The sequence below is a fragment of the Centrocercus urophasianus genome, unplaced genomic scaffold (genome assembly GCF_019232065.1).
Source record: "Centrocercus urophasianus isolate 14NV4802_14NV808 unplaced genomic scaffold, USGS_Curo_1.0 seq_10, whole genome shotgun sequence".
NCBI classification, from domain to species: domain Eukaryota; kingdom Metazoa; phylum Chordata; class Aves; order Galliformes; family Phasianidae; genus Centrocercus; species Centrocercus urophasianus.
This window is the reverse complement of record NW_024884142.1, coordinates 74,880,153-74,952,241: the sequence shown is the minus strand read 5'-3', so window position 1 is coordinate 74,952,241 and position 72,089 is coordinate 74,880,153. Positions and strand designations below refer to the sequence as shown.

The 72,089-nt window shown below is 38.5% G+C and overlaps 1 protein-coding gene across 1 annotated transcript; it reads left to right on the top strand.

Annotated features, from left to right (window-relative positions):
• The first annotated feature begins 27,729 nt into the window (after positions 1–27,729).
• KCNK5 (potassium two pore domain channel subfamily K member 5) lies at positions 27,730–62,513 on the top strand. The gene is made up of 5 exons (XM_042827823.1): positions 27,730–27,968; positions 54,029–54,140; positions 55,489–55,655; positions 56,619–56,787; positions 57,441–62,513. The coding sequence occupies exons 1-5, from the start codon at positions 27,783–27,785 to the stop codon at positions 58,259–58,261; spliced, it is 1,455 nt and encodes a 484-aa protein (XP_042683757.1). The 5' UTR covers positions 27,730–27,782; the 3' UTR covers positions 58,262–62,513.
• The last annotated feature ends 9,576 nt before the right edge of the window (positions 62,514–72,089 follow it).

Sequence of the window (72,089 nt, the reverse complement as noted above, 5' to 3'; positions counted from 1 at the left end):
AGTGCACTTCCCTGAGAAATAGAGAGTAGAAAATTTGCACATATTCTGCACTGTTCCAGATTTGTATAGAGATTGATTATAGTTGTAGTTGCATGTCAGAAACGGCATATTCTCGTCTGCGCTACTTAAGTCTTATGTATTTTATCACTACCCACACATTCAGTGATTTTCAACAGCTAGGGACCTTTATCATATTTGAATCAATCTGTTCGTGATTTTCCACAAAAAGAACTCTAACATCAAGTCTCAAACTCTACATATGATGTAAGAAAATACCTTTGCTATATACATAACCCAGGATTACAGAATTAAGAGGATGATAAATTTCTTCTTGCCCCTTCAAACATTAGAAATGGTGTGGTTGGAATTGCATTTAGTAATAGTATTTTCTTGCTGTCCAGCTATGCTGAACATCCTGCCCTTGAGTTCACCTTCAAAAATGTACATCTATTTTTTGGGGCTTCCAAAAGTAATTGCACTTCAGATTTAGCATGAGAGGAAAACACTACAACAAAATCTGAGACCAGACTTTCAGAAAGCTTCATATGTCAAAGATTATCTGTGGAAAATGACCAGGTACAAAATAGAGTAGTGGGGGATACATGTAGTTAAAGCTATGCTTATAGCTTCAGGGTCTCAGACCCTGGGTGAAAATGGTTTACATTATTGGTTGAATCTGAAGCTAGGACCCTCAAGTCAGTGGATTCACACAAGTAACATCTCCTTACATGTAAGGAGGAATAAGAACAGGCAGACTGCAACAGAAAAACTCTCAAACATGTTATGAAAGAAAAGAGGCTGCTCAGGAACACAGAATTACTGGAGAGACAGGTGTAGGGACGTACTCAAAATTATATCTGCTTTTGTTTATTGCCACTGGAATAATGCTTTGCATCTGTTCCTTGCATCAAGGAATACACTCAAATCAGAGTATCCAGCAAAGTCTTTCATACGCATTTAATTTGGGTGTTGCATGATGTCAGCTCTGGTTTCCTGTTACTTTTTTAAAAGATAGTTTACCTGACTGATGTAGACCTGATATGTGACTAGTGGAAGTGGGAAATGAGATCATGTCATTGGGCAGGGTAAGGAAGGTTATCACGTGATATAGGATGTTCTATTGATAGTCAATGAACCAATGAAAAAACTTGAGATCCTACGTTCAAAGTCATGTATTTTGTAGGGTCTAATCCATGCATATATTTTCTGGAAACTTTGGAAAATGAGTAGAAATAAATATCAATCTCAGGCAGATACACACACCACTGAAACAGGAGCATTTTCTTTTTCTTCTCAGGAAACGTTTTTCTTTTCTGCAATACTTCCACATAGCATGCCTAAATAGACGTTCTTATTAGAAAAAGGAAAAATAAATAAAACAACGCATGCTGTCATAAAATCTCATGCATGAAGATGTACTGGATATTTGGCATACTTGGTGTCCAGCTATGAACCTATGAGTTTAGGCATCCTTTTTTAAAAGCAAGTGGAGATTGAATGCTTATTGCATAGCATGTAGTTGAAAGGGAAATGACAGCAAAGCTAAGGCAGTGGCTAGGGTATCAGATCTAATTTCTGCGTCTGGTATTGCCAAGCCTTTTTTAAATGAGTTGCATCATTTTTCTGCTTCATTCTTTCCCATCTGCAGAACAAAGAAAACAAATTTCAGTTTACATTGGTGTTGTGAAGATTAATTCATTACTGCCTCTAAATGAGATCAATAAGCTGATAAAAGGTGCAAGAGGAATGCAAAGCATTTCCATTAGACAACAATGAAAATGGGAATACTGTCAAGGTCTGCCTTGGCTAAAAAGAAAGCTCCTATATCAACTGCAGATCCTCTGGGAACTGGCTGGTCTTTGCTCATTTGTCGTGATTTTTAAAATCTGATCAGAGCAAGAAAAATATTTAACACTTGTAAGGAGTTTCTTTAAATCTAATTTTTCTATTTCTCAGTTACATGGAGCAATCTAGTATCCAGTTTGTCATGGCTGTATTTGAGCAGCAAGGAAAATGTTTAATCTCTGCTATATATTCCTGCTGACTTCTGTAAAAGTACATCAAGGTACTCAAGGGCTGACAAGTCAAGGTCTGGAGGTCAATCATGGTTCAGTGGCCCCTTTTACTTCTTACTGTGAAGTCCCATAAAGCTCTTGTGTGAGTCATTAGGTCTTTATGATGTTATGGAAATCATCATAAAAAGAACATTTAGGGAATAGATGTCGGCAAAGCAAATCAGAAGAGAAGGCTTTTATCCAATACTCAACACAGTGAGTGTCAACACAGTACACAAGTGCACAAGCCAAGCATTAGTAATGATAAAGGGTTTGTTTCACATAAATAAATTATCAAACTCTTGGACTGTAACTGGTTATCTATGTTCCAGACAAATGTGAATCTTAGTGTACTTCTGATCCATATCACACATACCCTGTATAAGACTGAATATGTATCAAATGCTTCTTCAGTTCCCTAGTATTTGCAAGAACATAAATTTAAATACAAAATTTCTGATGTGTTCTAGTCTGGTGGATTAAAGCAATAGTGGGTATGAGAACATGAACAAAAGTATTGCTTTACTTAGAAGTGCCATTAGAAGGGTTGGCTTCTGTCCATTATCAGATAGCCTTTCGAGCCCTGCAGCAATTTTACCTTACTGGTAGGCTCTTAAATGCCATGAGCTGTATTTCCAGAGTGAATTCCTTTTTGGCATACAGAACAATTCCAGGCCTCAGGCTACAAAGGCTGTTTGAACACCTCGGAGAGAACTGCCTCTTGAGCAGTTTTTCCATCTGAACGCATTTTCTAAAAAAGAAGTCTCTCACTTTTTTTCTTGGTTTTATTGTTGTTTTTTTTTTGAAACATAATGATACTTGAAGGGCTTCTGTCAGAAATCAGGCAAGTCAACTGACTAATGGGTCTGATGCCTGATGGGGTCTCATCCTAGTTGGCTTCTTTGAGAACTGGCCCACTTCTTGGTTTCCTTGCTCATAGCTGAGCAGGTATTTTGGCTGATAAATGCGCTGTTTTTTTCCATTTCCTGGAAACTGTGAGCATTGTCATTTTGTTCTAAGTATTATGTTAGCAACCTGAAATTATACAGAAAGCAGAAGATGGCATGGTTGTTTTTGTGTTTGGTTGGCTGGGTTTTTTTTCTCCTGTTTTTTTTGCTTTTCTAACCATTACTGATCACTTGGAACATACAGCATGTAGTTGTGTTCTGATTCTAAAGCTGTTGCATCCCAATAGAAAGGTCTTACAGACACTTTTGACCAGAGTTTGTTTTTCAGCCTGTGGCTAAGGATGGTGGCAGTAGACAGCAGACATTTCCAGTGTAGTCTAAAATACTTCTTTTTTTTATTCTGGGGAAAGTAAAAATAGGTGATAGCCACTGTGTGTCCCCCTTTTACTTCATTAACTTGTGATCTGTCATCATGTTTTAAAAAGTCTCCTGGATTAGGTTCTTGACATAATAGAGTATTAGATTTTTTTTCCTCATACCCACTACATGTGAATGCATGTGATGATCTCGTCTATTTTTTGTCTACGTAACAAAACATCAATGCCCCAAAGGCACTGGTCATTTATCTTCTTATGCCAGCACTCTTGACACTGTTGTAATTTCTTCCAGGCGGTCTGTGCATCAGTAGCAACACATGAGACAGCATGCCTTCTTAGATCTTTTCCCAGCGACCTCTTAAAAATTTCCTCTACTTGTCTTCTCTGAAGTTTCTTCAGTCTGATCTTACTAATTGACATTGATAAGAAATGCAGAGATGTTATATTTCAGAGGCTAGGATCACTGTATTTCCAGCAAACTTTTGCAATTTTTTGTTTGTTTGTTTGTTTGTTTGTTTGTTGAGAAGATATGACTGTGTGTAAAAATGGCTAGTGCCAGTCAATTTAATAGAAATTTTACGTTTACTTTGTCTTCCCTGGCCCAGGAATATACTTTATATATAGTTCACGTAACAGTCAGTCTTTCATATAGATTATCATATAATGTACATATTCCATACAGTTAAAACAAAAACTTTTTGACTACAATCCATCTCTGAGCTCCACCTCTTAGATCCTCTGAGCTTTCTTATTCCAGAAAATGTATCTGGCAGGCACTCTTTCCCCAAGAGTTTGCAAAGAAATTACTGGAGCCAGACAAACATTCAGTAAAGCATGTTTGGAATACTTAAACTAATGTTATTTACAAATTTGGTTTGAAATCATTAGGTACATTGGCCAGAACCTGTTCCTCCTCCTCTTTTACCACAAAGATAAAGAAGAATGTAACAAATATTGCATTTATCTGACAGTTTGGAATTAGAACATTTATCCAGGCTCCAAGAAACTCAGGATTAGCACCACAACTCGATTTTGCGTAAAGTGTTACCACAAAAAAGTGCTCAGAAATATACTTCTATCTGGTGCATAATAAACTTCTTGGAAGGCTGAAGCTCCAATTTTTGCTCCTGCAAGTGCATCAGCGTGTAACAAGAGAGCTACTCTTCAACCACATGTGCTGACTACTCCACTCTTCTGGGAAGTGAGCAATGGAGACCAAGGACAGTGTTCAATCTGGATCACATATGTTCTGTGTAAGTGGGACTGTTCTTGAGATAGTGATTAAAGGGGCAACTGTTTCCACATCAGTAATTCTGAGAAATATTCCCTTTCTCCATATTTCTGGTTCTGTAGAAATTCTTCAAATGAAATGTTATGTGTCAATTGAAACATGACATTAAAACAATTTCTAATTTTTTTTCGGCAAGAAGATTCAAATTCTGTTTGACCCCAGCTGAATTTCCCCCTGCATTTTCATTTAACTGCCAAGCCACAAAATCAATTATTTGAACATTCGTCTAGTAGAGATCTGATTAAACTACTCAGAAAAAAAAAAAATACTGAAAAAAACCACACTGTTTATCTGTGTTTCTCTGAGTAGAGCCTCACTGCCAAATATTTTTAATGACTTACCTTCACTTTGGTTCCCACATTCCTGTAAGTTTTCAAGGACAACCAAAATATCCAAACAATGCTTGTCCCTTTCTGGTGGGATTTCCGTTCTCATGTGGTACCCTCACAAGACTTAGAGAACAGTCCGTGTCACTCTGGATGTTTTTAAAAACAGGATGTATTCTGTCATTATATTTCTTGCACAGCTGAGGAGCCAGATATGTGCTATCACTTTCTTTTGTAAATACAGTGAATGAGACACACATAGCAAGATTGCTGGCTTGAGCCTCGCCAGGCAAATCCTGAAGAAGCAATAATTGTGTATAATCAGATGTTCTCTCATCTTCAGTAAATGTAAGAAGTTATCAGCTCTCAAAGGCTAATTCCAACCCACTTCAGCTAAGATTCAGTAGCTGAATGCAGGCATGGTAGATGTCATAGCAGTGCAAACTAAGCCAAGACATTTAAACATCTTCTAGAAGGGGTCTAGAGAATTCTGCACTCAAGTAATTTCATTGTTTTTTTTTTTCAGCTGAAGGGGCAGCAAGCTTTGGGGTTGTAGTTGGAAGCTGAGCAGTGCAATTGTTCTATGAATTTATGTACCCCAGGGTTTGGCCTTACTAGTAGCATGAATTGACATGGTAAGGTACACTACCTGAGAACTGTTGCAACAGCTTTAATAATCCAATAACTGCAAGATAAGTAAGTAAATCAAGCTGGAACACACTGGAACTATATCTACTTCCTCAAACCTCTAGTGCTCTACCTCAATTGCAAAGCTAACCATCTGTCCAATCCCTTTGTTTAAAAGACTGTCCTCTGGAGTTGTTCCGGATAGTTAGACAGATTAACAGAGCAGATGGTTTTAGATAAACATCCACCCAAGTGGTTAACGTGCTAATCAAACCAGTAGAGCTAACAGTCATGTGCCTGTATCTTTTCCAATCCAGAGTGGCCAGAGGTCTGTTCTTAGGAGTTGTGCAACTTCTACAGTGCCCAAAACAGGTATCAACATAACCTCTGTTTTAGCAAGTAATTTAAATATGTTTAAATATCACTGCAAGAAACAGATTTGAACTTTGAATGAAGAGACTTGTTCAGTTAGAAGAACAGAGGAGTTTATGTAAGAAATCAGATTGAACTTCTGGCTAGTCCAACCACCTGAGACAGTGGTCAGATCAGCAGCTTACTTCTGCTTATACAAGCAGAAGATTGTAGTAGACAGATGGAAATCCATCTGCTCCAGAGCGGCTTTAATTCTGGAGTATAAGGCACTCTTGTGCTTTTATTTTATTTCTTAGCCTCCCTTTTCCAAATAACTTGCCTCGTTACACATACCTTTCTCTTGTGCAATTCATTTGTCTTCAATCTGCAAAAATAGCAGTCTTTCCAATGTCTCTAGTTTTGACAGGTTTTGACACTTTTTATCATGCTCTTCCGTGCTGGGACAACCTGCTTGGTGCCTGACACAATAGAGTGCCTCCTAATTTTGAATTCCTGCTAGTAAGCAGAGAGGTCAGGTAGAGAGGTGAAATTTCCTGGCTTCTTTTTGGCATGTGTCATCTGCAATCTTGTTGCTGCAAGTTTTGACCCTGAAAATAGATATAGAAAGAGTTTTTGAGTAAAGTGTTCATTACTGACAGATGTTACTTGAAGGGTGCAGGGCCCCTGGGAAATGAATTAGGTTTGACTTCTCTGATCTAACTATTAAAACTGAAGATAGATCAACTCAATATGCTTGTGCAGTTTCAGCTCGTTTTTCATTGTATTCCCTCCTTCTTCCTTGTGCTGGAACTACCATTTATGTGTCTCTATTAGGATCTGGCTTGTGAGATGATCTGGTTTAAAGATTGTTGTTGTTTTTTTTGTTTTGTTTTGTTTTGTTTTTGGAACTGCCAGTGCTGCTCACATGCTTATAGACTATTTACATCTTTTCCAGTGATACTTGCTGCACATAAATACTGCATATGTTTAGAATTCACCAGCCACAAAAGGATGTCTCTCGTTTCTCCTACTCAGCTGTGGGAAGATTTCACCTTCTAAGATTCCTTGTTCTGTTTAATGGTATATCTAATTAATTTTCTCTTAGAAAATGTTCAGAGTTGCACTCCTTCTGCAGAGCAAATTGTAAAAGCCCAAATCAGACCATACTTTTGTTGAGAGGCCACTAGAGTGGGAGAAGGAACTAACATGTTTATAACAAGCATTTTATTCATTGGAATAATGTTAACAGACAAATCACCATAACTCGACTGAACCAGATCAGCTCTCCTGCAAGTTAAAACCCAGATTGTATTGGGAGTGTTTGTTTTGTAATTTTTAAAATAAATTAAGAAATCAATGATGTATTCATAGCATGCAGCAGAGCAAGTAGTCAATTCAGATGGACAGCCCCAGACCCATTAATTTTGGCACTAAGTGAATGCAGTTCTGACTGGTATCAATATTAATCCTAATTGGGTAAACATAATTTAAAACTGTCACAAACTTGAGCTGTATCAGTTGCCACGCTTTACTCTACTTGTTTCAGGAATGTGTTTTCTGCACTAGATCTATCTGGAAATTACCACGAGACAGACTGCTTGTCAGTATCTTAGGCCTTGTTTTCAGTGCTATTTCTACCTTTGTGTTTAAAACCTTGGGTTAATTGATGTACTTCAAGTATCCTAAGATAAAGAATACCTGCAGTCACAAGAACTGTGGCAGTGGGACAGGGGAGTGATGGAAGATGTGGGGTAAGGCTTTAGTGCACCAGAACTTTGTAATTTTGGGAAAGACTGGAAGCTTACTACTTTGTCATCTAATTCATGATGGCATGTATGCTGAGCAAATGAGGCTGGGGAGTGAAGACTGCACAGTGTGCACAAGAATAAGCAAATTTTCTTATTCATGACTTTAGAGGACATACTTCTCCAATTTTAACTGTAAAAAAAAAAAAAGTCAGTACTGTACCTTTCACAGTTTCAGACAGCAGTCCTTGTTTTCAACTCTATTAGGAGGTAGTCATTTTATTTGTGTGTTTGGTCATTTTATTGTATGAAGGTTCTTGCTATTGCCAGAGAGGCTTGTTATTAATATTTTCAAGGCAGTGTACTGGGGGGGAACATTGGCTAGAGCAGCATTGCCAGCTGTCCCAGAGCTTTGAACCGAATCCCAAAACTATGTCTTGCACATATAAAAGGCTGATGTGATCAGGCCACCAGGTCCATCAGCAAGCTCCAATGCATGTGGTCATGTTCCACCAGCAAGACACAAAATGGCGACATCCTGTAAGTGTCTTAAGTACAGATTTGGTTATTATTCTGTTGGAATAGTCCTCTGTCTCTTGGCAAATATGAACTTTCCAGAAATCTAGGATTAATGCTAATTTTTTTGTTACTCACAAGGCAAGGTTTTAAAGTTCAGCTGAGAATGTATGATGATGATGTACCTTTGTGCCTGAGATTTTGAACTGACACTATCATGTCCAAGTCAGATAGAAATAAAGGTGTTAAATCTCCATGGTTACATTAAATTAATCAAATAAGTGTGTAAGGCAGGGAACCCGAGTTTTGCTGGTTAAGCTGTCTTAAGCCATTTTGCTTTTGTAGTGTACTGACACTGTCAGAAGACATCTCTGAATTCCTAACTTTTCCCAAGTCTCCACATTAAAGGATAGATTGACAGATGACTTTTCAGCATGCATGTCTGCACATCTTTTTTTGACTTCAATTTGACTTTGCATGACATCATTCACTCTTTCACACCCTGCTTTTTGCCCTCAATAAGAGATACAAGTACCAGATAACTGACAGTGATCACCACTGGCTTTCATGTTCGGACACTTATTAAAAGAGACCTTAGAAATCTTCAGGCATGGAAAATGTATAGTATGCATGGAGTTCAGGGTTTTATGTACATCTTATGCCTGGAGACCTGCAATTGCGTTAATGATGAAGTTTCTGTCGCTTCTGGCTGTGAAGGCAACATTGACGTGGTCACTATTCCTAACCTGCAGCTGGGCAAGTTTTAACAGTCATAGTCAGGAGTGTGAATTCTCTCTCTGATCTCTCTGAGCAGTTAATTATTTATCCTCAATTAACTAATTGCTTTGGACTTGTTTTCTAATCTAGGGCTCAATGCTGCACATTGCAGGAGCAGATTCTTGCCATTTTAAGTTTGCAATAGTGTTTTCTAGATAAGCATAAATTTTATTGTCTTGCAAATAGACTGAAGCTGTAAGACAGGCATGCTGTTTATAAAAAGAGAGTCTTAGGCTTCTAAATCCCAAAGATACATTTGAAGACTTAAACTCTTTTCAGAAAAGAAAATGATTAAACATAACACACCCTGATATGTAAGAAGTTAAGAGCAGCTTTAAGGATTTGGCTGAAGCCAGTAGCTAATTAACTGAAGCTAAATCAATATAGAGAATGCTATGTCCACTCAGATTACATCAGATTACATACATTTAACACCAATCTCTATGCTAACACAAGACTTACTTGCCTAAACCCCTACAGCTGTATGTAGCTTTACATAAGGAAGCGTGCTGAGAAGTGAGAAAACTTTTTCAGTGACATCAGCCCATACATTGTCATAGCTATAATGTCGTACTACACCCCAAATGAAGCTATTAGAGTTAGGACAAGGGAACACTTAGAATCTGACTTTTGTGAACAATAGTTGCTGAATTACTTGTGCTGGTTTGGAAAACAAGATTACTTTTGGACACAGATCACAAATGCCTTATTGAAATGAGAAAGCTCAATCTCAAATCTTTGTTTGCTTTGCCAGACTTCAACTCTTTTTCACGTGGTTTTGGAGAGGGAGCTCGGATATGCCTAGATAATTTCAGTAACATACACAGACTGTTTACAAATACTGAGCATTTGACACTTCAAACATAGGTGGTATCTACACCTATAGTTTACAGCTAAGTGGTCTTGGATGGTTTCTTTGATAAAATTTAATTTTTATCATGTCTTAGCTGAGAAGAGGCAGCAACAGCTTGCTCTGATAACCACATATTTGATTCCACTGGCACAACATCTGGGCTAAAAGATGAAAAAAACTGCACTTTAGCTTTGATTGAAGTGGTTTCTCTGCATCTAGGAACAAATATTTAGTCTTTTTTGTCATATTTACATAGTTTGTCCCAGTATATTCATTTAATGCTGCTACTTCTTGGAGATCACCTAAACATTTTTTTTTCTCAAGGAAGGGGGCTTATCAAAAAGTAAAGGTAACCTTTACACATATTTTCATCTTTCTCTTCCTTTGATGTCTGGGTAGACAAAACGATCTTTTAGGTATTAATGATGCTCTTCCCTTCAGTATCAGGTCATCTCTCCAAGATTTTATAGTTAATACATACATATTATTTTCTTTTCCATGGTTTTTGTTATCCATCTGTCCTTGGACTATTGACTTCCCAGTACAAGGGTACTCCCTCTCTAATTCTGTCTAATATACCCCAGAGGGGGATATGATCATACATATTCTATTTTACATGTACGGTATCATTTAATGTATTTTCTGCTTAAAAATAAATAAATAAATAACTGTCACAATCATTGTACTGAATCATCAGTAGTTCTTGAGCCTGAGAATATGCAGTCTAAAAGAAGAACTTAGAAAAACATGTAAGGATTCATTAAGTCATTGGCTTCTGACTCAACAGAAGCCTAATCTAAATTGCTATGCAGTAAAGCACTTAATCTTAAATTTAACACAGGGGTTTGAGTTCTTTTTTTTGTAAGACACACTTAAATCAAATTATGCTCATAACAGAATTGAATTACAATGCTGCGTTCACTAGGATTGCCAGTTGGGTATAAAAGAAATCATATAAAGGTCATTTGGGACCTGTTTTCAACTAGAAATTGTACTGCTCCTGCTTTCTAAATTGTGGATGAAATTTTAAGGGTAGTGAAGCATTTATATCAAATTCAATCAAATTATTTCAATACCACAGGAAAAGCAGAACGTAGTATTTGTGTTTTTTTCTTTTTTCCTTTTTTTCAGTTGCATTCTTCCTGTAGATTTCAGATATGTAGTTGTACTGGTACAAGTCATGCCTCTGACGAAAATATCATGCTAATCCTAAGTAGTCTGCATTGGACATGACAGAGTAATGAATAACTTCATCTGTCAAAGACATCATGATGTTATAAATATAGAGTTCAATGGAAAAATACCTGCTTTGCCTGTAAAGAACATTCCTATGTACTTAGTAAACGAAAGGGTTCCCAAAAGTTTAAGCTCTTTGGGAGTAAACACAAGAATAGTACATTGCAGACAAAATAAAATAAATAAGCGGATAGTAAAGGCAGAAGTAAGAGAATCAAAGAAGGTATAGATTTACAGCCTTATCAATATTATCAGTGCCTTTCATGTTCTGGTTTCTGTTTCTATCCATGTAATGCAAATGGTGTAAATATTATACTGTAGTCAAATAAAGGAAACAAGAGCACACCATTAGGAAGCAGCACTACAACACAGCAAGTTCGTATGATGAAGTTATATTCCAGCAGTAGTTAAAAAAAATGGCAGCTAGCGGCAGCCAAAAACCAGAAAAGGACAGAGAGCAGAGCATCTCCTCTGCAATAACCAGTGGGCAGGATTAATATTCTTTTTGATACTTCCTTATTTGAAGTAGAAAATTTCAGTAAAGTAGCAAATTATGACCTTAAAGTGATATAAAAAAGGGGAAAAAAAGTTTTCTAGTTTTTGAAAGGTTGTGGAGTTGAGTGGAATTGTCAACAATTTTTTGAAGACTGATTTATCTACAGGCCTCTTCAGAGATCTTGGATGTTTTATAGAGATTTTTTCCTTTTTACTGTTTATTTGAATTACTCTCATAAATATTTTATTAAATAGCAGGAGAGAATGGAGGGAAAAGAGATGAAATGTCTTTAGGAAAGACTAAATCTTTCTAGATTTCTTCTTCTATTAGAATTATAAATTAGCAAACCAGAAAATTCCAAGAAGGCAGAAAGAGTCCCTATCATGTCAGTTAATCTGAGTTCATTTTCCTAGTTGGTTAATCTGGTATACCATGTCTGTTCATTGGTACAATACTATTTTCTAAATTTTATCATTCTTATATTTCTGTTGTTATTGAGAGAAAAAGAAAAAAAAGGGGAAAAAAAGGAAAAAAAAAGAAAAAACACCACAAACACATATTCAATGAATTTAAGGTTGTACTTTAGCACTTTTTTTCTAAAAAGAATGAGTTCTGAAATCTTTTTGTGGTTATGACTGAAAGTCTTCCTGTAGGTCTTTTTTTCACCTAGCATTTGCTGATAATCTTTGAGATTCAGATTTTAAAAGTCATGCAATAATAGAATTTGAAGAAAATACATTTCACTTAATCCAAGATCAATACTTGGTAGATGTCACTGAAGAATTAGTCGAGTAGTTTGATCAATTACTAACATTTTATTTTGACTAATGCTTTTTTATCTGATGGGTAAAATTTAAATATGTAAACCAATAAGCCTATAACAAAAGCCCATGCCTGCAGGCATATAGACAAAAAGCATCCACAGCTCCTAGGAGGAGCTCTGTGGTTCCTAAGAATCAGGAATTTGAAAAGCCTAGGTGAACATTTACTACTAACCAAATTTCAATCTGGTCACTAAATGTGAAAGGTGACTTCTAAAAATACCTTTCTTGAAGTTCTCAGCCAGGTGAACACTGCAAATCACATTGGGGAACTGCTTTATAAACGGGAATTGCAATTTGAGCATCTGACTATAGGGAAGATATTTCTGTTTCCATGAGACATCAATGACAGTGGAATTCTTTAAGGCTAAGTGAAATGCTTTCTGTGGTAACCACCCAGTTTTACCCTGGCCCAACCATACAAAAATACTTTCATTTGTGATTACACTACAGCCACTGGTAGAACTGACAGAGACTTGGCAGTTTCAAAACTTAAGACACACATTTGGCTGCAAAACTCAGAATTCTGTGTTTGTCTGTTCTCTTTTAAAAGTTATTTAAAAAAATGATGCCAGAAACTCAGCACTCATGCAAACTTTTGGTAACACGTGTGCCATTAAGTGGCCAGTGGAACTAATGACACATTCTGCTTCTACACACTGACAACACTAAATGTGAATAGTGCATTTCATAACCTGAACATTTGTATTTTTAAAAAGTGGAGTAAAAGAGCAATGATGCAAATGAAATGCAAACACTAAAAGTGTGAAATAAACCATTCCCACAGGCCAGAAGACTTTGAAAAAAAAAAAAAAGCCAGTCTTGCTGTTCCACCCAATTTCTCAAATAGGACAAGCAAAGACTGTCTTATGCATATCTCCACTGTTCTGCTCTCAATTAGGTAAGCACTGTTACAGGTCTAGAAGTAAGGTGAGCACAGCCAACTAAAATTTGTGCTTGTATAAACACAGAGGTTTATAATTTAACATGATAAAATTTTGTCAGGTGAAATGAATGTAATAGGAGACTTTTTGGATTCCCCTCTTAACTCTCTATAATAAACGTGCACTCGTCAATGAATGCAAAATTCATTTATACATGTTGGTTGCATTGTATAACTGATTGAACAGTTATTAGATTCATGTGCTCAGGTGGGAATCTATTATAATACACACCTCGAATACTGTGAGTGCAACATAGGTGTTCTGCCGAGTTTATGACTAATACATGTCAGTGATGAGCAATGAAAGGGAGAAAATAATCTGTCAAGAATTTAGTAAACTTGATTAGTTTGAGTCTAAACATTTGAGTAGCCTTTGAACCTAAGCCAAAAAAGTTTCAAGAACCTTCTCTAAGAGAAGTGCCCTGAGCTCTGACTGCAGGTTCAAGATCAGCAACTCTTCCCCACCAAAGAAGCACAATATACAAGTGTGCTAAATGTGGAAAGTATGCAGAAACAGTGTGTTCGTATGCACTACTTTCAGACAGTATTGTGTATTTATATTTAAGGCATTACTCTGGCTGAGGAGCCAATGTATGGCAGGGTTTTTAGTTTTTCAGTTCCATTGCTTTTCTATTCTATTCATTTCTGTCAACTCAAATTATTTCTTTTTCTACATGTCCATGGACTGTATGCTTCTTCTTAAGAGAGTGTGAAGAGTCCATCCCTATCATCCTGCAATGAAAGGACAAATCTATTTTTTAAGTGTTGTTTCTCCTCATATGCTGGACCTTGAGAGGGGAATGTACCTTCAGAAGTGACCAGTGCCCTTCAAATTCTTATCTAAAGGAATCCCACTGGAAACCTTGGAGCTCTTACAAAACTTTGGACTGTCTGTTAGTTATCAGATTTACAAGGACATTAGTCTTCAGCTATCAAACCCTATCTGAGCCACCAACTGTCCTCATTCATTCTCCTTTCTTTTAACAGTAGAGGTAAACACTGATTTAGTTTGCTTCGTTGTATTGGTCTAGACTACTTTAAAAAAAAAAAAGTTAAAAATAAATGCTGGCAAAATCTTAGCTTGGTGTGAAACCCTGACATCAACAGCTGATTATGTCAAGTTACAGGCTCACTAGCCTCTGACAACAAATATTTGGATCTAGCTCAATTGGGTAGGCAAATTAAGAGCATCTTTCTCAGCATAGCTTGCTATCATTTCCCTGATATGTCAGTCAGAACTTTTAATGGTCATTTATCTCTTAACATCTCCTTAGTTATAAAGTTCTCTTTATTATTTTTTCTTCCATATGAAAAAATCCATATGATTTCTATATGAAAGGTTCTTGTGATAAGGCAGAAACTGAAGTAACTTCTCTTGAGTCAGAATTCAAAGGCTTACTATGAAATTTCTTTTAAAATAATTTTTCAACTGTTGTTGTGCAATTTTTTACATGTATATGATTACAAACATCCAACAATTGGGAAAATTAAAAGGGATGGCTTGACAGTCTATTCTAATATCTAAGCAGCAACTGTAAATGAGTGCAGAGCTATTTCTAGAGCATGACAATACAACCTGGGCTTCTCTGGGGGGGAGGCATTAATAACACCCTGAGTGAACCTGGTGAGCATTTAAAAAGAAGGCAACTAACAATCTAAAAAAAGAAATTGTGTAAAGCCATGACAACATGTAACCTGACATCATGCTGATGAGGTAAGTTAGTGAGAATGATCATAACAGAGAATACTGTTCAGCAGGAGCAGGAGGTGAAACATTCATGCTTCAGTCCAGATGGATTCCTGGCTTTTTTCTCAGACTCCTTCTGTTACCTCCCCTTTCCTCGCCACTTTTGTTGTACTGATTCTTGTTCTTTTTCTAAATCTTTTTGATCAAGGGTAATTCACATGACCGTATCACAGCCACCTGGGAAAATGCATTCCCACAGCACAAAGCTGTAGTTAGTGTTAAGTAATTTTTATAAATTAGTTTAGGATCATCAGAGAAAAAGTTATAAAGGTACAAAAGTATTGCATTTATATTATTATATTCCTTCAAAGAATTTATAATTATATATTTTTGGGCAAATTCTGTTCTATTTGCAACTCAGAGCAAAGTAGTTTTTTTTAGTCCATGATCGTTTTGTACTCCTTTTGATTTGCTGAAATACTTTCTGTCTGCAGCTGAAGAGTTCCTGACAACTGCACCCTGTTTTAACCTCTTTAAAATGAGTGCTCGAGTTGACACAGTTATATGTACAGATGTGCAGAGCTATATGGATAAAGCCCACAGGTACTTGTCCAAAGCTTTCTTAACCATGTAATTTAAAGTGTTGTAAGTCATAACTTAATGATCCTTGTGGGTCCCTTCCAACATCCCAACATCATGTTCCCTTAGAACATCCCACTGTCACATAATTTCTACCTTGAGTGATATATTCCTTACACTATTCTTTGATAAATAGCCTCCATAACAGAGCCTAAATTAGTTGAAATCAGAAGTGTGTCTGCTTTAGAACTCCAGTTCAGAATGTACCTGGACTTAAGCAAGTTCAAAGCAAGATGAGGGTCAATGAAATTCAGCTCTTTCTTAAGTTCTTTTTCTGACTTCAGCTGCTCCTTTGATTTTTTTTTCTTTTTTTCTTTTTTTTTTTTTTTTTTTTTTTCCTGTGGCACACATTACTCCTCTCCTTGGATATCTGCATCCACTTCTCTGAAAAATTTCAAATTGAAGCTGAGGCTGGGAGGGCATCCTGCAAACAGAAACTGAGCTGCTGGTTCCTCTTTCTCTCTTGTGGATAAAGCACTGTTCATTTCACTACCTCTTTTTTTTTTTTCAGCTGGCTCCAACAGATTTCCTCTTCCTTTCACTCTTCTGCAATTGCTGACATCTTTTTGAGAGCACAGAGAGTCACAGTTTTTTGTGTTTGAATCTGAAGAGAAGGGCTCTTTGGTACTTTGCTCTGCCACACAGGAATCCAAAGAGTGCCTGTATTCTCTGAGTATATACATTTTTTCTTCCTCAATGTACAATGATCCCTTGACAATTTCCATGTTTTTCTAGGGAAATGGAAAGAATACTCGCTGTGAGGAAGCCACAGTGAACTTAGTAATCTTTATAGTAACAGATTCTCATGAAGACACTTCTCTTTCCTAGCACAGACTAACCTATCAGCAATAAGACACAAAATACAGCTAGGCAGGGGATTAGAGAAGGCTTTGTGTTGATCTGGTAACAAGAAACTGAACATTGAGAAGTTCCAGCCATTGGCAAGCAAAATAGCATCCAAAACATGGTTCAGTCAAGGGCAAATGAAACCTCTATGTTTTTTAAAGGAACTGACAACGTCGGACATTATTTCTATGGTTTTGACATGAGTGACCTGATCTCTTGGTAGATGCCAGCAGGTGTTTTATGTAAAATTTGCTCTTCTGCTTCTCCTCTGCCATGCTCATTTCTGGCAGCACCCCATTGGGTAGGACAAGCCTAAGGCTGAGGCAGGTGGAGGAGACCTCGTCAGGGCTCATCCTCAAAGCAACCCTGCTAAACAGCACACATCTGCCAGCAGCAGCGTGGCTTGTGCATCTCCTCCATGCATGATCTAACATGTTCAGTGCCAGATCCCATATAGGAGCATGCAGGCATGCATTCTCAAGTGATGACTCCCTTCAACCTCCTCCCTGCTCACGTGATGCAATCATTGGGGCGTCTCACAGTTCCAGACTTTTGACAGTTCAGAGGCCTGCAAAGGGCTGAACCAGATTTGCTTTGCATCAAGGAGAAAATGTGTCTGAGAAGACAGTATGACACCTGTCTATCTATAGGGTCTGGAGGATTTTAGAATTATGAAAGGCTTGTACCCATCCTCTATATAAACAGAGTTCCTTCCAATACAGAAAATAAGATCCTCTAGAATAGTGGGCTAGAATAACAATAATTTTAAAAAAGAATTCTAGGCAATTTGTTTTTTTAGATGCTTGTTGTTTTTTTTTTTTTTTTTTTTTGCTGAGGCACTATTTTTGGAGAAATAAATTTGGCTCAGCAAGTGCACTCGGGTGCCTTGAGCCACGTCATTGAGCCATTGTACTAGCTGAGCCTTTTCGTAGCAGGTTGGAAAGAGAAAACAATGCACCATGCCAGGCACTAAAAATGACAAATGTTCTGTTAGTTATTGCTGCACATAGCAAACTCTCAAGGAGGAACATTTCTGAATAGAAACGGCAGTGTCCAAGCAGGAGCAATGTATGGAGGTGAACCACTCAAACAAGACGGAAGAGTGATGTAAAAATTTTCTCCTACTGTAGTAGTTGCAACTTCCATTCTTTGTCTTCATAGTTCAGTAAGCACAAGCACTTCATAGTTCAGTAAGCACAAGGGTACTTTCCAACAAGAGGAAAAAATAAAGATCTCTGCTCCCCCAGAATAATTTTTAATAATAACTCTTCATCAAAATCCTCCTGTGTGCAGAAGTGTAATACAAGAGTTATTTGTTACCTACAGCCAAACTGAGGATTAAATAGAACTCAAGTACTGTATAAATTTTATCCTGGCCCTGCACACAGCATTGAACTTCACTTGGTGTTGTGCCATGTGCAGCCTGGCAGTGGGAATGGACATATAATTTTTGTCCTATATATCTGTCTCCACTATCTCCTCTGTTGTTCCAGCAAGAGTTGAGATTACAGCAGAGGCAGTTTATCCAGCTAGTAGATGAGCTGGCCGTAGAACTGCCCACAGGGAGGATATGCTGAGAAGAAAACTGTAACACAGGAAGTTCCGTACTAAGGCAAGGAGGAACTTATTTACTGTCATAGTGACAAAGCACAGGAACAGGCTGCCAGAGAGGTTGTGGAGTATCCTTCTCTGGATATATTCAAGACCTGTCTGGATGCCTACCTGTGTGACCTGCTGTAGGAAACCTGCTTTAGCACTTGATGATCTCTAGATCTCTAGAAGTCTCTTCCAATCCTTTCAGTTCTGTAATTTTGTGAAAAAGAATATGAGAAACTTTCAGAGAACAAGAGGAATAAGTTGTGTATCCAATCTCACCTTTGAAGTACAATACAGCTCTGTAATTTGTAGGACTGTAGAAGACGTTATAGCTCAGCTTTATGAATGTGTTTGTTTCAGCTGATGGTTTTGCACTTTTCAGGGTGTCTGTGTCAGTTTCAGTAGTTTTTAGCACGTTCTTTAAAAAACAACTTGTGAGTTCTGGTATATTGCCTGGAAGAAGCCTCCCACATCTGTGATAATACTTAGTATTATGAAAAAATATGACCTCTTGTGTCCTGCATTCCTGTTCATGTGTAACCTTCCACTCTCATATCATTGGGATAATTTTAAGAAATGCAAGTGTTCTGGGAGCAGGAAGAGTTCTACTGATAGTTTTTCCTCTGAGACTACACAGTGTCTGCCTTTCTGTGGAGTTCAGTTTAAAAGTTGAATCAGGTGTGCTGGAATCTCTTATCCTATTCAATCTTGTTAAAAAATATTTAAAAATAGGCGTAAATGGTATCAAGAGACTGACAAAAAAGGCAGAGAATTGGATATGAAGCTTTCAAGCAAGTTCAACTGAATAGTCATTCTTTCCATTGTTATTTGAATGCTCTCATTACTGCATGGAACGGTATATTCTTTGGAAAAGGAGTGCATATGAGGGAACAAATTGGACAGAGTTATAGTCTAAAATTATTTGCTATTCACTCTACAAGGTACAACTGAAAACATAATTCAATGCAGTGACTGGCTGAAGGGTGCATACTACTTCTGTATACATTGGCAAACTACCAGACTGCTTGTGTGAGCTCTTGCTTACCCCTGTACAACCCCTCCTGTAGGCTCCAGTGCCATCCTTTTCAACCTGCAGTAGCACAGTTCCCACTCTGCCTTGCCAATTAAGGACTGTACTGGCTTTTCCTACCTTTCTCTGTTAGAAATGTTGGGTATCAAAATCTTCTCTTTGATTATGAGTATTATAATGTCATCCCCACTCTGCTACATTAAGAATACCAGATTTCTACATATTATCATGATAGTGAGCATTCAAATTTTTCTTTCCACATTACTCTCCAAGTAGATTTTGATGTGAACATTGCAGCACGCCATGTAGCTATAAAGAAGGGATACAGAATTTAATCTCTGTAGATTTAGTATAAGGCATTTGAACATTCCACTAGAGAGCTGCAAAATACCTCACTTCCCACTGGTGTTAACAATTATTTGTTAGTTAATGTATAATTGTGTAACTGGGGCCTTTCCCAGCATTACAAGGAAATTTGAGAAGCTGGTCTTCAGCTGATACATACAGGTTTAATGATCTTGTCCCAAGTGCTTGTAAAATACTGTTGAGACAAGCCCAAAACTAAATGAGGCCTTGTTTAATAAGCAAGGCTGCTGTATTTGTGCTGGGCAGCCCAGTAGAGCAAAGGCATTTCTGACAGTTCTTTTATTCAACCAACTGAAGCATTGCATGTTTGTTATGTTTTAATAGCTCTGTGTCAATTATCAGTTCCTTTAGTCAGAATGAAAGTTGTATTGCCATCTGTTTATAATAGACACAAACCGAAATAACATACAACACAGTTAACGTCAACTATCAGGTTCTGGCCACTTCTGTTTAGTGAAAGCAGCACAGTTTCTTCGCTGCAGAAAGAAAACAATGTTTTCAGTAAGGTAGAGGCAAAAGTTGCGTGGTCTGTTGTACAGGTAATACAGTAACTTCAGCAAGGCAGCCCAAACATGTCCACATGCTTGTGACATAATGTCAGTAATGCAAATCTGAAAGCTTTAGACTACATTTAGACTTACCTTGGAAGCAGCATTGGTGCTGTAGTTTCTGCAGGACACATTTCTGTACTCAAATGCAGGCTGCTATAATCAGATTTCTCCTATGAAAATGAAGTGCTACAGGCTTCTTGATACAACTTTATTTTGGGCAACCTTAATTTGGGCAAAATGTTCTGTTCCTCTTTCCCTGTGAAAATTTCATCACTAAAGATGATGATGCAAATTGTTTTATAGGATCAAAGACACACCTTCTGGTAACTATTATTGTCCCTGAATTACAAAAGATTGGCAGGGAGTGAAGCAAGGGGAGAAGCTAAGGCAGACTGAAGGGGCAGCCTGAGGAATCTTTATTACTGCAAGGCTTCTCTGTCAGCATGAGTTCTTGAGCAAAGACTACTAACCTGTGTAAGTATTTGCAGATTGGTCCCATTGTTCTTATGGCTCACTTCTTCAAAAAAATTTTAACACATGCTAGGAAAGCACTCAATTTTCTGTTCTGATTGAAGTAAGTGCCATCTACAGAGTTCACCCATCTCCTTACTGAGATCCCACCCATCTCCTTTTTAAATAACTGAACCGTACCATGTAGGTTTTTTTTCGTCCTGTTTATTTCTTCCTCTTCTGTATTTCTGCTTCCAGCAAAATAAATAACTAATATTCAGAGGAAAAGAGTTATGGAATCTCTAACAGCTTGCTAACCATTATGTTCTATAACCCTCGCTGGGAATGCAATACACACAGGAGACTTCTGTCTGGCCCAGATGGTCCTCTTAAGTGAAAGAAGCAGATATGGGTGTTTCTCTCCATATGGATGACCTTACAGAGAACCACCTCATTTCATCTTGATGGGGTCAAAATCTCCTTCAGCACCACTCTCTTTTCCACCTTCTCCACCAGCTTCCACAAAGATTTTCACAAATTTAGCAGATTTTCAGGTTGCTTATTCATACACTCTCTTCCTACCCTCAATTCTAATTCCCGTGCAGCCTCTCCCACACCCCATTGCTCCTGTTTTGCTGATTTGAGTCACCAGGAATTCTCCATGAACTCCTGAAGGGAACACTGCTGTCACACAACACCAATGTGGCCAGCTTTAATCTGCTCCAATTCTTTCCACTGCTTTTCCAGTTTGCTTGGACTTTGTCCTGCTCCGAGACCAACAAGTCACTGGACAGAAAGCACAGAGTAGTGCTACAAACTGCTACAAAATGAGGAAAACCTCCAGCATCTAGCTTGCCTTACCACTATAGTCATGGATTATCTTGTAATTGACTGTGATCCCCAAAGTACATTCCTGCAAAGCCATTAAGAGGCAAGAGCATGACACTCACCTTAATACCAGGCCCAGTGTAATTTAGAGCTTGCAGGCAGCTTTTATGCTTACAGAACTGACAACAATCTGGTTGTTGACTAAAGCACTAGAATCAGGTGGAGGTTACTCTGTTGTTCTAATTCAGGCATTCTTGTGCCATGCTGCCCCTCCTAGAGTCATCTCTGCTGGTGACCTGGATTTCTAGCTACTTCTGTGCTGGGTCTTTTTGCCACTGGAAGGCAACACTGAAATCCAAGTTCCCTCCAAACACTCTTAATATTTCTCCTGGTAATGGTCTGGGAGGGTATAAACAGTAAGTTAAACAGCTTGTAAGCACTTCTTATGCAGGACAGCTGTATGTCACAGTCTTTGCTGTCTTCTTTTTTTCATACATGATAGAGGAAGGATCGCAAAGAGGTTGCAGAAGTAGACCATGGCTTCTTCTCAAAGGAAGAAACACATGCCTGAAGACAGCAGTGGTCATTACACTTCTTTCATTCCAGAACATTTATACAGAAAAATTCTCAAACGTGTGCTTATTTAACAGCACATAACTGACCCTCTCACTTATTCATTCAAAGGCTATTGTTTTGGTTTTTTTCCCCCAGTTAACACCTAGACTAACCTAACAAGATGTTGCTGCAGGATTTCAGCTAACATCATAAATTATAAGAATGTGCTCCTTTCAATGCTTTTGGGGTGTATATCTCTTCTTATTTGTTATCTTCAAGAGATTAAAAAAAAGAAAAAAAAAAAAAAAAAGCCATCAGCCACTCTTCCTTTCTTCTGCTAGAACTCATGTGGTAACATTGTTTCTATAATAGGAAGAAGTAGGTGGGAACAGCTTATTAAAGTAGGTTGCAAGGTAGACTAACAAAACACGAGGTAGGCATGGAAGGGAGCCCGATGTGGATGTGGAAACTTCCTGGTCCCATACAAGGGCCCCCGTTGCACACAGATGTGCTGCTACACAACCCCAGTTGGGGGAAGGCTGGCAGATACTTGAATTCTCTTCTCTGGTCTTACTGTCACCCTTTCCATAGCACTGGAGAAGCTCTTTTGTGCCGTGACACAAGACTGATGCAAGTTAATTTAAACTGGTTTGGCATGTAAATCTCAGTGAAATGTGCAGGCATTCAAACATATTACTGTACACAAATAGAATTTAACTCTTTCTTAATCACACCAAAATAAAACTCAGCAGCAATGTTTTACATAACAACATAACAGATTGTTGGATTATTCACTGATTCTGTTGCCATGGTACTAAAACAACCTCCAGCACACCATCTAGAATACTAATGTGCTGCAGGTATCATGAAGATAAACTCAGTTCAGGGCCAGTATTATCCAAGCTGTACTTTGTTGGGCAGCTGTATTCTGAACTGTCCAGATCACATGCACAAATGTCAAAGTCAAGGTCTATCATAAATACTTGGTACTACCAGCATTCAGCTGCAAAATTCAGGTCATGGTGAAACAAAAAGTGAAGGCTAGAGTCCTTCTTTGTAAAATACTTTGAAGGAAATAGGGTTTCATCATTCAGTTACAAAGATCCCATGACTGTTGTAGATGGCTGAAAAACATGGCAGTTAAGAAAATATAAAACAAAAAAAAAAAAATTGAACTATTTCAACCTCCTGATGAAGACAATTATTTTGAGCACTGTGGATACATCTGCAAAAAACAAGACGGTCCAAATGTGTAAATTTCATTGAACACATTATAGCTATTCTACACAGGTATTGTACACATCACCAGTTATTCATTAAGTGGTATGACTAACATCTGTCATGTGGTGTTTGTTCACTCATTATCTGACCATGGGTGAAGAAGTCTGTTGCAGTGGTATGTACATTATTTTGCTAAAGATTTTATTCTGTTTCTGATTTAGGATATGTTACTGTACATTTGTGGTACAACACACATGGACACAAAATGTGCTATGTATAAACATTTAGGCCAAAAGGTGTGAATGAGAGCATGGAAAAAATTTGAACTTTCTACAAATGTCTCATATAAAGTTCTGCATCATCTGTAGACCAGCCTTACCCTTTCTGTGCACAAACAACTTTTCCAAAGAAGCAGAACTGCTAGTCAAGATAGTATGCACCTCAGCTTACTTAAAAACTATGGCTAGATGTATAATACTTGAAAACAATATTGAAGGTGCCCACGTTGTGATGGATAAAGAAAACAGAATGATGTAGAAGTGACAGGTACAGGTATCATACAGAGTAGAGTGACTGACCAGCCAAAAATAAACTTCCAAGTGAAAAATAGCACAAGCTTGAAGAAGCCTAAGTGTTTTTCCTTGTTCATATTCAGTTCAATATGTGGACTTTGCCATTACATGACAGGTTTCCTTAGCCAAAATAATGTCTTTTATTTGCTCCATCTAAAATATTTTCTGACATTTATTCATTTCAGGCTGTTCTAGGAAACATCTGTACAGCAAATGTGTCTTAGACATACAGCTTGGATGAAAGAGATTTCCTTTTGGACTGGACAGCCTGAATAATGACCTCTGCAAATAAAACAAATGATTGATACTTGTGGTATTACTCACCACAGTACTATCTGCTGTTTCTCCCCTGATTTTTTAATGAGATTTAAAAGCATTTGAGTGAATAACCCCAGCCTTTTCATTAATTTAGCTAGCATGAAAAGCTGTGGGGCCTATGTGGCAGGTGCTGTGGGTTAACAATGGGTGTACTGTTTAATCCAAGGGAAACAGAGTTTAAAACAGCCATGCATAAAAGAGTATGGGACATTTTATGAGGTCAGAAGAAGCATTTTAAATGAGGAGGTGCAAAGAGAGACCAGCTACAGAAACATTCTTTCTTGTTACACTCACTTAGACATGAGAAAATGCCTTATAATTTGCTCTGCAGAAGATAAAGAAATCAAAGTGGAATATGTAAATACAGGAAGTTTGTTGGTACACAGAGGATCACTTCTAACTTGCAGGAGCAGTTGGCTACTGTTCATCAGGGAATGGGCTATTCTTCTAGACCATATTCCTTACAGGCTTATCTCTTTGAAATTCAGAGAAACACAAGGAGACAGTCAAGCAAGTGCAATAGCATTTCAACATAGGGAAAAATGGTATGTGATTTGCAGGTTTGTTTGTTTTCAAACACTGGCTGACTCAGTTACTGAGAGCACTAATTAAGCAATCAGTGATTGCGAGTTTAGAGCAGAGAGCAGAAATGTTGAATCAAAATCACAAACAAACTTTCTATAAAATACCTGAAAGTGGTTTTGTTCTCATTCACTTTATACAATTGCAGTAGGTCCAGGGTCATTTGTGCCACTCCTCATCCCTTTAGGATAGAGTTTCAATGGTATAAATGGGCCTTTAGAGACTTGGAGACAGATGGAGAAGAGTACAGTTTCAAAATTGAATTAAATACCTTCCAGTTATGAAGCACAGATGTTCAGGGTCAGGAACACACAAGTGTAACACTGCTATAACGTGTCAGACTACTGTTCCTGCTGTTGGAATACCCTAACCATTTGCAGGTGATTCAGAAGAAGGTGTGGAAACACCAAAAGGAGAATTACATTATAGTTTGTACTATTGGAGAGCTCTTGCTCTACCTTACAATTTTTTACTTTAAATTTAAATCATTAAGGAATGCAATGATGGATGCTCATGTTATTCATTTATATGGCCAATGGTTTTTCAAGTATTGCAAAGGTCTTGGGCCAAGTGATAACACATGGGAATAATTTTCACACAGTAACCATGAACTCTCTCTCTTTTTTTTTTTTTTTTTTTTTGTGTGATTAAGAGCTCTACCTTCCAACTTCCTGAAATGTCCCCTGTTTTTGCTTACAATAAATTACTTTAGTTCCCCTATGTCATTATTTAAAAATGTTCTTAATGTCATCTTCTACTTCATTTCTCCTCTAGCACATGATTCCCATTTTGATTTTTTACTACTGCAGTTCAGCACTCCTTTTGTCTTCTTAATGTTGCCTTTACATAACTGGGGAATCCCATGCAAACACAGTGATGCTGATCACGTAACATGCTTGTGGATTTTGTGGTTTCTCCAATTCTGCTTTTAGGCTGCCAGGAGCCTCTTGCAGATGTATTTTCGCAGAGCACTATACAAGCTAGTAGGCAGTAATGCTAATGTGCCACGTAAATTTCTGTGGGCAGTCTTGCACGAGCATCCATTTGGCATGAGTCAAAGTTTTAGGGATAGGTGTCTATGGATACCTCCTAACTGGGGCAGTTTCTTTGCTCTCCACATGCTTTTCTTTTACTTTTCTCATACTCTGTATATTTTCTCCTTGTTTCTTTCCTCTTCCCAACTCTCTATTCTCCCTTCTCCTATTTCAGTCAGGTCCACGTGAGAAATTTCAGCCGCCTTTTGGAGTGTGAGCTTCAGCTGATATACATAAGCATCCTGAAGTCCTATGAACACCTCAATTTTCTTTATTGTTTTCTTCCTGTTTAGGGGGAAAGGGGCTGGAGGAGTCAGAGCTCTTTGTCATGTCATGTGACAACACACTGCTACATTCTGTCACTGACATGCTACTTCAGGACAAGAAGGGGGGCACAAGGATGATCAAAGGGCTAGAGCGTCTCTCCTGTGAAGAAAGGTTGAGAGAGTAGGGCTTGCTTAGCTTGTAGAAGAGAAGGATGTGGAGAGATCTCATTGCAGCAAGAGAGAGACCACTTTTTTACATGGTCTGATACTGATGTGACAAGGGAAAATGGCTTTAAACTAAAAGACGGGAGATTTAGGTGGGATGTTAGAAATAAATTATTTACTCAGAAGGTAGTGAGGAGCCGGTTGATCAGAGAAGCTGTGTATGGCACATCCCTGGAGGTGTCAAGGGCAGGTTGGGTGAGGCCCTGGGCAGCCTGAGCTGGTGCATGGCAACTCTGCCCATGGCAGGGGGTTGGAACTGTGGAGGCTTTAAGTTCCCCTCCAAGGTAAGCCATTCTGTGATTCTTTCCCCCACTATTTAAATCTTATTTCAAAGCCTATTCACAAAAAAACAGGCAGGCCACCTTCCATGTGATCATGGAGGCTGTGAGCAATGCCCAAGAATGATTCCATCAGTGGAGAAAGCTGGTGAACTTTACCATCAAAGGGTTTGAACCACTCACACAGAATCATAGAATCGTTTGACTTGAATGGAACCCTTTCTAAAGACCATCCGGTACAACTCCCCTGCAATGAACAGGGACTATCCCTGTTCGTACAGCCAGATCATGTGCTCAGAGTCCCATCCAGCCTGGCCTTGAGTGTCTCCAGGGATGGGACATCCTGTTCTCAGGGTAGGTTGTTCCCATGCCTCACCACACTTATTGTAAGAAACCTCTTTCATTAAATTGGTCTAATCCTCCCGTCTTTTAGTTTGAAACCATTTCTCTTTGTCCTATCTTAGCCAGCCCTACCAAAGAGTCCCCTTCTTTCTAAAAGCCCCCCTTTAGACACTGAAAGGTTGCTATCAGGTCTCTCCAGTTAGCTAGGGAGTCACTTCTAGGGTCTTACCCTAGCTGCCAAACTCACAACACCCACACACGGGAACATGCAGAAAGGTATGATTTATTGAGTGTACAATAGGCACAAAGGAAGAGATGCTGTTCCTGCTTTGAAAGGTCTCTAGTGCCCTGGATCACTGTCAGGCTGAAGCCTGCCTACCGCTCTTTCCATCCTCCTCAGAGCTCTAGACGACTTTCCTCCAGCATTTTGCCAAAGGTCTCGTATCACGACCTTCCAGCATTGGTATGAGCCCCCAAATAATAATAAAAACACGTCGCGGAGGGATGTCACCCCTTTTTTCTTCGAAGAATGGAAAAGCGCCCAGGGCACCGCGGCCACAGGGCCTCACCTCGGCGGCCCCCACGCCCTCTCCCAACAGCCGCGGGGGAGGGGAAGGGAGGGGAGGTCGCACGTTCCCCTCTCCCCCTGGCGGGCCCCAGCGGCCGCCCCTCACCGCGGCCGCGGGGCGGGGAGCGCCTCGCGGCGGGGCCGGCGGCACCTCGGGGCGCACCGGCGGCGGCGGCCTCGCATACGCGCAGCTGGGCGGGCGGCGGGGGAGGAAGCGGGAGGGCACCAAATTCAAATCGTTGCTGAGAAGGGAGGGGAAAATATACGGGGGAAGGAGGCAAGCCCAGGGGGAACGGAGAGGAGCGGAGGAGGAGAGAGGGAGGAGGAGAGTGGGAGGGGAGTGTAGAAGGCTCTAAGGGAAAGCGGCAGAGGCCAGAGAGGAGGCACGGCGGACGGCAGGGAAGGCAGAGGTGTCAGGGAAAGGACAGGGCGGCTTCGGACACCCTCGGCCGCAGCGCGGGGCAGCCGCCCGCCCATCCGCCCTCCCCGCCTGCGCGCCGCGGCACCATGGTGGACAGGGGCCCATTGCTGACCTCGGCCATCATCTTCTACCTGTCCATCGGGGCGGCGATCTTCGAGGTGCTTGAGGAGCCGCACTGGCGCTCGGCTACCGACGACTACAAACGGCAGAAGACGGAGCTACTCAAGCAGTTCCCCTGCCTGGGCCAGGAGGGGCTGGACAAGATCCTGCAGGTACGGTGGGGAAAGGGATACCAGGCAGGGTGGCAGGTGCCGGCGGGCGTCCGGGGCGGTACGCAACGGGGCAGCGCGGGGCTGCCCGCGGGGAAGCCGGCGGCCGTCCCCTCCTCGCAAAGCGCAGCGGGTCCCTGAAACTGTCCCGGGAGCGCGGGGAACGATCTCCGCCCGCCTTCACTGCTTAATGGCAGAGCAATCAGGTAGGTCCCTGCTCCTCATCCCCGCAATAAAAGAGCGTGGGGTGCCTCGAGGTGGGCGCTCCTCGCGCGTGGGGATGACGAGGTGGCCGGGTGGGTGCTCCCGCTCCTGTCCGGCGCGTTGGTTGTGAATGCAGCTCTTGTTTCAGCACCCGGAGTGGTTTCTCCTGCCTCAACGGACGTTGTGTGTGTGGAAGAGTAGGTGAAGCCAAGTCTTGATCCTTCTCAGTTTGGTCTGGATTAGTATTTTTTTTTTTTTCCTCGCCTTTTTTTTTTTTTTTTTTTTTTTTTTTTTTTTTTTTTTTCCGTAGTGAGTGCTCTCGTTGTGAGGAAAACACGTGTGAGGGTCTGAGCAGAGGTCCGCGAGGTCAGTCAGGCTGCAAGCCTGAAGGAGAGGTACAGGCAGGTCAGAAATGAACGCCTTGCACGCAGGGATGCTCACTGTTTCTGCGCTGAGATTCTACTTTGGGCGAGTGACTGAGAGTTTCTGAGCCATAAGGAGCTGATAATTGCCTCATTTCCTATCTGGCAGAATGCTTCTTCAAAACTAATCGTTAATCGATATCACGCAGTAAGTGTCCGAGTAGTATAAACTTAGAGCCTTTTGGTGGATGCGGTGTCGATTGAAACATTGTGGCAAGCAGAGGTGAGCCACGGAAAATAGGCTGCCCAGATATGAGGGACTCTGGTGGTGAAAAGGAGTCCCTCAGGACTTTATTTCAGAAATGCTTATATCGACTAGATCTTATGGTCATCGTGCTTTGGGCTTTTATTTTTTTTTCTTCTCAACTTTATTCCTAAAATTTACAAAAAGTCTACTAAAATACTAGGAAAATGACTCATTCATTCTGTTGGCATAATCAGTTTTGTGCGAGCTTTGAAGAGATATGGTTCTTGATGTTATAAGTTTGTGGTTTAACATTTATTCCTTCAGCTGGTGACTGTTTTGTGTCTGCTTCAGATAGAGCTTTCTGTTGGTTGTGTCCTTACCATTTCTGTCTTAGTGCTTTCTGTTAACTACAGTTCTGTAGTATACAGTGAAACAGTGAATGGAGGCTTGAAATTGTGAAGGGATGCTGGAAAATGAAAGACATGCATGCTTTGCTGCACTAGAATCTTAACTGAAATCTTACTCTAGGTTATCTATTCCCAGGAGAAGAACCTCGTCTGGATTGGGGTGTGCCTTAAGCCTGCAGTGTTTAACTTGCTGCTGATATAATTCAGAATCTAGATTCTGGCTCAGTTTAGAATAAAACTCACGCTGGTATGAGGGAATTATTTAGCTAGTGTTTTTCTGTGACCCTTACCACAATTAATCCTGTAGCAGTAGAAAGCTTTTTTCTAAAACAAAAAGACTAGGAAAAAAAATTCTAGGGCAGATGGACCACATGAGATAATGCATTGTAGAGTGTGAATGGGTGTGGAGTTGATGAGAAGAAAAGCAGCATAAGGCAAACTGTAGTCAGATCAAAGTAATTGGTTTGAGTACCTCTGCACACCACAAAGTGGAGGAGGGACTTCCCTCTTCAGTGTGTTGGCTCCTGGTGATATTCTTGTATTCCTGTTTTGCCTCTGTACTACTTCCAATTATACCTTAACTTTCCCTGTCCGATCTTGCTGGTCTGATGATCCCTTGTAGATATTCTGCTGTCATCTTCAGCCCAGTTTAGCTGAAATACAAATCTTTGCTTGCTCTTTCACGCTGACTGGTGACTGGAAACTATACTATTTGCTTTATTCTGGATTTGTAGTTTTGTTGCTGCTCTTATTCAGCATGAGAAGTGATTGGAAGGAGAGAAGTAGCATTTCCTACAGAGGAGGGTGACAGGGTGAAACTTAGTCCAGCTGAAGTTAAGAGGGGGAAAATAAACAAGAAGTCATAGAAGGTAATAATGGTTTCATCTTGAATGAGCTGTAAAGTATACTGCAAATAGTATTTGTAATGGTTATTTGTTGATCTCTATCTGTGCTTTTTCTGTTGGGTTTTTATGATTCTTTAAAATGTTACAAATCTCTGTTTTCTTTTGGCAAATCCTGGCCATCTTGCACTCATACAAAGCCTCCAAATATAGTGTTTTACAATTTGTCATCGCTGACTTTAAAATACGCGTTTTTTTTTCTTTACCCACACTTTTCTTGTGCTCCACTGAGCCACTTCCATGGACTCTTTGAACTAGTTCTTAGAATTTTGCATGACTTGACTTATTTCCCAGCTTTTGTTTTCAGTTTCACAGCCTCCAGTTCATCTTAGAGCTTTTCCTCTCACTCTGCTTGTGGTCCCCGCTGATGCTCATATGACTCTTCACAGCCACACCGAACTCTTCTAATTACTTGTCTGATATTCTCATAGGATGCACATAGGATAAAGTTTTTCAGCAAATATAACCATAGATAAAAAGTTAAATGGTTGTTAAAATGCAAAGATGCCAATAAATGTTTAAGTTGAACTAACAATACCAATTTTGTTTGCAGAAGCCAGCTGAAAAGTGACAAGGACTGACTTAATCAGAGACAGATCTCTCTGCTGCCCTTGTTCCCCACCCAGGTTAGCTTGTGTGTTCACCTCAGCCTAACGTTAGCTGTAAGTGGAGTGGAAGTTCTGTATGGAATGGATGCAAAGTTAAATGTGTAGGGTGATCTTAACTGTTCAAAAAAAAAATGATGAGGTTGTCGGCACAGGTTTTCAATTCATATAGAGAGTGGCACGTTTGTACCTTCAATATGAGTGATTCTTAAGGGGATTGTATTTTGTCAAATACTCTCTAGGGCTTGTATTCTGTAATAGAAGATTTCACAACACCTGATTACTGTAGAAATACACTGCAATAAACTTTATTGAAATACATAACACTTTCACAAATCTTCTAAGACGAGAGTTTTAGGATAGCTAGAAGGTATTTCTTCCCTAATCCTAAATACCTAAGAATAAGCTTAAAAGTAGCATCTAGCAGTCTTATGTGAAGAATCTATTTGCTGTCAAGTATTATGAGTGCCATGAAAGTATTTCCTAAACTCTTACTGGAGTAATGCTACTTAAACCCTTATGTTATAAGTGTTTGACTGGAGTGTGTGTAGGCTGTTGTATAGAACTCTACGGCTTTGCCTTGGCTTGCTGCTATGGCTCAGAGTCCTGGGACACTTTAGGAGGAGGAAGAGAGAAGGCTGTGAGACCCACAGTGATGGCACCTTCTCTTACCCTCCTGTACGAATGAGTTTTGGACGCAAAGCAAACGAAGAGTAATGTGATCATTTCCCTCTTCTCTAGTTCCTTACTTTTACTCTTTATTGCTCCATCCTGATTGTGAAACATCAGCTTAATGATAAAGGAGCTATTCATGCAAGGAGGAGCTCTCTTGACCCTCATACCACTATTTATATGAGCAAAGGTTTGCAACACTGAACTACATCTTGTTTACTAGGAAATCTGTTTTGCTGGTCCACCATAGTCATCAAGGAAAGAAATGCTTTCCACTGATAAACCTCAAGGCTAGTGAAAAGAAAGGGAATAATTTAAAGGTAAGTGAAAATGGTTACTTTCTATACAAAGTAATAAAATGAGAAGAGAAACTAGCTAAGCTCAGGAAAAGCAGGCAAACTTACAAGAGCAAATAACTGAGGTCTTTATTTGAAAAGCATGCAGGACTGTAAACTGTCCTGACAAAGAGCTTTAGAAACTTGAATGTTTAGACTTAAAGCCCAGTGCTGTGAACAAATATTTAGAAGATTCTTAAGGAGAGCTTCAGCTAAGATATACTTGGCACACAGGAGGATTATTCTAAAGGAAATAACCTCAAGTGGCTCAATAGTGGTTTCTCCTCTGATTTTTTTTTTTTTTTTTTTTTTTAATTCTTATTTTTTCCAAGCCAGGATGTCTTCTCCATTTGCAAATACTGACAGGTGCACTTCTGAATTCAAATTTTCTAAAACCTTGTGTTAAGTTTTAAATGCTTTTCATGAGTTCAACATTCAATTAAGGGGCCACACCTTTTCCTTATTGTTAGTAGAGTGAGTTGCTCTCCAATTTAAAGTTAGTATAGGTTTTTTTTTTTTTTTCCCCAATAATCTTTACTTTCCTGTGTTCATGAAGAGGTGAATAAATACAATATGGAAGATTCTAGACAACTAGGGCTTGTTTGGTAGTCTGTTTACTTCCTGATTCCTTCTACCTAACGTATTGAAGGTAGAGGAGACTTAATTGGAGACTGAATTCCATAGCTTAAATGCCAGACAGTCTGTCCTTTTTGCATGATCTGAAGAACGTAAAAATGAGCAACAACCAGACAAGGACAAAGCAAATGATGAACAGCAAAGACATTAACAGCAATACCTAATGCTTCCCACCTAACGATTTGACAGCACACATGAGGTTCATGCCTGAGAAATAGCTATTGGTAGACGTTTACAAATGTGTAACTTTAGTTCTGCACTCTCTTTCAGCAGAGAGAAATGGAGATTAAAATATAGGATCGCTGTCCACAGTGCCTCTGTGGCATCTCAGTCTATTGATTATAGATACTGCTATGGCAGCATTAGATAAGGAAACTTGAGGACAGGCAGTGCTACTTTATACCATAGCTTTTTTCTGTGTGCACCTTCATGCAAAGTCATGTGTAACCAGACATGCTTTCCTGTCGCATTTCATCTGTCCCTGCCCCCTTTTCTGTTTAACCTTTATATTGTTTAAACTTTCTTGGAACATAGTTAAACAAAGCTGATAGTGCATACGCAGCAACTCTCAGCTGATGGAGCAATAGCACTTCATCAGAAGTTCTGATTTTCCTGCTATGGGCTTAATCCTTGAGTGCTTGTAGTATATTGTCCTGTTACTTTGGGGACAGAATGTTTCTACTGCCTGACATGTTACCTTCTGCTATTAGGTGTGTTTTCTAGCAAGCTCTGCTCCAGAGATAATGGTATATGCAAGTAGACCTGCAGATTATTAACAGCCTGTTGTCTTAAAAGACCATAAAACCCCTGTATATATTGTTATTGCAATACACCTTCTTTAGCCAGAGAAAATTGAGTTTAATTATGACTTTGTGTAGATTTCCATTTTAAAATAAATTGTTGCTTTTCTTATTAATAATAATTATACAAAATGAATTGTTTTGGATAGTGTTGACCTTTAAAACAATCGCATTTCATACTGGTACTACGAATAGACGTTAACATATTAACTTGCAAACAGAAGCAAGCTGGATTGTAAACGGCAGTCAATAGTTTGATTAACAGGGAAGCTATAACCAGAAATATGGACATTCGTATCTTATTTTTATCTTAGCTGTGTTCGGTGTTCAGATCTCATGATAGTGGTCTTGAAAGCAGGATAGTATTGTGATAACTGTTTCCCAGACTGAAAATGAAATTTTCCATTTTCGAGTCTCCTTAACAATGGCTTAAAAGAAAAATGTTGTGGTTCGTTTTTTGTTTGTTTGTTTTTTTGAGGTAAAGTTTGTCATAAGTTCCATTGGTATATTTGTCTAGTAGTAAACTAGCATTACAATCTTATTGGGGTTGATGAAACATGATAATATCAATATATTTTTTAAGCCACTGGGATAATCTTTTTGTTCTCATTGTGTTCTCCTGTTAAAACTGGGAACAAAGTGCTCTAAAACCCTGTCTACTTTGGCAGATAGTGCAGGCCAATAGGAATATACTTAGAGAACAAAACTACTGGTGTTAAGGACATGATGATTGCTATATTTGCAGGAACTTTAATTTTCTGCTGACTCTCATGTGATCCTATGGATTTAATGCCTATGAGCAAGTAGCTCGTGTCTTAGATTTCTTCATTGAAGACATCTTCAGGTTTAGCTTAGTCCAGGATTAGTTCAGCTCATTAAGCTCTGAGTCTGCTCCCTAGAAGTAAACAAGATACGTTAATAGGGGACAATTGGGAGAGTTGGACTTTCGTGTATTCTTCATTTAAATTAAAATACCACTATGCTATCATCGTGATGTTGTGCATGTTGCTACAAACATCCACAGGATATCTACGCTTAAAGTCAGATTAAAATCCTGAAATATAGTATGCAGTATGTACTACTCATCTTCACTAGCTCTGTTTGTTGAAGGGATGGCAAAAATTTGAAGTCGTAACTGTCGTCCTTTGTGTTCTGTCTTCTGATTTGGGTTTTTCAACAGATGAATCTAGTATTATGGTATCTTTTCTCCAACACACAAAACACCAGCACGGAACCTTGGACTTGCAGTTTGTGTTCTGTTTTTATCCTTCTTAGTTTATCACATCTCTGTATTAGAAGCCTTAGATATTGCAGTAATAATTATGTACTTACCAACATTTTAATTGTAGGCAGGAGAGATCCCTCCTAGGCATGGCTTACCCTAGCAGCTCTATTTACAGTCAAATCAGTAAGGAAATTACCTTTTGTTCTTGTGTTATGTGAATTCCAGTGGATAAAAGGAAATATTGGGTGTGAAATAGCTTCTGAAATGTTTTAGGCTTCAACTTCATACACCGTTTTCTTAAGAGGAAGAAACATGAGCACTGAAAAGGGATTAAGAAACCTAGCAATATGTATTATGATATATTATAGCCTCTGCTGAGTCTGAAGTTACGTTCCTTTTCTACTGTGTGCATCTGCAGTGCTTCTCATGATTGACTTGTTTCTAACTCTTAATGTGGGATTGGTTGTTGCTGCTGCCTCACTGAGGTACTACATTTCTGCCTTAGCCAAATGGTAGAAGCAAATTGCTATTGAGCAATCTGACAAATAGTAAATTGACTTTCTGTGCCAGCATCTTGCAAATGTTGTGTAAGCAAGTTCCAGCTGCTCAGAAACAAAACCTGTGTGACACTTCCAGGTTGCAACAGGTACAAAAACAAAGTCCCAGCTGAACCTATAATGGATGTCTGAATTCTGATCCTTCTTATCATCTAGGATGTCAATTCCTTAATGTTAGTTTGGATTCTAGAGTAAGGCATGAGGTTGTCAGATGATGCTGGCTATCAAGTGACGTATCTAACAGAACTTGAAAATAATATTGCAAAGGGCTGTCAAGGTCCTGAGGTAGAAAGCATAGTCATCTGTTTGGTTTTGTTGTTGTTTTAGTTGGTTTGTGTTGTGGTTGGTTGGTTTACTTGTTCTGGTGGCTTGGCGAAAATGTCAAATTCAGTGATGACTTCTGTGCATGACTTCTAGTACTCATATTGCTCCTTTTTTGCACTCCCAACCTACTCTAAGCGAGTAGGAAAATCTTTGAAGGAAAGTTGCTCAAGAATCATGTGTGGTATCCTATAAGAGAAACAGCAGCTCTAAATGTTTTTTCTAGTGTTTGAGAGAAGTGAGGCTGATGAGTCTCCTCCAAGTACCCAAGGAACAGAGGAGGTATCTAGAGCCAAGCAGCTGCATAAGGAAAAGTGATATAATCAAACTTGGTTTCTCCTTTAGCAGTACTGCTGCAATATCCTACTACAGATGCAGCTGTTACAGTTTTTACTAAGTACCTTTACAGACCGTAATGCAAATATGCTAAAATCAAGTTAAGTAGTTGGATTATGATAACGTGCCAGGTAAGTTAGAATTTCAACCTTCAGGCCTATGTAAGCGGTGTGTACGTGACTGCAGAATCATAGAGGGCAATTCTGTAATCAAAGTTTGCCTTGTTGGCACAAGGGTTTTTGAAGGGCATTGGAGTTCATGTTTAGAAAATCACTCTTTCTCATTGGTATCAGTGCAGTCTGAAAGCTTTGTTGAGTGATTGCTGTCAGTTTGCCCTTTTAGAATAATACTGTGTTTCCAACTTTTTTTCCCCAAAAATTTTTGAGGTGGAGGGCAAGAGAAGGATAAGGAAAAATTTTGAAATTACTTCTATCACAGCAGCGTGGCAGTAGTAAATTTTATTCTGTTGCCATGTAATTTGCTGTGGTAGCACTAGTATCTTTGCTGACTGAAGCTGCAGTATGACCACAGTTTTTTATTAAGTTGGTACGTAGTCTGTGCAAGGTCTTAAAGCTATCAGCTTGACTGGTGACATGAACACAGATATGTTACATTTAAGGAGTAAAATAAAGAGATAATTCACACTTTGAGAGTGCCTTGACTTTATTTGGGTGGATTTTAAGAATGCTTCTTCAGCTCTATTACAGTATAGGCAGTTGATAGTTTGGACAGATGTGCCGTCAGCTGTGGTTTTGTTTCCTGCTGAGAATAGCTTCACACTGGCTGTTGAATAGATTCTTACAGCTGAATCCTATGTGTCTTTCTTACGAAAACTGTCTCACTTATTTGAGGTAACTGAAGATTCTCTGTGGTTTTAATGACTTTCTGAGTATTTTGGATGCCAGGCAGATTTTAAGGCACAGGTTTCTCAACTTAGCAAAGTGCAAGAGCTTCCTCTGACTCCAGCTTCTAAGGAAAAGGTGATAGATGCCTGCTAAGCAGGGATGACAGCTGCACGAAATCAAAGATAGAAAAGTAAGCAGTGTAATGAACAGAAGGCAGCAACGATAGTGCTTCTGCCAGCTGAGCCTTCTTCCTGCAATACAGTAGCAAGATGATAGTAGGGAGTTTTGGCTTTCCTGCCACCCCAGGAGTGGGGCAGTTAAGAAGTGACAGAGCACAGACTATTAATTACCTCCCACATATCAGTGCTTATTTTTTGCCTTCAATTACAGTGTGTTTAATGTTAAATGTTTAGGAGTGACCTGCAAATATATGGGAAGTTTTATGAACCTGGTAGTGTGCAATTTGATAGTTTTATAATGGAGGGCATGGTGGGTGTGAGGAAAGGTTGAAATTGTGCCAAATAAACTGGGCTGTTCTATGCAATAATTCCACTGAAGCTGAGTGACTAACGAGTCAAGCTTGTTGTACTGTAAAATACAGTAACTGAAGTAGGTGTCCTTAAACATTCCAAAGTCACCAGTGCCTTGTGTAGCTATAATACTTGAAGCTGGGCTTTGTTGACTCCCCTACCTTCTCAATTCTCTTGCATAATATGAAATAATTTTCTCTGTTTCCACTGGGAAAATTCCCATTTTTGTAATTGTTAAAGCATTTCCATTCTTCCTTTCTATATCAGTAGTAAGATGTAGAACGACATAATGACATCAGATGTGGCAAACATTCTTATCATAGTTAATAAACTTGCTTGTGTGATGCTATCATTGCAAAATCTAAACAAAGGTAGTTTGATATTCAAGTGACTGAGAATGAAAAACTGTAAAATCAGCAATGGAAAAGATTTGCACTTCTGCATCTCAGTTTGAAGATTAATTAACTAGTGACTGTTCATTGAGTATTACAGGAAAAACAGTTCTAGGGCAAAGTTGAAAGATAAACTCAAGCTGTGAAATAAGTTTGCTTGAAGTTTTTTTCAGGTGAATAGCCTTTTTTGTTTGTTTATTCAAAACACTTTCTATAGAATAGAATATATGCAGTGGTTTTGGGGGGGGTTTTGTTTTTGTTTTTTGAACCAACATTTTTTGCTCAGGGACTAAATGTGATTTAGTCTAAATGGGACTAAATGCACTTCAGTGATTTTGTTTGATAGTGTTTTCAGTTTCATATCTGCTCTTTTTTGTTGTTTTTGTTTTTGGTCCAAGTTACAGATTGGAAGCTTTCATGGGAAGAAAGCCTCTTGTGTGTATGTGGTAATGTAAGACTGAACATAATAAAATAGCAGAAGATTGTTCCAGTGTAGTCTTTTTAATGTTATACTGTTCATGCAGCATTGAGTTTAGTTATGTTAGCATACATACAGTGTTTAAGAAATATTATAATGCTTAGACAACTCTTACCAGCAAAATAATGTTATTTGTTCAAATTCAAGCTCTTACCACATGGAAGTGATGCTATTACAGATATCAGTGTGTCTAGATAAGGCTCTTCCTTTGCACGGTTAACTTAGTTATTGATCACAATCCTTCATATCCTGCCATAACTGTGTTGGCACATCTCTCTGTTTATATTTGAAAATATTTGTCCAGAGTAGCTTCTTCCCATAAATGCTAGGTTAGCTCAAGGCTGATTTTTGAGGGGGCTTGTAGTATGTAACATAATACTGTTTCAAGTTTATCCATGGATAAATCTAAACAGTCTATAAGAGAAGTTTCAAAACAAATAGTGTTTCTTGGCAGTTTTCTTCCCCTTGGTACTTCTCTTAACATAAAGCCATCACCTTGCTACTCTTACAAAACATCCTGTCTAAGTTGTTGGAAGCCTGCATTGCCTTGCCTCCTCCTCCTGCATTCTGAAGGAAGATACAGACAGAGAGACTAGTGTGGTGAGGTTATTTGAAGTTTTTAGTTGACTAAAAATACTCCGGAAACTTGTTTGTCTTAAGAAGGTGAGTTAGTAAAGGTTCTGCCCCAAAGATTTAATAGCTTACAGTATTACACAGTACAGAAGTCTGCTTGATGAATAATGCAGTTGTACCTACAGCTCTGCTCCACCCAAGTCTTGATCACTTTTAGTTTTGTTTCATTGAGTTGATGCTGTTCAGAAAAATAAGTTTTTTATTCCACCATGTATAAGCTCACTTAAGTGTCAGACAGTAACAACTGTTTTATTGACTTCCTTGTTGTTGTTTTTTTTAAGCTTCTTTTTCTTTAAGACAGGCTGTTAAGTAGGAGATGCATGATGTTTCCAACGCTTCAGCAGCACCTTCTAGTTTGTCTTCAGAGAAGCAAGACCTTTAATTTGTGTTAAAATTTGGGGATGAAATCCGAAAGCCTGTAATAGTTTATTCCTGGCTAGAAAGAACTTTACATGCTGTGAGATTCTTAATCAGATGCATGGTGTTATGTGTGGCTATCAATCACAGAAGCATAATCAGCTTCTTAATGCAATGTTATTTTATGTTTGTAGTTCCTTCAATGAGTTGAAAATTTTCTTTAGACTTCTGTAAGCAAAATTGCCCAGCTTGGATCACCTGTCAATTTTCATGTCCTAATGAAATGTTCTTATACACTGAAAACATGATGGAGATGAAGACTCACTGTAAACTTGACTTCCCTTTTTACTTTTCTTGCTTAGTACCAAAGCTTTTCTATTTAAATTTTTCAGTTTGTACCATTTTATAGATGGGTGGAATTCTGCAAAGATTGATTGAGTTGCTGATTGTTTGTACTGGGAGGGGGAAGAAACATTACAAAGATGTGATCCAATCTCTCCCCGTATAGTAAATTAAAATCAGTAAACTTTTAAAAATTGACTTTATGATTATTGTTTTGGCTTAATTTAAATCTGCATAAATTAATTTCAGCTAAACAAAAATGCCTTATTCTGAAAAGGCTGTGTGCGTTAGCATCTGTTTATGTAATTGGTAATAACCGTGTTGGCAGTACACCACCACATTTACTTGAGGCTGGTTCTAACCCTGCTTTACACAGTTCACCAACTGGTGTGAGTGCTTGATTAAACTTTTAACTCTTCTGTTTCCATTTTCTTATCTGTAAAATGGGGACTGCAGCATTCTCCAAAGTCCTTGTAAAGGGGAGTTGGCTACCATTAGTTACCATGTATGTATTCAGATAGGCAGGAAGTCTAATCTACTTTCACCGCTTTCCAGCTTCTTAATTCAGCTGATGCAATGCAAGAGTTTAAATTCCCTTTTTTTTTTTTTTTTTTTTTTTTTTTCTTCCAGACAAGGAATTGGTTGGAAAATCCTCTAAGTTAAGCTGTATTAATGAAAGCTATGAAATCCTCTGATATGTTTTAATTATGAATGAGAATAATCTTCTGAGATTGAGGAAAAGTTGTGGCACTTAGCATCTGCAGAACAGCTGCAGTAACCTTTAATTAATTTGTCTTCAAAACATGTCTATGTGGAACTTAAGAAAAAGAAGAGGAAACAGTTCTGTAATTGTAATAATCTCAAATTCAAGGTATTGCTGGTAAAGTAATGAAGATGCTTTACATCAAAATACTTTTTTAACTAGTTAAACTGGAATCTAATTCTGAATTTAATAATGTTGGAAAAATCCATGTACAATGTCAAACTTTGCAGTTGTGATCCAGTTGCCTTTTCAGACTGTTGGTGTTTAAGTCCATTGCGTGTCAGTGAAAAGGGGAAAACAAAAGTTAAGCAGCACTTAGTTAATACAAGTATAACATCAGCAAGTATCACAAATAGATAAGCTTCAGCATTCAGTTCTGTAGTTATTCCATTTAACTTTGCTGAATTATGAGTTTCACTTATTATTTAACTCTGCAGAAAGCCACGAAAGGAAATAACCTTGTTGATCTCTTTCCATTAATATCCCTCACATTGTTTGTCCTATGAATTATGGCTTATAGGAAAATTAACTGTCCATGCTGTACATCATACACAAGCAGGTCTTAGACAGAGTGTGCTGTAAAAATATTGTCATGCCTCCAAGAGGTTAAAATCCCTACAGATTAGAACTTTTTTTCCAGAGGAAGCAGTAACACCTATTAGTACTGTGGAATGGAAGTAGAGCTCCATTTGTTATTCTTCTTCTTTTTACGGCTAAGTGTCTACATATCAATAGGACTTAGCTCTGTATTTTATCCTCAAGTAGAAAATGTTACAAAAACAGGGTGTTTATTGCAGGGGAGTTGTCTCTCTCATTACAATACTTAGCCCAAAGTTGCTTCTTTTCACATCTGGGCAGGGATGTGACTAATCGAGAGTACTTCTGCCTAGTTGTGATGGCAAAAAGAAGGGTAACAGTAGGACAGCAACGTCAGAGCAGGAAGACCTGCATATGAAGGCTGTCTTTTCTGGCTGTTCCACTGGTCTGGCAAATGATGTCGTTTGGACTACTTAAAAGTTCTAAGGATCTGAGTTCTTACAGTGCTGTGATTGAGAGTGTTTGGTAGTGAGGGAGAACTTAAATTGTTCAACTGTAGCTGTTCAGTTTCTCCCCCCTCAATAAATAAATGAATAAATAACCAAACAGTGGCTTTAAGTTCTTCTGTGCTTTCCTAGAGACTTGATCACGTGATTTAATTTACAAAGGAAAATTGCTAGTGCAGCTATGAGAGACTTTACTATTACACACTTGCAGCACAGAAAGAGCAACAAATAATTCCAAAGAATGTATTACTCCTAGCTTTTCTGTAAATTAACACAAGCAATGCTTGTTTGGCCTCACTCTCCTTGGTAATGAAGGAGGGAGGGGCTTGCGCTTCAGCCCAGTCTTCTTTGGGCTGCACTTTCTTTTGTGGCTCCATTATGAGTGAAAACTGAAGCCTCAGACTTGGCATTCCTTTCAGTAGAGGTAGTTTGGGAATATGGTTGGGAGTTTCCATGAGGATAGAGAAAAAGACAAAACGCAGAAGTTGTTGCAGACTGTGAAATCTATAAGCATTATCCAAATCAGTGGTAGGCCAAGTATGATAGGTTGCCACAGATATACATTCACAAAATTAAGATTTCTTAGAAAATGCTCGTGTCTTTTGACTGAAAATTTCTCAAGGCATCTGTTCTTTTTTGGGTTTTTTTGTTTTGGTTTGGTTTTGGTTTTTTGGGTTTTTTTTGTTGTTGTTGTTGTTGTTGTTGTTGTAAATAATATGTTTTAAAGTAGTGACTTAAAAATGAAAGTTTCAGTGGTAAATGAAACTGTTGCTTCGCTTTTTACAAAACAAAAGGATGAAGACCTACACTTCTTCCCCCTTCTTTTTCCCCCTCTGAGTTGTGTAGTATTTCCACTGCAGCTCTTGATTAGGGTTCTGTTTCCTTTATCAGCTGGAGTATTTTCATGCAAAATGTGCTTAATCTGAAGAGAACAGCTCTTGTGTTATGTCTGATAGCAGTAGACCAAACAGCCAACTGTAAACCTTCAGCGAAGCAGCACTTTGTGAAAGTAATGAGTACAAATTATAACTCCAAAATCAGTAAATTTAGCATGTACATCTAAAATGTAGTCTTAAGATGAGGCTTTACAAAATCAGGAGGGTGTTGTTCAACACCATGGAAGCAACTAGTATACCTACACATACTACAGGAAATGACATCTGCTTGATGATGTTTGTACCATATTTTAAGGATTTTTTTTTTTTAAGCTTATTAGAAGTCTTCCTCAAAAAAAAATATAAATCATGCTAGTGCTGCTAGTCTTGTTATTCTGTTTATCACTGCGCTGTTTTTTTCCAAGTAACTTGTTTTAGTCTGCAGCTTTTATCTTTGCTCAGTCTGCCCCATGCCAATGAACGGTGCTACAGAATTCTGGCATGCCTTTGAAAGGTGCTACAGAAAGCACTGAAATTGTTTACTTTTTTTCATAACCTCTGTCTGAAGTACTCTTAGCTTTCTTACTAAGAAGATATTTCTGTAGAACAATACCTAATGCATTAGAATTACAATAAATATTTCAGATCTGAAATCTTACCATGACACCATTATCATAGAAATATTTTCATTAAACTTAACCAATCACTATTAAGCTGGAGCTTGATGTAGATGGGGAGTTTATCTATGCTGCCATGCTTAATGGGTTGAATAAAAACTATTGCTTAGGTTGAGAATTTGTTTTAATTTACAGTTAAGTTTTGTTTGTGCTCAGTTTTTATTGTTATACCAACACTGTTTTTTTTTATTTAAATGGCTTTTGCATTTGTTGACTTGTATTCCTGTTTCTGATTTAGTACACAATCAGAAGGGACTGCTGTGCCTTCTCAGCCCTTATTTTTTAGTAATCCAAATTGCTTTAGCTAGCCCTTAAGACTCCCCTCATTCTTCTAGTCCCTTTATGCTTATGTTCCCATTTCTTGAAGGCAGATGACTAGAAGGCTGCAAATGATGCCAGGTGAATTTCACCAATGCTTTGTAGAATGACAGCAATACATCAGTGAAAAGGATTTCCAACATCCAGCTTTTCCTTGTTTTGTTTTTCTTGATGTGCTTCTTTTTTTGATAAGTCTAAAATGTACAATTGGATGCCGTGATATAGTGAAAAGCATGTATATCTTCTGCATCTGCTGCTCGTGGTTTCAATAGCACTGCATATGTCAGGGAGTGGGAGAGACGGAATAAATTGTGAGGCTGCCTAGAACATCTTAAATATAGCCTTTAAAATACCACATTTTTAAACTTTTGTTCTTCATTAATGTATCTTGTTCTTGAAACTAAAGCAATAATACAATTTACAGTTGTCAGAATTGTTTTCAGGCCTGTCAAGTCAGCTGTGCAAGAAATGTTTGAAAAAGATATTTATGTATTGAAGGTGTGACAAAGTCTATAAGGTCTCCTGATTTACAGTGTGTCTGAATCCAATGGTAATATGATTTAATCTTTAATCTTCACTAGTGACTGAAATGATGCCAGTAAACAACTCTAGAAGCTGCATCCAGTCTGACAGTTGACTGCTCCATCATTACTTCTATGCTTAAAGCACTGCAGTGACTTATTGTAGCCCACGTGCTTTCTGTATGAGATTTTATCTTCTGTGAATAAAACTGATGAGAAAACCTATATTGCTTTCAAGGGCAATAAAATACAATTTGAAGATACAGAATTATTTGAATACACCTCTTACGTTAGGTTAATTGAAGGAGTGACCGTTTATAGTGTAGACTGGAAAAGGAAATTATCTAGTTGACATACATGTTAACCTGCATTTTGCCAGACTGCTGTCTTTTGTGGGATGCTAGGATGCTATAATTCAACCTAAACCAGTGGTTCTTTTCTAAAGGCATATTATAGTGTATATGTTTTTGTTGTTAAATCAACACCCTTTCCTGGAACTACTGCTTTTCTTTTGCAGGTATTGCAGAAGCTGGCAGGACGGTTAAGTGGTACATTTGTTCTCCGTTCACTTGTTTGTCCCACAAGAGACAATTTCTTATCATGTTATTGAAGATTATTTCCCGGGATGTTTTCAATTTCTTTTAAAACTCTTAACCCTTATTCTCCATGCCAATGGATACAAATTAAAACAAGCATCTTGTCAAGCATCCTGTCCTCAGGCAAGCTTTCTCTGTTGTTTATTACTGAGTTGTAACTATCCAAGCATAGCTGAAAATATTAATATTCTATGAAGCTTGTGTTACTCTAGTGAGAATAATGAGGTGATGGTGCTAGTTGCTGAGGTGGAAGTGAAAGCTGATGTTTGGCCAGCTACATAAGGCTAACTGAGCAGGTGATTCTATAGTACAGGAACAATAATACAGGAACACTTAAATTCTTTCTCTGTGTGGAAGCAAACACAAAGACTGGCTGTAAGTAGGGTAGAACTCATTGCAGAGATTAGCATTTATGTCTCTGTTAACTACTAAAATGGTCAGTGCATGAGCACCTGGCTTTAATTTACAGGTGGGCAGGAGGAGAGGGGACTATTGAGTATATTTAACACCGGCACTGTCTGTGAATTTCATCCTGGTCACACTTTGTCTTTTTTTTAATAATCTTTTCAAGTAGGTAGTTACAGGTACAATTGCTTACTTTCCCTATAGCCAAGCAAAAACATAGAATTAATTTGATTATAGACTCAAATTGTTTCCAGCGGACTGTGTCCTGAGGACTTTGGACTCATAAATATTAGCTACAATTAAATTTTTTTGAGTCTTTCAGGTTCGAGCAAGTACAAAGATAGTTCTTGAGTCTCCTCTAAATTCTTGATTTATTGCTTGACCTTCTGATAACAAGCTGACATCAGGCTAAATCATATTTTCTAATTTTGTATGTGAAAATCTTTTCCCACCTTCTTGTGTTTGGCTAATAAGTTGAGATTGTGCTTGAAGAGTGTGACTTGTTCTGCAGTGTATGAGTCAATCAACTCATTGCCTTTTTAAAGAATAGCTTAATCTGGTTAAATTGCAAGCTAACAAGAAGAAAACGAATGAGTGCTTTGAAGAATGAAATAACAAGCGTTCCTATCTGTGACGAATAAGCATTCTCTACGCTGGTTCTTTTTGCCAGCTAGGTAGGATGTGAAGTAAAATGTTTGCACCTGCAGTACTGTCTTCAGTAAGAAATGTCCTTTGCAGCCTAAGCAAGTGATTTTCTCTCTCCTCCAACTCAGTGTTTTGTATTAAGAAATCTTGATGATTGGTCCCCACTACACATTTTAGATTATTTATTTTATGATGTTCCTTTACACATTATGCTTGCAGAAAGGTAAAACAAAATCCAGTGCCCATATGTAAGTTTGTTTTGTTCAAGACTCAATCTACCAAGAACTTCCTTTGTTGTTTAACACATAACTGATGGTGTGTTTAAAATAATGATGCCAGCAGGGAAGGAATAGCTTCCATCAGTGCTTGGGCAGGAGAGTGAGGACAGCTCCTTTTTATTTAGCAGGATAATTGGAAAGAGGGTGCCTTCTTCAAGGGCAGAATGGCTATTCAGGATATTAGCCTAATAAAGGTAGGCACTTGTAATATTATAATCTCTTGAGTTTTATTTATGATTGTGTTGCTTACAAGGACAGGTGCTTTTGAAAATCTCCACGCCCTATATTCTTGAAAGTCTGTATGCAGTGGTTTTCTACCAGTAGCAAGAATGTTCATTTTTAAATCCTTTCTATGCATACTGGTTATTGTGAATTTAAAAAAAAAAAAAAAAAAAAAAAGAAAACAACAGCTAACCCATTGTAATTTCAGGTGCAAATAGGAATGAATTAGCTTGTCCAATGAACTGTCGCTTTCTCATAGTCATCATAATGTATTTGTTCAGCAACCTTGGTTTGCTTTGAGATATTTCTATATTCTTCCTCAGTTCTGAACACCTACATAAACCTCATGTTAAGCTTCCTGAGAACTACAACAAATAGCAGTATTTTCCAAGACAAAAGATATGTAAGGATTTGATTGGAGTACTTTCTGGTCTTCAAGTCCAGTCATGTCTTTGGAGGACATACATGGGGTTCCCTTACAGCAATGCAGTCCCTTATTATGAGTGTTTTCCCTCTTCTAAAGACCATTTCTGTTTTGTATTATCTTGTATTCTTAACTGTGTAAACCACCATAGTCTTCAAGTGCTCTTACTGGACACCCTGTTCTGCTTACTTTGCTAGTCAATAAATGTAAAGGAATCAACTACTCTAATCTGTGGCCAGCTTCATGGTGTGAACTTAATTACTCTCATTGGAATTTGTGTGATTTCAAAGTCCAGCTAATGACAGTGCAACCCACTCTGTTCTTTCTCCATCTAATAACACCAGCAAGTCTGATTTAAAAAAAAAAAAAAAAAAAAGCCACAAAAAAAAGCACCAATTACTGTAAGACACATAAAGGTCTAAGAACAGGAGTTTCCCCACTATGCATTTATTCCTTCAAAAAAATCTGTAAAGATTTATGACAAAGCAAGCTCATTAGTAAATCAAGAAGGCCCTCTGGGTGTGTTGTATTCTAAATGAACAGATGAAAACACCATTTGGTTTGCTGTTTTGTTATGTAACAAAACTATGCAAAATGAAGATCAGGCATGTATTTACATGCATTCTTTAAATATCAGGCTTAGATGTAGGGACAGCACTGTATGAAGTGGCGTGTGCTGGAGGCTCTATTAGGTAAGAAAAAGTATGCTTAGATGGAAGTCCAAGTTGCTGACAGACCAAAGTTAAGTGTAATGAAGGGAAAGTAATAACAACTGTAGGGTGTCTAGGATCTGCAATTAATATGTACATGGGAAGCACTGTTGCACAAATAGCATGAAACACTGAGAAGCTGCCTGTGTAAATGAAGAATCAACAAGATTAGTTAAACTTTTTCCAAAGAGCAAGTTCAGTCCTGTTTTACAATCTTCTTGGCTAAAGTGTAGTATCTACAGTAAGTTTGACTGATATATGTACCCTTCCGTTTTGCATGCTAATATCAGTGGATCATTTAAATTCACCTCTAGTGAATTTAAATAACAAAAGACAACTATAAAAGTGTTTTTTTTTTTTTTTTTGTTTGTTTGTTTTTAAATCCACTGATATATTGAAGTGGGTAAGAAGAAGAGTTAAGGAGAGCTTATAGTTTATGGAAAATTGAGAATATAACATTGTTATGTTGTGTCAGTAGGTGTACGGAAACCCAATCTTGTTCAGGATTAAATTTTGGCATTGCTGGAAAGAAAATCCTCTATGGAAGTATGTAAACTCATATTTTGCCAGTATTTTTCTTTTTTCCAAGTTGTAACTTTCAAGAGTTTGCCCTTTCATGGGAACTGTATTATAAGATTAACTGTTGATTTTAAAAATGCAAAAAAAAAAAAAAAAAAAAGAAAAAAGAAAAAAAAAGTTTTTACTTGCAGTAACACTTAATAAAGCATTTTTAAAGGCAGTATATGACAGCAAGGGGAAAAACAAATAGCATGTGTCTCATGCTATTTGTAGTTGCTCTATATATGAATGTAAACACTGGGACTAACACTTGCTTTCCAGAGTTTGATTTTGGCTATGAATTCGGCTAGAACAAAAACAAGAGGGGAGAGAATCCTATGTGTCAGTATTGATCTCTTTAGTTTTCAGGTAATGTTAATGTATGTGGTTGTTTAAGTTCATTATTTACATCTGCCAACACTAAAGGTCAGAGTTGTGGTTTTTGTTTTTCTAGAAGTAATCTAACATTATTCCCTCAATTACTACTTCTGATTTCTTGATTGAATTTCAGTTTTTGTTTTGTGATAGATGACTGCTGTTGTTAAAACTTCCCGTTTGACTTTGAGTCTTACATTCATTAAAATAGATTACACAAATGCTAGGATGTGCATGAGAGCAGAGCAGAGAACCTGGCAACTCTTAGTAGGAAGAAATGCCATGCACAGCAGTTGAATTAACCTGCAGATTCACATGCATATGCTCAGTTCATCCTGACTTGGGCTTGTGTAGTTATCTGATGTTCTCGTTAATAAACATGGAATTTTTATTGTTTGATTCATTCTCACCATCCTTCTGATGCAGGTGCTGCTGACTCATATCCTGCACCTTCTAACTTTACTCTCTGCATAGGTCAATAAAGGACAGTAAAACTTTCACAGGTTAGCAAGACACAAGGGTGTTGCCTGTTAGATCGAGACAATATGGTTCACATGTCTTATTTTTCTTTCTACAAAAAAGGTCGCAAACCATTCCCCACAGAAGTGAAGTAGGAAATCCAGGACTCAGCTAAAAGTCTTCTTTTCACATCTGGCGTGGTTCTTGTCCTGACAAACATGAAACTCATATTGCAGATGCAGATAACGCTGAGAAGGAAATGACAGGTCAACCATCCCAAACCCTACTGGTTACCATAGTCCTGCAGAGACTGTCAAGTGGCTAAGGCAGTCTGAAAGGCTTGTTGTGTTGGCTCTGGTCATATGCCAGCTTGTTTGGTCTGCCGGGAACTAGGAGTTCAAGTGAGCTATCAAGATAAGCCTGTCATTACAGTATTGGTAGGGGTGGAATAAATGGATGGCAGAAGTCATGAGTCTGTACTTTCCTGCTGACTTAAAGCTATTCTATAGGGGGAACATTTACAACCGTAGTTTGCTGCGTACGCCCAATCTAAGTGGATTAAGTACAGAATGTGCCAAATGCTGAATAGCTGGCAGAAATGTTCAAATGTCCAAATGGAGTGCTGCTGCTTTGTATTCTCGATGATGCGCTTTGGAAGAATGTCTTCTGTCTTCCAGAAGTGACGAGCTCTGATTTCACTGTACACAGCAGCCCTACTAAAGATCAGAATAGCTGCCTTTTGAGCTACCTAAGTCAGGTTGTTTAACCTCGTGTTTATTCTCCAATCTCTCTGCAGCTCTGCCATGTTGTGTCTATGACTACCTTTAGTAGTGCAACTATTTTTGAAAGTGAAAGCTGGCATGAAACATTTTAGCTTCAAGAATATATAGGTTGATATGAAGATTTTGGAGAACTTCAACTGAAAATTTTCAAAAATCACTGCTTGTATATATCCAGACAGGAAAAATGACTGAGGAAAAACACTGCTCCGAATCGTACGTGTTGGTAAAACCATTAGTTGCATAGTTGGCTTAACTTTCCCTTTCCTTACCCAAACCCCTTGCTGCCAAGATACTTTACTAAGGAAAGTATTTTCTCTGATGTGCAGCATCCTCCATTCAATCAGGACACATCAGCATGGGGAAGGAGAGAAGTGGAGACAGTTGGCTTAAATCTATTCTTTTTTTCTTCTTTCTTTCTTTTCCCCTCTTCTTTAACTGATATTGCTTACAATAACAGATCTTGACATTTTCTGCTTCAGAACAATAGTTTACAAAATCTTTGCTGGTTGCTTTAAAACTGGATCCATGAGCTATAGCTATAGAGAAGCAGTGATAGCTGCCAGTCAGGCATATTCCTAATTTGGCTGTTAACATGCTAATTTTGATCTAGCTGTAAATTACTTACAAATTCAGGCTGTGCTCTTGAAATTGCTTCTGCTGCTTTTAATATGCAAGCATGTGTCCAAGTGCAATATGCCAAACAGAGCAGGACGTTTCTGGCCATGGTGTCTGTATTGTCTGTTTAAGCAAGGAGTTCAAGGAAGTTCTGTCAACCTAGCTGTGACCACACGCAAACGTTTTCTTGAAAAGGAATGACAGAGAGCACTTCTTTTCTCTATTTACATGTAATCCTAAAACAATATTATCTACATGAGCCAGATCTTGTAATATGGATCTGTCTTGACTCATTTTTTTATTATTGTTATTGTAAAGATAAGCATTAACAATTAAATATGTTTTGATTGCATAAAATCTGATTATTCTAAACAGCTGACTGCTACTGTAACTTTATAGCTGTAGCTATGTAACTGCAAAAACCACAGGAGACAAATAGAAAGGGTATACATTTTGCTTGGCATGGATGTATTTATTCATTTTTTTGAGAGATCCAAAGCCCTTTCTTTATTTTGCAAGCTGTGTAAAATGTTCATACAACTTCTTGTACCACTTTTCCTATTTGTTTTCAGGTGCTGGATGTAGTCACAACAACTTATTTTGTCTATGCATATATTATGAATGTCACTCATACTTCTGAGAATTCAAGCCTCTCCATTGGTATTACCTGGCATTTAAATGGACTTCTTGGAGGTTGATGGGTGATCAGTTTCCTTATGAATTCTGGTTTGTATATTGGAGTTGTGCCTTTATAATTCATTGCACATTTCAGATCCTTCTTTGCAAAGGCTTTACCAGCACAGAGTTTTTTTGTTTACTTTTTTAATTTGTTTTCTTTAAACAAAACAAAACCCATGACCAGCGTTGTTGAGTATTGTGTTTTGGGAATCACATCACAGCTGTAGCCTTCTCAAACACTGCGGAAAGAATATGCATATAAACAGATGTGGCTTTAAGTTTTGCATCTGTATTTGACCAGCAGAAGAGATTATGCTTCTGCTGAAATGCCTTGTGTGAAATCAAAGTCAATACATCAATGCTGTGATTGCCAGGGCTCAAATCCTGTTATTTTGATTTAAAAATAACAATATGGATTTTCATATGATCGTTATGAATCCAACTCCTGTGACTCTGGACAATTTTATTATACTTGGCTGAGTTGTCAGTATTATACATACCTATGATTTGATGACTACCGTACTGCTTTTGGTCCTCTACAAATTACATAAGGGATGTGGATATCATTACAGAAGAATAAGATTGCTGCTGAAGCTCCATGTTTTGTAGGAAGATCTGCATGGTAGGTTAATAGTTCTCAGTGTTCCTCTGTGTGTCAAGAGTTTACCCCATAGATTAAAGAAATTAAATGATTTCATGTTCCTTTGGAGTTGGAAGTGGGACAAAGCTCAGGAGAACCGAACAGACACATCATTTATTGCTTTTATGGGGTCTGCTCTAGGATGCCCCAGCCCTTTATGTAGGGAAGACACGATAAAGCTCTTGAGAGTAGGATGAACCATTTCAGGCTTAATGGTTCAATTACTTCTCGTTGCTTATGGTGAAACAATTAGTGTGTGTAAAAGAAAATCGTTCGTACCACTGGGAGAACTTTTAAGCCACCAGTAAGGTTGTGTGTCAGATCTCTAAGGAATACTTTGAACAACACAGGAGGCTTCAGCTTCGTCAGAGACTTGGCACTGAACGGTGTCTGGCTATTCCTTTTGTTCGTGATAAGGTGTCTATGGGGCAGGATCAATTGCTCAACTTCATATAGCCTTTTTATTTTTCCTGTCTCTTTAATTCATCTGACCACAAGTATCTCAGTAGTCCTCTGTTTTCCTATTGCTTATCGTTTTGGATCTAGACAACCTTTTATACAGTGTCTCAAATTTCACTCCAAATATGAAATCATGCCAACTTAAAGTGCAAAAGCTGCTGGTTTTCTCTAGCAAACTTTGACACAGGCCAGTAGGAAAAAGGCTATTTGAAGATGTAGTATCTTAGCTTAGCTTACCTTAGTATCTAGTATCTTAGCATGTGTCTTCCCAGTTTGGGAAGACCTTGTCGTTGTTCTGGGCTTGCCCCTAAGCAGCCGACACAGAAGTACAACTAAGAGAGGTAGGAACATATCTATACATTTGGGGCCAAGGCTTCTTTTCTCTATTTTAAGGTTGTTTTTAGAACTTCTCAGTCATACCATTATTTGTGTGGAGTGGATGCAAGTGGCATGTTCCCAAAGTATCTCAGGTGAACACCTTTGTTCAAGTTACAGGAGATTTAACAAAGTAGTCCTAGTGATTTCTGGTAAATCTTGAGTCAACTTGATCATTAGAGAGCCTGTAAAAATGTAGTGTTTATAAAGCTCAGATAGCTTGCCATCTCTACCCCAAAATGCTTACAGGCTGGATGTGAAGGGCAGCTAATCAATCCAGCAGCTTTCTCCCTTGAGTCTGAGCCTCTTTATAACTCTAGACCTCAATCACTGGCAGATCTTAAAGTAGCTGTAAGTGCGTAGTGGGAAACTGAGCTCGTGATCAGAAGGTGGAGTAGCGCAATGAGATAATGGCCCAATGACAATGAAAACAGATACCTCAGTGTGTCTCTTATGAGATCAGTTGCTCTGTGAGAAAATAATAATAAAATCCAAGTGAGCTAATAGCATGGAAAATAACTGGAGAAATCGTGTTTGATATAACATTGCGGAGGTCTGCTGGATAATGGAAGAAGTCAAGTCCTCTTTTAAGGGATGAGAGGTCTATCAGGTGTTTTGAATGTTTTTGGGGACTTTCAGGTAATTCGTTTGCAAACCGCAGGAATTAATGAAGCTACTTTGGTCTCTGCTAGCTAAACTCTTGTGGTCTCTCATAGCTGACTCAAATATTTTTGGAAGAGGGTGGCTCACTTTTTCTGCTCTCAAACAAGTCTGTTTTACGGCTATTTCTTCAGCACTACTTTCTTATGATGAATGACTTCATTAGTGAGAATTCTGTCTGCATCCTTTTCTGTCCAGAGCCTGCTGGCTATGGAAAGACTGCAGGCAGCCTTACATACACGTTCAATTTCCTGGCAGAAAGGTCTAATTCTGTACCTTTATTCACTTTCAATGCTCATCCTTTTATCTTCTATAATGGCTTGTATGTTGAAAGTGCATTTTTAATTAAATTGTTTGCATCTTGTATATGTACAGCATGTTCTCTTTGAGGGCATTTTTATTACAGTGGAAGGGTGGTGAAATGTAATAAGTCTCAAGAATAATTAAAACTTGTGCTAACTTGTATATGTTTCTAGTAGCAATTGAACTTTGTTTTGAGTCTCTTCTGGGTCCAAGATTAGATCGTAATCAAGTAGGAAGGAAGGAAGGGGCAAATAAAGGAAGGGCTGTTTGTACGTACCTGTATAAATTCTTACCAGTTTAAGGTAAATCTCACCTGTTGCGTTAAAAGGTATTTAGCTTGAGAAAGTTTCTGTGTTCAATGCTTATCAAGGGAGAGAGGTGAGAAGTGGAATGATATTGTGAATCAGCTGTTTGGGCTTTTTACTTATCTGTATGTAGCCTTTGAGTATTGGTTTGGCCATGTCAATTTACACTGAAGGGAAAAAAGCAGAGCAGCCTGGGAGAGCTTTAACAGCAGCACAATGTGACAGAGGAAAGATATAAATAACTTGGGATTTTTCAAGAGAATGTAATAAACTGATGCTCTCAGTTCAGGGAGTTAGAATGTCTAAATCAGAAAGATGTGAGATTTTGATTTAAGCTTTGACTTTCTGTACTAAATCATCAGGTTCTTGTATCAGAGCATTTTGTGTAGTTAAGTTCTAGAAAGCCAAGGGAGGCTACATCTTCCAAGTCTCTTCTTACCAAAGGCGAAGACAGTTAATAATTTTTCAGCACCCAAAGATCTGAATGCATGTTGAAAAACCACCCTTACTAAATCAGTGAAAATGCCAATAACATCACTTTCTTCCCCAAAATGCTGGAAACAAATGCTTTGCAGATACAAAGATGAGATGAAAAAGAACTGAATTCAAAGACAATTAGAGTTCTCTTGCATGAAATACTTCGCGAAAGTGTTAATTTGTCTGAAAAATGTATTTACATTGACTTATAGATGGCCTGACTTTGCCGAGGACAACACGTAAGGTAACATTACTTACACAGTCTTTATCAAGGATTCTATGACATCTTGCTTATACTCAAGTCTTATGGGACTTAGGTAACAGTTTTGAAAAGGAGAGTAGTTCTGAAGATGTCTCAAATGTTAAGCCACGTTCAAGGACTATGATAAATGTTAAATGCTAGGTCAGTCTGGAGGATTGTTGAATTTCTGGAAGAGATCCATTTAGGTTAAACCAGAGCTAATCTCTAATTAAAGCCCCTATTTAAATGTCGGAGTATTACATCTTGCTAACTGAAGCTAATTTTTAAAATTACGTAAAATTATATTTAGTGAATATATTAGGCAGGCCTTCACAAAAAACAAGGACTTATGTGATCATTCTTCAAGTACAAATGAAGGGAGAAAACCTCCGAGGGACAGAAACGTTTCTGTTTCAGGCTGCCAGGATTTCCCAAGAATGACTGTAAAGAGTTGCTTATTGTTTGTTTTTCAGGTTGTATCAAATGCTGCTGATCAGGGAGTTGCCATCACTGGGAACAACACTTTCAACAACTGGAACTGGCCTAATGCTGTGATCTTTGCTGCTACTGTAATCACTACGATCGGTAAGTATAAACTTTGCTAACTGTTTTCCTTATGCTCCAGTGTATTCGTACACTTCCATTTCTGTGTCAAGCTAGTCTCTGGATTAACTTGATATGGCTGGAGTTGCATAGAGTACATGTGTTCATAGGCAGGTTTGTAGAGGAAAAGTGTCTTTTGGCACTTACGCTTTTTCTGTACCCATGAGTATTCTCTCTAATAAGTAAGACTCAAGAGCTGTTGGAGTTGACTGCTGTCACTGCAGCTTCATTCATAAATATGCTTAAATTAACAAATCATAAAATCCCTAAGCAAAACTGTTATAAGACTTTATATTAACTTAAAGCATGTGCATCTCAGATTTTTTGCATAACTGTCCTGTTGCTCACATGAATCTTCATATGCTATTGAATTAGCAGTATTCTTGGCTTTCAGAACAACCTAGACTGTTTTTAATCCAGCTCTAAAAGGAAGCAAAGAACAAGGACTGTGTCTTGTGCTTATAAAATCCTCTGCATTTAACACACAGATTTTCAGAGCTGAAAATCATCTGCCATCTGCTTCTACAGATTTTTTTTTTTTTTTTTTTTTTTTGCTAGAAGTTATTGTTACACCCTTCCTACACCTACAATGTTAAAAAAATAAAAATAAATCCAGGAATGCAAATCAACCAGAGAGAGGAGTCTGGAGGTTGGTGTAAATGGAAGTCTTACTTCTAGGTCATATATAGCACTGTGTTTTAATTTATTACTTGAAGCTGTCAATACCCAGCTTATAACTTAATTTATGACGCAAAGCTGAAGTCAGGAGCACAGCTATACAAGAAAACTCTGGCAGAAGTTCATAAACTAGGTTCCTGATTTTAGAGCCTGAGTTGAAGTGTCACAACACACATCTCACTTAACTCAAACCCTTACCTTGGGAAGGCACCAAGCCATAATGTAAATGTGCAGAATGGATCTTTCACGTGAAAGCTTACTTCAGGGTGAATTTCATTTCATAATGTTGATTCAAACTCAACCTTAAATGCTGCCTATGGTTGGGAAATCTTATTAGAGGTTTTGGGATGAGGTTTTTTTTCTCGTGTTTATCTCATGTTGTCAAGAAAAAGATGCATGCTATCCAGGGAGCACTTAAAATGTGGTACTTCTCTCAGCCTCCTCTAATGGAATACACATTTTCTGGAGTAATGTTGGAAGGCATCCAAATTCAGGAAATCAGCAGCTGGAATAGACTAATGTTCTTGTATATGATGAAGTAAGGAGCATCTGATACAGCAGAAGCCCACGCAGTGTTGTTTAATGTATAGGTAGAATTGCCTTGAATTCTCTGCAACAAGAACAGGCCATGCACATACTTTATCTCTTTCAGGTTACGGAAATGTTTCTCCAAAGACACCCTCTGGGCGTCTCTTTTGCATATTTTATGGGCTCTTTGGAGTTCCTCTGTGCTTGACGTGGATCAGTGCTCTGGGGAAGTTCTTTGGAGGACGTGCCAAGAGGCTAGGCCAATTTCTGACAAAAAGAGGAGTAAGCCTGGTAAGATCCTCTGCTTGTTTATCTTCCTGCTGTTTATTTTTGATGCACAAATCAAGCTTACTATCCTTAATTTACATGTTCTTGTGGTAATAAACAGACACTGTTACCAATATGAATTTCCCGAATGTTGTTGTGTAGAAATAATTGAGAAGGGCTAGATCCGATATGTTAATTCTACCAGAACTTTTAGCAAATGATATCTTGCGGAAGCGTTTAATAATATGACTTCTATGAAGACATGCATCTCCCTGCATGAGAAACCTATAGAATCGCTGTAGATGAGGCTTTAGTTTCACAAACATTCCTTGCAAGCTCCTGTAGTGTGGAAGTAAGTTGTCCTGCTTTGCTTCTACCTTTGGTTTTTATGCTAGCACGAGCGTTTTACTGTTATGCACTGAACCAGCTGAAAAACATTTTGTTCTCAATTACTTTCTTTTTGTTTGTTTTTCATGTTGGATGAGTTTAATCTCAGTTCTAATAACCACACAAAAATGGGAGGGAATGCAAGAACTGAGCTTCTGGAGCAGGGTGGGATAGATTTAGGCCTTAATTTCAGAAATGGCTAGAATTTTCTAGGTTTAGCACCTGGGAAAGTGTGGGTATGATGGTGAAATGAATGTGTGTACCCAGCTTTGTGAAGAAGGCTTTGTGCAGAGGTTAAATGAGTGGCAAATGGTAGGAAATGTAAATAGGAGAAAGGCAGCACAAACAGTTCTGATCTATGTGCACTGTTGTAGGACATCACAGAATCACCAAGGCTGGAAAAGACCTTCAAGATCATCCAGTCCTATCACCTATAGTATTCACTAAAATACAGTTGTGTTCACAGCAGTCAGTGACCTTTAGTGATGACTTATAAACTTCTAGCACAAAATCTGAAATGGCTGGTACTGTTGCATGATGCTCAGTGCCATGAATGGAAAATAAGATTTGTTCGTGTGACTCTTCCCTCTTTCTTTACAGAGGAAAGCACAAATTACATGCACAGCTATTTTCATTGTTTGGGGTGTCTTGGTCCATCTGGTTATTCCTCCTTTCGTCTTTATGGTGACTGAAGGATGGGATTACATTGAAGGTCTCTATTACTCCTTCATTACTATCACTACCATAGGATTTGGAGATTTTGTTGCTGGTAAGTAATTATTTTTCATGTGTTGTTTCACTACATGTACAGTGTGGCAATTCTGCTTCTAAACTCAAATTCTAAAAAGCTTTTCAGAACACTTTTTTCTGAATAAAAGACTCAATAAAAACTATGTACTTCTCTAATTGGCTTTTCCATCTTGGCTTAGATACAAAAGGCCTTTACTGGACTTAGTCTGAAGGCAAGCTCTGGAGTTTGTAGTCCTTTCAACTTCCCTAGGTTCTTATTTCAGGCATGAAGCTTTCCTATCTACTACAACAGTTAAGCACCTTTAAAGGGGCATATCATTCTTAAATGATAATTTTTGGACAGCTGTCTAGAACTAGATAAGCAGGAAAAGCTGAATCCTTTTCTCAAGTGCCTATATCCGTATTTTAAAGACTGGGGGAATGCTTATAATTTTCCAAACATACGGAGTGTGTGCTGCCATTTGACATTGTAGTCCAATGGTCACATTACATGCAGCTAAGAAGTGGAAGACCTACAATCAACATTGTCAGAGGGTTTCAGATCCCTGGTCACCACTTCACAAAGCAGTGTTTTAAGAAGTAGGTTCTGCTAGAGTGGAATGGAGTATTTCTCAGGTAATAACTCAGCTGCAAATCCGCTTCTAATGTTCTTGTTTTTTTAATTCTTTCTAGGTGTAAATCCAGATGCAAACTATCATGCCCTTTATAGATACTTTGTGGAATTGTGGATCTATCTGGGACTAGCTTGGCTTTCACTCTTTGTCAACTGGAAGGTCAGTATGTTTGTAGAAGTCCACAAAGCAATCAAGAAACGGAGAAAAAAAAGAAAGGAGTCATTTGACAACCATCCTCGGTCTAAAAAACCCCTTCAAATGGGTACCTCAAAGGATGTGAACATTTTCAGCTTCCTTTCGAAAAAGGAAGAGACGTACAATGATCTTATCAAGCAAATTGGAAAGAAAGCCCTGAAGACAAACAATGACAAGATTATTAAAGTAGAAAATACCAAACAAAATATGCAGAATGCCATTAAAGATGCTCAGGTGACTTACACAAAGTCAGAGTCATTTGAGTATGATGAGTCTTCCCTGGACATTCAAAATGGTCATGTTTTGAGACATCTGCATGATAAACGTATTGGAGACAGTCCTATTGAAGGAAACATGTTTGTAAACCAGCTGGACAGGATAAGTGAAGAAGAAGGTGAAGTATGGGATTCCAGAGACTATCGACCCTTAATATTTGAGAATGCAAATATAACATTTGTAAATGAGGATGATGATGAAGAGGAAGATATCTCAGATGATGAGGAAACTTCAAAATCCTCAATGGATGATAATATTGTAGAGGAACCTGAAATTGCAAAAAACCTAGTAAAATTCCCATCGTCTGATGAATCTACCTTTACCAACAATGAGCTAGAACTTTCTGTGCCTTATGAACAGCTGATGAATGAATATAATACAGTAAGCAATGCAAAGGCTGCAACGTGAAGTGAACTTAGTAGTGGTTTTCTGAAAATAATCAATGCATATCGAAGAAATTAACAGAGCAAGGAGAAAAGCTTGTTTTTGCAGCTTTTCCTGTCTCTTTGAAAACAAAAGCAAGTCCCAAACTAATAACCTGCAGTGTCCTTTTTCCTATATTAAGTTGCTTTCTGAGCCCATCTGCTATGTTTATCTGAAAAAACTTGTAAAATACCAGTTGAATTAGGAGTCTGACTCCTTCTTGGAATTTTATGGTTCTCAAACAAAGTAGACAAAAAAGGACTAGTTAATACACTGGACCTGCTCTGCGTTTATGCATTTCATTGAGGAATTAATTAGTTTGGGAGTGTAACTACACAGTTGCAAAGAGTTTGTTTCAGGCATCAAATGTGTTCGGTTACTCCACTAGCCCTTCACCTCTGAAAACCTGGATCTAAGTAACGCTTTGATCAGAAATGGAAGCAAGAGGTTTGCTTTTTAAAAAAGGTACTCGTTGTTACCACAAAAAATGGTGAAACCACAAGTTGTTCTTGATGAGAAACTTTAAATGAAACACTAGAGACAAACAGATCTGAGCTGAGGTGTGCTGGCAGACTGAGGAGGAAGCTTTAAAACATCTGTCTAGAATATGTCTGTGCTTGCCAAATTATAATGAATTGCAATTTTGTGAATAAAATATTAATATTTAAAATTCCATGGAATGGATTGAGAAGGAGCTCTCTAACAAGGAAGAAATATCTGGGATGAAGCTTACCAATTGGGCTGCTAAACTGCAACTCAGCCCCAGAACTGTTGAAGAGTAAGGAGACTGGAGGACCTACTGATCAAAGCCTGTAGGAGCACAAACAAGATGCAACTTCTTAATGTTGAAAGTGTCCTTCCACTGTCCATTTCCTAGAGGAAATACTTGAATGAACTTTATACAGTATCTATGTGTGTGCAGTTGAAGTTTCAGTGATGCTGTTCGTCTGAGGGTAAAAAATTGCCTTTGGAGACACAGATATTCTCCAAACGCCCTAATGCCTGTCAGAATAGACCTGTAGCACTACTGCTGAACTGTGCAGTGTGTTAGTCAGTATTGTTATTTGATGTTCCTCCCAGCCTTGGTACTTCAGACTAGACTTGAATGAGAGATGATTTTTGAAACAGTTGATTATAATTTGCTTATTCGATTTGTTTTAAAGCTTGACCTATGTGCATATGCAATGGTTATTCTATCCTACTTTCAAGAAGGCTGAACAACGTCAAATCCTGTGCAAAACTGTGATATGATCAAGTGACTTAAGAACTTAAGTCACTTTTTAAATGGGACTTTGGCTCTAAACTCCTGAAAGTAATTTGGGTTGGAAATGGGCTTTTAACTGAGAAGGACTTATCTCTTTTAATAATGTTTAAGCCCAAATTATTTTGGCTACAAAGAAAATTATACCATCGTTTTTATTTTTCTTTCATTTTCTGTACCATGCATTAACCCTGACAGCTCTCACAAACATGGTTCTTGATTGCATGCTGGCAAAAAGAACTGACTATGGTTATATCTGATATACTTGGAACAGAAAATAGCCAAGGCCTTTGAACCTTAGTATGTCAAGTTCTGTTATTTTGTATAGTTTCACTGTATTTATGTCGTTGCTCTATGTCCTGAAGTTTTCAAAGTTCAGTGAACAGTTAAAGGTTGTCTCATTCGCATTTTCAGTGTAATGCTGGCAGACTTGCTAGCTTTGCAAGAAAAGCATATGGAATCTTGCAGTGCTAATCTTTAATTACTAGACTTTTGTAATAACTGCGAATATTGGCTGCAGCTTCAATTGCTGGCCTCTCCTTTGGAAACTGGCACTCTGGATATCCTGCTGACAAGAAGTTTTGAAGTCATGACTGTGAAACAAGGGACTGTCTTTCTCTTTTATTCTGTCTTTAATCTTCCACATATATGAGATTTCTCAAATAGAAAGTGAGCTGTCTTACTGACAAAAATGTGGCATCGATGTAGTTGGAGTCAGATGTTAATGTGTATTTGATTGGTGAAGGGAGATTGTAATTTCAAATCCAACTGTATATGTTATTGCCATTTGGAGTAGGGGTGGCTGGATGAATTTGACTTGTGCTATCAAGAAGATTCTGGTTTAATTCTAGTTGACTCCCCCACCATGTACACACCTCTGCATTGTTTTTAAATGACTCCAAGCCCTCCTTCAACTTCTTTTATATCTGAAGGAGCGTGGTTGACAGCTGTACCTTGTAGCTGTAAGATATGTTAGGTAAGAAGGCATACCTGATACAGCAGCAAGTCTAGCCTTTTTTTTTTCTTTTTTTTTTCTTTTTTTTCTTTTTTTTTTAAAGAAAATTAGAAAGCACTCCATATAGCTTTTTTGTTCTCCAACTTGTCTTCCATTATTGATGCGCAGATTGAAGTTTTAGCAACAATTATTAAGCTCACAACAATAAGGAGAGAAAAAGCTTGCTGAAATTGTATGAAATGGAAAAGCATAGTCAAGGTTTGATCTTCATTTCAAAAAAGTAAGTGAATAAATTTCTGTTCAATACAGACATAATACAACCCAGACATTTGGCTGGGCTTTGACTGGGAGGGATGTTGCACACTGGAGCACAAGCTCTCCATTCTCTGTTGCAGAGTGCTGCACTTGTGTGCCAGAGCTGAGAATGGCTGGTATCTGTTTTGTATTATCAAGCTAGATGTGGCTCTTTGGCCTTTCCAAGTGTAGTCAATGTAGACTGTATGTATATATAGTGAGATTTAAAATAATGGTTTAAATTTATTTTAAAAAGAACAAAATTCCCACTTTCTTGGGGAAACACCTCACAAAACTGTTCTCAAGACATCCCATCACGTGCCTTAATGCAGTCCTGCTACTGGGAGAAAAACAAATCGTTTTTACACAGGAGCCAACACAATTGGTCTTGTTAAGCCCTGCTTATTCTCAGTGTTTTGGAGGGTTTTATTTGGCACACAGTTTTCATACTAGCTCTCTCCACAAATTTGAACCATTTCCCAGGGTTTTTAAAATTATGGTGCCATCTCAGAAGTATTGAAGTGCTATGCCAGAAGTTTTTTGTCTGCCTGTCTTCCATGTCTTGAGAAAAGTGATGTGGAGGAGTGTCCAGGCTGGATTTTGAGCTATTCAGCTTCCCAAGTGCCTCTGGTTAATTTGAATGAACTCCCCAGTGCTACTTCATATAGCTTTGTAGTTATTTTATTTATCTGGTCAATCTGGAAACATTTTCTTTGAATGCCACATAAGATTTCATTTGACTAATTAGCCGATCTCTTAATGCAATGTAATTACTTTTTATAGGTGAGGTAGATCTCCTACTTGAAAGAGGAGTTAATTTAAAAAACAGAACACTTAAAAGCAATATAGAAAACAAATGAATAGAAGTGAAAACTCTTCTTTGAAAACTTTCTGATTATTGCCTACAAGTAGATTGTATTTTCAGTTGCATCATGTGAGGCATGGGTCTACTTCCACAATAGTAACTTGCTAATTTTACCAAGATAAGCCAATTTATTAATAAGTAAATAAAATCTGGAAACATGACAACAAAAATTTGTTCCTACAAAGGTCCTTTTTAATATTATAGACCAGGTGACTTCACCCTTCACGACATCATGACACTTCTTGCATTTGTCCTATGCTATTGAAGCCTGTTTTTAGCAGAAGGGTGGCTTTTTCAGATATGAATCTCACAACAGGCAATCTGACATATCTGATGACACTGGTACGAAATTGCTAAGGAAATATAAGAAGTGGTGTGTTACTTTTTTTCTGAACTAGTGCTTTTTGAATCTGTTGCTGGCAATGGATTTCAGAAAACATACAGAAATAAAACCATAGATTGATAACAGATCCATGGTGACACAGTTGTATATTGTGAGATATTTTTCTCCAGTTGAACTGAGAGAATAAAGTAGAAACAGACAAGCATTACTGATGAGGAGAGCAAAAAGCAATATACAAGTCAGTTGACCTGAACAGAAAACCAAGAATTCTGTTGTAGACTTGTAATTTTTGTGCCTCCTGAGATTCATTCCATTTGTGATGGATTTATGTTTAAAAAAAATAAGCTTGTCTTTCATATGGCTTTTGAAGTTTGTACAGTTCTTTCTTTATCACTCCATAATATGCCTGTCTGTTCTTTGTTGCTGATTGTCACTGGAATCACACTGTATGTAAATATTTGCTAAGTCTTTTAAAATGTAATTTATTTTAATATTTTGCAATAAAAGTTTTAACATTTACCTTCTCTGACATGGGGTGAATGGCAGTCAAGAAACGAAGTTTCTTCTTATGTCTCTGTATTTGTAATGCACCTCACAGGTAAGACTGGTGCTGTTCCGAAGAGCTTGAAGGCGTACGGAGCTGATAAAGCAAGGAATATTGGTGACCAGTTCAGTAGCATCTAGTCTGCAGTTTGACACAGATACAACTTAGCAAAATATAATACAAGCATTTGGGGCAGCTATTGAAGAAGGTAGGAAAGTTTATTCTATGGCACTGTTTTTCACAAGGCTGTTTATTTTCACAGAAGGTATACTGAGACAGGAAGTTTTCATTGATCAGCAGTGTGATAAAGTAGGAGTGACTGCTGTCTGCATTTCATCCCAGAGCCATTAAAATGTCTGAGTGTCAGTTAATGAATTTTCACGAGGATTTTAGCAACTGTTCATATTCTGCAGGTCTGGAAGCATTTACAGTGTTTCAAGTGCAACAGTTGCCTTAAAATGCCTTAGAAAATAGATAACCTTTTGCCTTAATGTGTCACGAAATGTGACTCAGTGATGCACATGATAGAGACGGAGATACCTGCAGAAACTGGGCCAACCTCAGCCTGAGGGAGTAAAGACAGCTTTTGGGCAACGGGGTGAAAGGAGTGAGACATGAGCTAGGAACAGTGGGAGATGCATAAGTACAGGAGAGAAAGGTGGATGCTGTCATGATTTGAGTAAGGGTAGTCAACCTTTGCGTTTTCTCCCTGTCCCCAGAAGAGCTCACTGAGCAGAGAACAAGTGGGAGAGGAAGAAGAGATGCCAGATTGGTGGCTGATGCCTGTGAGAACCAAAGAAAAGGAGGTAGGGATTCTCTCATGATGCCCACGGTAGGGCATAGCATAGTCTGATGTGTACTTGATAACATTTCTATCAGATCTCAGCAGGCTAGAGCTCACAGACAGCTCTCAGTATTTTAGTAGAGAGTTAGTAATTTCAAGGAGATAGGGTAGCAAGAAGTAGGAAAACAGGATAAACCTGTATTTGTTATGTGCCTGTTCTTACAGTCCGTGGCTGGCTGTGGGTTTCTCTGAACGTAATAGCTTAATAGATATAATCACGGACCAGCTGACACTTAGAAAAAATTGAATTTGAGCACATATCATAGGTCTTTATAATGTGTGGTGGAATGTGATACCAGCAACCTTTAGTTCATGGAAATTCAGAACTCACGCCTTTAATTCTGGAAGGTGAAAACAGTGATACAGCAGGCAGAAAGCTGCTGGTTGGGGCTCTGTTACACAAGGGATTGCTATCTCAGTCTCTATAGGACAATTTCCTGAAGCTGGATGAAAATTTAGAAGAGCCTGTTGAATCTCTTTTGACAATTACGCAAAGACCTGAAAGGCAGAGGAGGGCTCCTGTCCTACAGCTTGATCTGGAAGAGTTGCCTTATATTTACGTTTTACACCTTGTGCCTTTCAGCATGCAGTTTTCTATGTGTTTGTTTTTAAACTTTAGCTTCAAGCTTTCCCTGGTAAGGTTATTAATACTGTATTATCTAGGAATAATGGCTTGGGCAGACCACAGTGTTCATTAGGCTTTGGCTTCTTCCTGTTTCAAGAAAAATCCCACAGAGTATGCTTCTGACCAGCAAGCAGACTAGCTGGCCTCCTCCTCATACCCTGCCTAGCTTTGCAGTGGACCCCGGCTTTTTCTCCTCTTTATTCATCTTCCTTTTTTGTTCCTCTGTTCCTGAGGAACAAGGGGGAGCAATGGGTGGGTGGGAGGAAGCAAACCCAGCCCTGCTGCAGCACAGGTCTCACCTATACTCCCTGTGTTCAATTTCCAGGCTGCCATATTATATTATTATATGCAAGTGATAGTGAGGAGGATTCTTGCGTCTTCCCAGCACCCATCATAGACACTCTGAAGCGAACACTCAGTCTTGTTTTTTCTTTGCAGACCCATGCCAAGTTTACCCCTCTGCTCAGTTATGTTTATTACCTATCAGTCTTGTATAGCACGAGATACCTACAGGGCTTGCTAAAGGATTGCTTTTGACTTTCACATTGGTAAATACCTTCTGCTGCAGTGCAGCCAATGCAGCATCTGCAGCAGGCAAGGGGTTAGGGATGCGTTAGCAACCCTGATTGACATGATTTTTTACTTAGTTCCCGAGAAAACCAGACTGTTAGGGTGTGAATTTGGTGTGGGGGGGTGATGCTTTGTGGGAACACAAATGTGTCAAAGCAAGGGGTTCTGTGACTTGAAATGAAACCAAATTCAAGTAGTAATTTTCTTGGATGATATATTCCTAACATAGATACAATGCTGGAACTGAGAGGAACACAGAGGTCCAAAATGGAACACACAAAATACTTCAGCTCACTGGCCAGGGAAATCTGCTACTGCAAATCACAAGGGTTAGTCTGGAAGAGGAGAGTTGAGGTGGGATGGAATGTACTGTCCTGCAGTCTCTGTCAGGTAGCATGTGCTAGCAAGGACTCCTGATGTCCCATTTTCCAATTACAGCCGACAGCAAGAACTCCTTCTAATTAAGTAATTATCTGTGTTTGTATATATGAGTAATTTATTCATGTATGAGAAGTATTCCAGTGGAAATACTTGTAAATTCAAAGAGTTAGGTTTTTTGTTTGTTTGTTTTTTAAAGTGAACTGAAGCAGTTATGTATATATAAAACACACACAGGTTTTTATTTTTAGAATTATTTTTATGAAGTGTTGGGAGTTGCCTCCCTATTGTCTCTCCTAGCTGCTCATCGAAAAGTGTAGAAAAGATGGTGACAACGCAGTCCTTGTATTTTGTTGGCTATGTTGTTTTCTGCATGAAGAAATTGTGGAAAATAGGCCTTATCCACCTTTTATTCAAATTAGCGCGGAACTGGGAACAATAGAGATAGCAGAACAAAAACTCTGAATATGTGAATTCTGAAACTGGAGTGAAAGTCTTAAAACTTATATGAAGTCAATGTGAATTTTTATCCCATGGATTCTTTTTTTAAATTTGCAGTGATAAATTTTAGGAAAATTCTTTTGGATGCTTCCCTAAATACATTAAACAGAAGCATGTGTGCTTTCAAATCAGATCTATGCATCACCTTTTCGGGAGGGGGGGGGGGGGGCAAGTACTTTAATACTTTCACACACACACTTTTAATCTTATTTGAATGTGACAGTGATGTGTGACACCACGAGATCCCTTTTAATTGTAAGGAGAATGACCACACAGTATGAATGAATATAGTCCTTCTTTGAGAACAAAAATCCTGTTCAAGGGCTGTCAACAGCTTTGCACTGTTTTATGGACCTATAGCTTAGGGCACTCGCTGATCACATTTCTGTTTATCATCTAGTTAAGTTTCTGGGTGTATAAGGAAGTATCATAATTAATTCCTAATGCCGTTAAGATCAGAGACAAAAATCCTTTTGTGTGCTTATTTGTGGGTTGGGCCCTGCTTACGCTGATCAAAATAAATGGAGTGCAGAGGAACACTTGTTTCTACACACTCCTGGTTGCTGGGCATAACTTAAAAATATGTGCATCCTTGAATGTGAAATTCATCCATGCTCAGGTTGCAGTAGAAACCGCAAGTGTCTGAAGCTGGAGGATAAGAGTTTATTCACAAAGCTGTGTTGTCATTTCCTGGCAGCCTTCATATTTGCTTCTTATCTGTGGTACACTGGCAGTTAGTGAAAAGTAAAGGAACAAATCAAGACTTCAGCCACAGACAACCTCTTGATATTTTCTATTCCTCTGAGCCTGGGAATTTTGCCAATCCCATCTCTGGCCCGACTGGAAAGGAAGGAAAAATATTAAGTTAATTGGTATGCTTTTTAATTGCTGATTAAAATGGGAAATGAACACAAGAGCAAGAGTAAGCAGGATGCCTTGGACAGTTGAGGGAGGAACACTGCCCTCTTTTCAGGTTTTGTGGCTGCCAGTTTTTAATAAAAGGTGGAAAATTGTTGGCTTAGTTGAAAGGAATATAAGGAGAACTTAAGGAAGGCAAGCTAGGCTTTAAGATTCTTTCTTCTGTGCTGTATTTCTTCAGAAAGTTAACATTTTCTGTCTTAAATTAATGTGAAATACCATACTAGAAACTGAGATAGGTATCAAATAAACGCAAGATAAAGTAAATACCTATTTTTAAATTGCAGGTTGAAAGTTCTCTGTAGTTCTGCTATGCAAGTTCTACCTGTACAGGAGTTTAAATGGAGGAGAGAGTCTGACTGACGTTCAGCACCCACACTGATAATCCTAGCACATGTCATTCAAGCAAAATTAAAAGGAGGCTGTTGAATAAGGAACAATTTGTTTAAGGCAAGAGACAAAGTTCATGTCAAGAACAAGAAGAATTCAGAGATCCATAACTACTGTATCTGAGAAATCAGATACAATATTTGTTGGGAGATTTACTCCAAAACATTAGGAAATCAATTTTCTGGAAAATAATTTTAAGCACTTTTCTGAAGATATTTTCCACCTAAGTGATACTGACTTTTTGAGGGAGTTTAATTCTATGCTGTTTATCACTAACTAAAAAGTATAATGTTAGGGGGGCACAAATACTTGAAAGCTGCAAAAGCTGTGGGAAAGAACTGGCAGCCTGTTAAAATGTGTAGGTTTGAAGCAAACGTGCAATAAAAAATAAGGTGGAAAGGCACTGAAACTCAAACTGACTTTTATTTAGAAGTTTCTGACCCTATGTATTCTTGTACTTTCAAACATTACGTGGTTTTGGAAATGCTTGGGAGAAACTTAGCTTCCTCTGGCACAGACAGAGAGGAAAAGGCTTTGAGGTTATCACAGGTTATTTACTGCAAAGTGACCGTTCTTTAAAACAACAACAACAAGATTCAGGATGAATCTTCTACTCAGTCCTAAGCAGTAATGACCCAACTCATTTTTTTATGTAAGGATAGAACCGCTATGTCTTTTGTCTGTCTCCTTTGGCTCCCACCACTTTCCTCTTTGCATAGGTGTCTTCATTTTCCCTTTCCTCTCTTCCTCTTAATCTATCCTTCAACAATTCCCTGTCCCCTTAGAGCATCATGGCTGCCTGTAGGGAGGGCATGGAAGTCACCTGGTGTTCAGTTTGACAGCCAGGAGGTAGAACTTATTTCCCCAGCTCAAAGAGCACCAGAGCTCAGACTGCTCATGTTAGAGGAGACAGCCAGCAAATCACCAATCCACGCACCCAGCTGAGCGCTCACAGCATGGTTCAAGGAAGAAGTTCGAGCATTTGTACATTTTCAGCTGTGCTTTTTGTATCATCAGCTGTGGATTTAGTCTCACAGTGATGTGGACCGGAAAGATCAGGCATAGATCTTCACTGCAGAGCTCTGAATGGACCACTGAGTGGGCTAAGCGAGCCCTGCCTGCACACTTGTGGAAACTTGTTAAGGAGACTGGGGTTCAAAACAGCTTTTGAATGAGTACGTGTCTAAGGTGAGCTGCTACATCCCTTTCGGCTCCATGTCACCCCTCTTTTTCCCCTTGCTTCCCTGTTACCAAAGCTCCCCAGTCCAACTTCACAACCACAATTATCTTTACCTCTCCAATTACTTCACTGCAAGCCTCCGCACAGGAAAAGCTTAGCTCTCGCTCTCCAGGAGGCTTTCAAAGCCTTAGAAACACTTCACTTTGTTGCTGTGTGTTCAGATTACTCGACATGACTGCTTTTGTCGTGTAGATGTGACCTAAAACTTATGTTCAGGTAGCACTAAGTAGGCAGCGAAGTTATCACCTGTTTAAATAAACCCTTGGCTCCTAATCAACAATTCAACAGAAGAAAAGAAATGGAATAGAACAAAATATGTTTGATTGTTTACTAAAGACATAATGGCCTAGAGACTGAAAACAAAGAGTGGGACTGAGCCAGATGGCAACCAATATAACCTAGACAACCTACGTTTTTGAGTCTCTAGGGTACAGAAAACTCCCACGGTGGAATTTTTTTAAACACTAGAGAAATCCGTATGTGCTACTTTTCCAATTACAGTTATTTCCAATAAATGCTGAAACTTTGACTTTAGAAATATCATAGGTCAATATCAGGAAATGTTTGTGTATTTCATAACACTTGAATGTAACTGGTCTGTGAACAACAGTAGGAGAGCAGAAATGGGGTCTCATGTCACATCCAGACAGAAGCCTCCATCAATATATTTACCATCTGTGTTATTGAGGAATTTATAAAAAACTGAGGCATGCATGAAAGCACAGGTTCATAGCATGAGTGTAGCTGGAATCTTGTGCCATAGTTTTTTTCAAGTGTATTGTGGTGCCATGAAGCATAAAGGAAAAGTTTTGGATGGGGCCAATCAACCGACTGCAGATGAGGAAGAAGAAATCATGAGTAGCGGGAGTTGCTCATGAGTGTCGCTGGGAAGAGTTACCACTGGCATTTGCATGTTTGTATTCCTCTTGACTGACTTGTCAGGAACTGAAGCAGGGGACTGGTTTTTAAGTACCAGGGATAGACAATATCACTAAAGTCATTTGTATTTGTACACAAAATTGCAGCCTTGGGAATGAGAAAAAGGGCTAGACGGTGACTTTCATCATCTAAAGCTTTGGGAAAGATGTGTATTCTACTCTAATCTTGTAAGATTCCACTTCCAGTGCTGCATCCAGATCTGGGTCCCCCAGCATAAGCAGGAAATTGATCATTTGGCCAAGAGGAGTGCAATGAAAATGATCAGAGGCCTAGAACACCTCTCCTACGAAGAAAGGCTGAAGGCAGCTGGACTTGTTCGGCTTGAAGAAAAGGAGTCTTTGATAAGATCTTATAGTGGCCTTCCAGTACCTAAAAGAGAATTGCAGGTAAGCTGGAGAGGGACTTGTTACAAAGACACACAGTTGTAGAACAAGGGGTAATGTCTTTAAGTTAAGAGAGATTTAGATTAGACATTAGGAAGAAATTCTTCACTCAGAGGGTGCTGAGGCATATGTGCGCAGGCTGCCCAGAGAAGCTGTGGATGCCTCATCCCTGGGGTTTTCAAGGCCAGCTTATATGGAGCTTTGGGTAACCTGGTCTTTGTGGAAAATGTTCCTGCACACAGCGCAGGGGGATTGGAACTAGATGATCTTTATGGTGCCTTCCAACCCAAATTATGCCATGATTCTGAGATTCTGTGGCGGGGGTGACCCTCATTCTAAAGCATCTGTACACTGTAGTTACCACAAACAAGGACGAATAAAAAGCCTTGCTAAGTTTGAATGAATGTTTTCTACATAGTTTCCAGACTGAAACAAATGTCCTGCTAAACAAACCTTTACTTTGGCTTATGCTTAGGTATGGCTGATATTTAAGTGGAAAGAGGAGCAACATGGGTTAGGGTGAAATGTGACAGCTTTAAGATGCTTTCCCTTGTTTCTCCCGTTGGAGATGAAGGCCCTGTCTTCAGTTATGGTTGTGTACTGAGTCTCTGAGATGTGTCATATTGCCTAAAGACACATCTTCAAGGAAGGAGGGCTGACACATGCTGCCGTATGCCAGCTGGTGGGTAAGAAGTTTGGAGAAGCAAAAATAAGTACATACTAGCAGCAAACAGTAGAGAGGGAGATTTTCTCTTCTACTGAATTAGAACAGTGATCTTTAAGGGAGCTAAACCTACATCTTCTGACTGAAGGCCTTCTCCATGTGAAATTTAAACATGAGCTTATATGGATAATCTTCATAAGAAGTGTACAATTTTTTCTTGCAGAGAAAGCTGTCTTCAGGAGGGCCAATTAGAATTACTGAGCTTGTTCCTCATTGTTCCAGACTATAAGGCATTTGATCTGTTGTTACTTCTCCATTCACCCACCTTCTCAGACAAGAGACAGACCTTGGGTTCAGACCAGAACCTAGGCAGAATCCCTAACACAAGCTTCAGTTTTCCTTTACCTATTCAATGCTATTTGTAGCCTTGGAGGGCAAAAGAGCATGGACAGATCTCTTTCTTCTTTAACTTATGTCTCTTTGCAGATAGCAAACCTTCACAACCATGTGCTAACAATGAGTAGCCAGCTAGCCTTAGCCCTGGAGAGATCTACTGGTGGTGCTTCTACCACCCACCTTGGCAGATTTATTTTCCAGGTAGCATAATTATTCTTATGTGTAATATGCAACTCCCTGAAGTTTAATTTCACGATCATTTCATTTCCTCATTAGCTATGAAATAATTAGTTCCTGTTCTCATCTTAATTTTAATTTTTTGCTGCCCTGGGTGCTAAGGCCTCTGGGCAGCAAAATAGGAAGAAACTAAAAACAGAATCAATCAGAAAAATAGGAAGAAACTAAAAACAGGACTAATCAGGGAAAAAAAAAAAAAAAAAGAAAAAAAGAAAGGAAAACAAAAACAGCATGAGTCATTATATAACCCCAATCTGGAAATTCTTAAAATCTCAGTCTCCTACCTCAATACAGTCATCCCATATTCATTAGAGATATTTAAAATCAAATCAAAGATCTGAAATAACTGGGTCAGAAGTACTAGTATGGGGAAGGACCTGGGAGGTCCAACACCAAACAGAGCTTCCAAAAGGATGAGACCTATCCTAGAACTTATAAGCAGAAGTAGCATATGTAAGAAATGGGCTCAGGTTACCAGATTTTAAAGGAAATTTACATAGAGTGAGAGAAATTTATATCACAGCAACAAGAACAACGTTGGAAGAAAGCATGAGCTTTGAGAAAACCATTAGAAAAGGCTGAAAACATTCATTCAGACTTGAAAAGGAAAAGAAAATGGTAGTGTGCGTAACTTTTCTGACAAGTGAAAGTCTACTGAAGCATGCTAAGAGGGGTCTAAGTTGTTTCCTGAAGACCCTGGAAAAAGACAAAATAAGAAATCAATCCACACTGCAGTAAACAGGACTGAGCTGAGTACTACAGAATGTTTTCAAACTGCAACAGCAATAAAATTCTCTAGATGTAGACTTCAAACTTTTGGAGGATTTGAGTCTGTTTAAGGCATGCGTCTCTCAGGGGTGGTCTACATTTACCAACCCCAGTATAGAAGGACAGATTCAGTAATCTTTTGACATCCCTTTCAGTTTTACATTTCTAGATTCTGGTTCAATTTCTAAGAAGATCTAATACACTCTTATCTTTCTGTAACATTATTTTTGTATTGTGTAATTAGGATTAGTCAGTACACTGACTGTGTGCAATCCTTCATATGCACCTTAGAAATTAAGCACTGTTGTCCACTTACTAAAATTACCTGGCTGTTCTAATATGGTTCAAATGCATAAGCATAAAAAAGAATGAAACCTTGAAAATAATGGGGGGTGGGGGGAGGGGAGGGAGGGGAGGAAAGATTTTACACCGTCACAATTCTGCTCCCTGAGCGACGTTTATTGTGGAAGCCACTGGAAAGCAAAGTTGTGTGGAATTTTCTGTTCGCTATCTCTTTCTCCTTTCCATCACTGAATTTTTGAATATTGTAGTGTTAGGACAGATTTTGCTGCGTCCAAATCACTGCTTTCCAACTGCTTTTCTTGAAAACAAGCATGGATTTCTCTCTTCATACAGCTTCTCCTCGAACAATCTGTCTTCCTTTCCTACCTTTCCCTCCCACTCTTTATTCATTGACT

Coding starts and splice junctions, on each gene's coding strand:
- KCNK5 (XM_042827823.1), top strand. CDS start 27,783: ATGGTGGACAGGGGCCCATTGCTGACCTCGGCCATCATCTTCTACCTG. Junction 27,969..54,028: donor GGCTGGACAAGATCCTGCAG/GTACGGTGGGGA, acceptor TTTGTTTTTCAG/GTTGTATCAAATGCTGCTGA. Junction 56,788..57,440: donor ATTTGGAGATTTTGTTGCTG/GTAAGTAATTAT, acceptor AATTCTTTCTAG/GTGTAAATCCAGATGCAAAC.